Consider the following 72,089-nt stretch of genomic DNA (forward strand, 5'->3'; position numbering starts at 1 on the left):
AAAGACATTGTCATCGAGAGTTCACATCTCTTTGGATTTAGAGCTAATTTTTAGACAGTTCTGACACTTGATTTGAGGGCTCTATTAGTGGCTTTTTTAAATCCTGTTTCCTAAATAGTATTTTGGGGACAATATCGCAACTTTCTTGGGAGAGCTAGTGAGTTACCATGACAGAGCTATTAATCTTATATAGCACATTCCTTGTTTCTTTTCTGTATGTGAAATATGCACACACATCAGTATGACATATTGTTCTACATGAATTTAAATATGACATGAAAATTAGTATGATTTATTATCTTTAGGAAACAAGTTAAGTCAATATTTTTACTGCTAGATTTAACACATCTAATTGAATATTATATACAGGACAAGAGCAAATTTTGCATTTGAATACATTGCTATTTTCAATGGAAAGTTATCAGAGTAAATTTTCCAATAAAACATTTCTATATTATTAGCATTTTGATAAAATATGAATATAACTCATTGATTCTGATGGTAAATCTCACTAAAATATACAGTGTTCTGAGTCACAGAACTTAATACTACATTACAAAAATACTATTATAGCTTCCTAGAAACATCACATGCCTGGTCTATTCTGTTCTGATATATTAAGTATTCTTAGTTTTATTCTATCTTGTGAAAATAATATTCATGGATTCCATACCATGTGATTAAATTCAAGATTATAAAAGCATCCCATATCTTATTCTTATAAATAAAATGTGACTGTCACTCAATACCTTATCATAAAAGTCATTTTGCATTATCCTAGAGTGGTCTTCCTTAGAAATTTTATAAAATAACACTGGGATCCAACCATATGACAGATTATGAAATAAATATCCTTGGACAGATCCTAAAACTTCTATGCAACTTCTATGCAATTATAGTTTACTGCATCAGGTTAAATCTGTGGTCTCTGAAGATTGTAGTACCACTTACTGACTGTGTAACCTGGAGCAACCCAACAAATTCTCTAAACCTTGGTTTCCTCGCATGTAAACTTGATAGGTTTTGGTAAGTATTGAATGAGTTAAAATTTACAAACTGCCACAGCAAATGTGTCTGACACATTTTAAATGCCAGTTAATGCCAGTTAAGTGTTTGCTTTGCTATTACTATTTCTGGTATTGAAGGCTTAGGGTGGAATTTAGGGCCTGAATTTCTTCCCCATTGTGGCTCTGACAAAAAGAGTAATTCCATAGGAATCCATAGCAAAGGAAGATCAAAGCTTGAATTCAAGGCCAAGTGAAGTTTATCCAGGAATTTGAACATGTATATCTAGTCAGAGATATGACAGTTGGGAAACCTACACTCTTTACTAATGGGGATGGTTGGCTTTAGGACTAAGAATTTCTTTCTAGTGATGGAAGACAGGTATGAGAGGAAAATATTTATTTTTTATAACTATATTTTAAGACATGCATTTGCATATATAATGCATAAAATGCAAATATATGAGTTGTTTTATATCCTGACATATTCAATATTTGTAGTTAATAATGTTTATTCCTAAATGACTGACTAAATAAGTGATAGGGTGATGACACTTGATAGAAGAGAAGTGCTAGAAAGAAGTGAGAAGGAACTCTGCTGGGCTCAGGTTGCCATCTTAGTAGGAAGTGTGTGTGTGTGTATGTGTGTGTGTGTGTGTGTAATATTTTCCTCAACTGTAATAACTAATCACTAAATTCCCATCACTCTTGTGTTATTCTAGTATGCCTTACTCCACTGCCTTCGCTCTTCTGAGATAAAAGAGATATGTACATGTATATATAATGTATATACATATGTATTCAGTATTCTTTAGATAAAATAGATTACTTATAAAACTAGTGGTGACAGAAAATAGTTTGATTATGCAGACTGCAAAGGAGCACTGAATCCAAACTTGTTCTCTAAGGCACTCATTCATAATTGACAATCATTTGAAGTGTTTGTTGCTAGGTGTTATGCTATGAGGGTAATAAAAAATTAGCTATGTTTTACATTCACAGAACTTGGAGTTTACTGGAACCTAAACAACTATAATATAAGATGAAAGATCAGGCATTTCATAAAACCAGCACTTAAAAGTAGCCTGGAGACTCAGAAGTGGACATATTTACTTTCAGATTATGGGAGGAGATCTAAAGGAAGGCTTTAAGAAGGAGTGACAGGGGCCTCCTTGGTGGCACAGGGGTTAAAGTCTCAGCCATATCAAGCTTTCACCAGTCACTAAGGACTGAGTTCAATCCCAGGCCAGGTTGCTGACCCACATGGTGCAGCAGACCTCTCCCGACTTGCCTGCTATTCCCCTCAGCAGTGTATTTCAGTAGATCTGCCTAGTCTGCTCCCCACTCTATCTCTGGTGAATCCTCTCACCCCACCTCCCGCCCCTGCACCTTTGGCCTATACCCCAGTGCTTGTATGCATAAATAAAAAAAAAAAACCTCTAAAAAAAGGAGTGACATCTAAAATAGACATACAAATAGAAATTTTATAATGTGGGTGTAATGGAATACAGTGAATAATGTTCTGAATAGAATGAAATGTAGTAGCTCTCTTGACCAGAGGGTAGCACTTAAGGAAAATACAGGTGGGAGAATAGGTGGATTCAAATTGCAAAGTGCTGGATGGGACTCTGAAGACACCAGAGGACCCTTAAAAGACAATTTGCCTCATTGTTTTGAAAACCATAAATTCAGGTAAGATTTCCACTATTCATTGTTTGTGATTCTTACAATTACCTATAACAAAACACAAGGGCATCGGTCTTAGAATTTTAATGCACATTCCTTTACTCTTTTAAAGATTAAGTTTCCACAGTACAAATTTGAGCAAGACAAGAATTAAGAAATGGGCTACAAAATTATGTAACATTTTGGTTACAAGATATGTGTAAGAGTTTATGGCTTTACACAATATTTCCCTCTACTATTAGAGTCCATCACTACCTCCCTTGGAGTAGAAGTGGGACAAATTTAATTTCTTCTTTATAAATTTAAAACAATGCACAAAATACAAATTATACTTAAATTTTATGTTGTTGTTTAGAGAGATTAGTAAATACTTCTTTCCCAAGGCCCTTTCAGTAGTCCTTTCTAATGAGGCAATTCAGGAATGTCTGTTTTCAGTTTATTATCAAGCAGTTATAAAATGACACAGAAATAAAAAAAATTGATAAAAAATAGTTAAGTATGAAACATATCTTACAGTTGAATGTTAGGTAAGAGAACAAATGTTTTATGAGTAATGCATTATTATGTTCCAGTTGCTGCAATATACAAACATTTAACTGAGAACATTTTGGGTTTTTGTAATATCAGAATATAATGTTGCCAGAGCATCTCAAAGCAGGCTGATGCTTATTTTATCCTTCAGGTCATTTACCCCTTTTAGTTAAACATTTCAACAAAAGGAGTTTATGGACATTTTTTTTAGCATATAATAAGTGAATTATTATTATGCGATACTTGTCTGACTTTGAAAAGCTAATACAACACTTGTTTTTTGTCCTAAATTTATTTTATGCCCTGAAATGGTGTCTAACTAAACTTCTTCAGAAAAAAATATATAGATATGCACATAAATATTCCTTATAGTCTACAAATCACAACGTGCATTTTATTTAGAACATTTCCTCCAATGCTTTATATCCTTTTCTGTGAGAACAAGGGCTCACTCCAGATTTAAATTATTCTCTCTCTGAGATAAAATTGTCCTTGTAAATTAACCAAGTGTGGTATGGAAGGGCAGGGAGAAAATATTATGACTTTCCCTCCAAAAGGAAAAATTAACCCAACTAATTTGGGTATTAGCATTTCATTTCCTCTTATTTGCTGGTTTTATGATATTAATATATTTTAAAGTTTACTGTTTAATCAAAAACAGCAAGGCTAATGAACTTTAATATATTTCCATGCACTGAAAATCAAATTGTGATAATAAAATGCCAGATGGCAGAATCATAACAAATGCAGTGTACTCTCTTTTCCTTTGTCTTGTCTTGCTTTTGGGTTTCTTGATAGGCATTTTGTGTTCTATAGCTGAGGTTTTTTTTTAACAATAATTCTTGTTATTTCTGTTTACTATTTTGATAAATTTATTTATATCTAAATTTCCTGCGATCCAAGCTCAAAAGTATCTCTCTTTTTCTTGAACCATCTTTTAAGGTTCTATTTAGTATGGTTTTTTGCACTATAAACCACACAACAAACAACAAAATAAGCCCTGAATTCATTATATTGTTTTCTTGTTTGCCACTGCTATTATTTACTTTAAGTTGTCTCAAGAGCTAACAATGGTAAAATTAATAGCATCTGTTTAATCTTCTGCTATTCAGTTCTCACATTATATTATAGAATCATATGAATAAGAACAAAAAATGTTTTAACACAGATTTCTTTTCACGCAATTTGACCAATGATTAAAATGCTGTTCTTTTAACTTTTATTCCTCTTCCCCCTAGGATATTGAACGCATCTTTTCAAACATTAGATGGTGCTAACCCAATGCATTTCCGTTTTGAGATGAACAAATCAATAAATTCTTCTCACGTCCTTCTTTTCACACACCTGGATCCAAGTCTTTAAATCAGGGTCAGATTTGTGACCCTCTCTAATATACATCTATGAGTTTATCAAACTCGAACTGGCCTACAGTAGCATGTGTGAGAAACAATGTTTCCGCAGGATCTCATTTTTCCCTGAATGAAAACATTAGTCCATGAGGACATTATCTAAAGCATGTAAAAGATTTGAAGTAATGCCTCATTTTATTGATGAACATCTCCCTGAAGTGGTCTCCCATAAGGAAATAGAAGACAGGATTGATGACACTGTTCAGAAAGGCCAAAGGTCGAGTCACAATGTATAAGGAGCTGATGATGGCCTCTGCGCAGGGTAACTTCTTAAAGCTCCGCAGGCGGGAAGCTATCCTCATGTTCCTCATGACATGGTAGGGAGTGAAAAGCACGGAGAAGATCACGACCGCCATGATGACTAAGTTGAGAGGCTTTTCAAGGGGCAAAGCAATGGTAGCCTGCCTGTTCCTCTGCTTTAGGAAGAGAGCCATCTTGAAATAAAAAAAGCACATCACAAAAAGAGGAATGAGGAATCCCACGAGGGTTAGACACAGGCTATAAATGAGGTTGCTTTCGGGATCCCCAGAACTTGCGTAATCAGTACAGATGGTGCCATTGACTAATGCAGGACTTAGAAAAGGAAGTATGGGCAGTAGCTCTAAAGTCACTAGAACCCAAATGGCCAAAGAGAATATGATAGCAAGTTCCTTCTTTTGCAGAACGTGTTCCCGGAAAGGATACCTCATGAGCATATATCGATCGATGCTGATCAAAGTGAGGAAAAGAATGCTGGTATAGAGATTGGCATGAAGGATGTATCGGTTAATTATGCAGAGCACGCCCCCATATAGCCATTCTTTCAGGGCATAACTCTTTATCAACAAAGGGAAGGTGCAAAAGAAGATCAAATCAGAGATAGAGAGGTTAAAGAGATAGATGTTGCTACTATTCCAGTTCTTCAGGCAGAAGAGATAGCCAAAAACAACAACTGTGTTCCCAATAACTCCCACAACAAACTCAATCCCATAAAAAATGGGAAGGTAGTACGTTTCCAGGGCAAACTCTGTGGCCTGCCAGTTTTTACAAGTTGTATTCCATACCTAAAGAAGAGACATAAACATATGAATATAACAAACTACAATTAAAGACAATATTGTGCTTAATGTGATAATAAAAAGTTCCACTTAAAAGTTAAACTGAGAGTAGCTTACATCACTAAATAGTATATCTGCACACCCATACTTATGCCACTAATATATAATTTCAACAAATACTTATTTACATTTTTTTCAATTTCACTTGTGTATTGGAAATGCACATAGGATTAAAACAATGAACAATTTCTTCAGAATTAAAGCTCTGAATTAGAGAGGGGGCAAATAATTGTAACAGAAGCTCTGAATTATTAATTTTTATTTATACAAGTTAGCAATTTGTTGCCTTATCTCCTGGAGGTTAAAACTAATGAGAGGCTGAATAACTTCACATAGGTCAAGAAAGTGGAAACTAGATATGTTTTGAATAGTCATTACATAAAATATGGTTATTTTTATTGCTCTGAGAACCTCTGAAATATGTGCTGGGCACTGGGGATAACAGCCAATATAAGTAAAACAAAGTTGCTAATCTCAAAAATTTCATTCTCTCAGGAAGAATTAGGGCATAAACAAGCAAAGGCATGCAACAGAATGACAAAGGGTGTTCCAGACATCATGAAAAGTACATGCAAATGCCCTGAGATAGAAACACACATGGAAGATGACAAACAGCAAAAAGGTTAAGAAGTATCCCTGTTCTCATTGAACTGGAGGGGTGCAGATCTTACCCCTGGGGCCCTGCCCCCACTGTAATGCCAGGGTGTGGGATCCTCCATGTTTTCTTTCCCCCCTTAGTGGCCCTTTCCCTTAGTGTTTCCCCATCACAGAGCCATGAGTGAAAAGCTGCTTTGGCTTTGTTCAACCTCAAAGGCACTGACACTGCAACCTGACAAAGTGAAGAGGTGTCTACTTTCATTGTTGTGTCTCCAGGACCCACCATGGTCTCCAGCATATTGTAGTTTCTTGACAAATTCTGTGAGTTAAGTAGAACTGATTCAAACCCAGAAGAGGAAACTGGGATTGTTAGAACTCTAGTTTTGCTCTTATAATAGCATTTATTTTGTTTCCATGTTAATAAAGAATCATGTTTATTATATTAAATTTATAAACTACAAATTCATTTTAAAGGATATTTAAAAAATTTAATGTGGAGAAGCTAAAAATATTAGCAATGATAACAATGGCTATTATTTACTGAAAGCTTATCATGTACAATGTGTTTGCTCAACACTGGCTAAGGATTAATTCCATTTAATGCCCAAGATGACATAATGAGGAGACACTGTTACTACTTTCACTTTACATGTGAAGTCACTGAGGCTTGGAAAATTAAGTATTTTGCTGAGGTTATACACATAGTAAAAGACCTTATCCAAACAGGGCCCATGAAAATAAATAATCATTCACCCGAACCTCAAGTGCCTTAATCACCTGCCATTTACTCTGGCAACGAAGTCGGACTGTGGTGGGGCCAGGTATCTCAAAAACTTGACTTTCATAAAAATGTATGGGATCACTATTGTTAAATATGCCACTTATTTCTAATAAGGGAAAGTGAGGCTGAAAATAAAACTTTCTAAAAATCTCCCTGACAGATTGTCTTTGAGCAAGGCATTTTGGTACACAGAGGCAAAGAAAAACAAATGCACCTGCGATTCCTTGGGGGTATGCTTGCCAACAATGAGCAGAATTCATTATGGTGAAGGCATGTGGAAAACTCTTATCTGCTTTTGACAAAGTCAAGTGATTTACTCCAACTAAAGATCATTGGTATTTTGAGTGGGTTTTATTTATGAAAATCTGTCATGGAATTGTAAACATGTTATGTTCAATATTTTGATAAGCTATTTTTAATTACTTTAAAACCTCCTAAGTTCCTCTGAGCTTCTCCCCATATCTTTCCATGGAAACCTGCCACTAAGTTCAACGATAGGAGAAGCTGGGTAGGTGCTTCCTCAGGCAGCAGATGGCACTGCCAAGGAACCAAGCTTCACTTTGTTTTTGGGATTATCTTATTCTACTGCTCTCTTCATTCCCAGCAATAAACCTCATTTCTCAATCTCATATGCTGTACAATTTTTTCAAACCTCTCCCACCTACTCTTCCCTACTCATCATTAGTAGATGTTTTTGCCTCTGTCTTCTCTGAAATAAAGCTCATTTGTCAGATATCCACTCTGATCCCTGTCTCTGTATGTGTCCCTCTGCCAACAGAGGAAGTCTGTTCTTCTGGTCTTACTCCTGATTCAACTGATTCTCAAATTCCCATCATCCTATGTGATACACTTCTTTATCCTGTCTACTCAGACTTCTCCTCCAACTCAACTACATCTTTTCCATCAGCATTAAAACCTTCTTGCCCTGTCAATCTTAAAAATAAGGACAAACCTCCCCGGTTTCACATGTTTCCCTCCTTGTCATCACTTGACATATAAAAAGGCTATTTTCACTAATTGTTTTGACATCTTGACATCCATTCCTTTCTCAGTCTACTCCAATTTGGCTTCAGGCCCGCAGATCCACCAAAATAGCATCTATAGTTCTCAATCTAATAGCTATTTTTTGCTAATTTTACTTGCTATCTCACCTGTTTTTCATACAGTGACTTTAGGAGCACCCTCTTCCTTTCCTGTCTGTTACATAACAATCTCCTAATTTTCCTTCTTTTGCAAGCATTTCTTCCATGCCTTCTATGACATGGCAATCTCCTTGCTGTCTGTCCTCTTTTCTCTCTGTAAAATATTTTGGTGGGCTAATCCTTCTTTGCCCAAACTTTAAATGTTAGAGTTCTTCAAGGCTCAGTATGGGTTCCTTTTTTCTTTTTTTCTTTTGGAAATATTCAAAAAGCTGGTGCTCACACTCAAATGAATATTAAGACAACAGAAAATTTTCTTCACTTAAGAAATTCATTTGTTTCATTTTTGAATTTCCTCCTGGTCATAATTCTTACCTTTCTGCCTTATCATTTCTTACATATACTGATGGATGTCAGTAGCTTATGTGCAGCAGAAAGGTTTGACTGCCTCTGAGAGAAAATACTTCATAAAGACTGAAGAAGTCAGATTAACAATTGCACCACAAAGCAAGCTCAGAGCCATGTTGAAGTCTTAGAGAATTCTTTTGCCTTTGAGTTGTCTACAGAATGAGAGATTAATGGAAATAGGGATAGAGAATACCAGGAATGGAATAAGGAAAATGAATGACTAGTCTCCTTTGTCCTACTTCTCTGAGTGACTGTTTCATTTTTTTTCCAAATAATGTTTTAAAGTACATATTATATAACACTCACTAAAAATACAGATAGGCAAAAGATGAAATTGTCCATAAACCTAGTGCTCTTAATACTTAGATAGCTTCCTAGACTATAAATAACATTAATTTGAATTTATTTTTACATGAATGAGAGTATATATTTTGTGATGCTTTTTAGTCTTCTTTGTTTAATTTATTTCATTTAAAAATATTTTTTCTAAGTTCATAATATGAATAAATTGTGGTTTTCTAAAGGCAAAACTGTTTAATATTTGCTAGTCAATTTAACCTCACCAAGACCCACAATTTAGATTCTCAATTGGATCCAAATTAGATTCCAAATTACAATTAAGTATGTTTTTAGTGCAGCCATCACCATTCCACAAATTGATGAAGTAAGCTACCTTAAGAAAAATTCCCAATTAAAGGAGAAACTGTCTCATGAAAAGTTCATATTCTCTCTTTTGCTTTCTAGTGCTTACAGACTTGATTTTTAGAAAATACAAATTATGGTACATAGACTATGGCTGATTTGAATGAATTTCTTAAAACAGATTTTTAAAACATATTGCCAATTCTGATGAAATTTTAAATTATATATATCAAAATATATCTAAGCCTAATAGAATTATTAAACTAGAAACAGTGTTCAATTTATTTCTGTCAACAGATCAGTAGTGCTCATTTTAATCTCTTTAATGTTTTAATGTTTCTTTCACTTTAATTGTAGTCAGTCTTTAAAAAATGTATATTTTGAAACTCAAATTAAATTAAGTAATACTCATAATGAGTATTGCTTTAGCTAACTGCTTCTTTCATTAATAAACAATTTGCATGAAAATATATATTCACAGTGAAAAAATACAGTAATTTAATGTTGATGATTACATTACTTATATATAATTAAAAATTACACTAAAAATCAAGGTACAAAAGGTGATAACGTGCTATCACATTGCATGTTTATAAATTTCTTTAAAATATTTAAGAAATTATAGAAAGTTCAGGAAGTTTCTGCAATTTTAATAATAATAACAATAATAACAATAGTTTCTGCAATTTTCCATCTTTTCTTGAATGATGTAATTTTTACAAACATAAATGCTAAATTTAACTTTTAGGTACCTTAAAACTCCCTCTAACACATTGTTTTCTAAACATGAAAATGTACATGATAAAGTATTTCACATAATTTAGGAACTTTAAGTTTTTTTCTGTAAGTAAAGTAGTTATATTTATTTAAATTAAATCCAAGTACCATTTCTGCTGAAATATAAATTTCCAAGACATTAGCAAATATAACAAATCTCTTTTAAGAAAATTAATATAAGCTTTGGCAATGAAAACAATGCACTTAATTTGGTAAAATATAAACGGAGAGGACACCAATGTGGCTTCCTTATAATTTCTTCTACTGTTCTACATATGCTTAGGGATAACATTCAGACAGTTCATTTAAACATCACTTAAAACCTTCATTGCCTCTAAGACACTTTTAAAAGGAACGCTAACTAATGGGAAGTCTAGTATCACTTTATATACTTGTGCAGTATAAGTAGCATTGTACTTACCATTGTGCTGGAAGGACCGAATCCTTTGACAGAAATTCTTTGCTAGCAACTTGATACTGCTTCTGACCCAGTGCCGTGCAACTAGACATAGTTATAGTCACTGCAGTCTTATTTACATATCATGCAGCCAAGATTAATAATTCAAAGTCCAAGAATAATTCATTTGAACTCTAAGTCAGACGTTCAAATAGAACTTCCTGGAAAATAGAGGCAAATTACTCGTCTCATGGAAAATACATTTAACAACTACTGTTGAAATTATTTTAGTTCACTCTCAAAGCAAAAAAGCTCTCCTTTTTGTTTTTTAAATGCTCATTTGCATATTCAAATGAGGACAGATAAGGACTGTTTGTGATGGGTATACAATTGCTTCTGCTCTTTGTTTTGCAGATTCAAATATTCACAAATTATACACAATAGTGTATAATCTGTTGTGCTTTTACAGTGTGCTAGGCACTGCACAAAACACTTTCATACACTTAATGCTTCTAAAAATCTTCTGAGGTTATTATTTAAAAATTTTCTCACTTTACAGAGTGAAAAACTGTGGTTCAGAGAGGTTAATTAACTTTCTCAAAGTTACAAAACCAGTATGGAAAGGAACTCAAGTTTAAACCTAAAAATTGCAATTCACCTGCCCTAATTCCTGGCTGCCTACAAGACTGAGTAACAGTATCTGTGTGCACACAGCAGAGGGACTCAAAGTCCAAGAATTAACATGTATTTTTCAAAAATGCAGCTCTTTCCCACTTTTAAAAGGAAGAAAAATGTAAAACATCACTTCATCTATAATTTTAAAAGGATAAATAACAAAGCATGTGATGATTAGGCTTATTGATTTTAAGTAATAGGTTACCACGACACCCTCCAAACACGGCTAGCCACTGGGTGCGTTTCACATATCTCTGCCACCATTTTAAAGGGAGATAAGGGTGATTCCCTTTGTGGGTTGGTGAGAGACCCCCAGGGCTTCCTCTTTCTTCTCCCACATCCTGACTACCAACTTACTGTGGACTGCCAAGATGAAAAGTGGTCTCTACTTCTCCTTTTCATAGTGCACATAATCCAGAAGCATCTGGGAACCTAGGTTTTCTCCAAGTCTTACTTCATCAACAGTCCTATTGCTTCAGGTGCTCTTAATGGAGAAGGTAGAGTGATTCTGGGACAGGGACTTTAGTAAAACGGCTCCAATATTGTTGTTCTCTTATTACTGTGAAGCTTTTTTTTCAGATCTACAGAAGGAAAGCTGCATGGGGCGTCGAGGCCAAATTCACAGTCAGAGGTTTTCTCTGAGTCAGTGCTGATCATGGATGTGCAACATTTTAGCTTCACAGGACCTCACACTTCAAAGGATTACACACTTGTTTTAATGATCTACTGTTGCCTAATTAAAATTCTTAATTTTTTCACAAGAGGAGTGTGCTTTTATTTTGCACTGGGCTCTGTGAATTGTGCAGTAGTCTTGCTTGTGAGAATATAAATCTCCCAGGAAATGATTTCTATTCAAGTTTTTGGCTTTTTATTATTATTATTATTATTATTATTTTGTTTTAGTAACAATGTGACATGTTGAAATTTATGATTTGAGGAACAATGAAAATTTGAAAAGCAGCCAAGTTTGTAATGTAATTTACCGTCTATGAGGTAATATAGCTGATGGTTAAGAGAACAGGCCCTAGAGGCAAAGTAGCTCCTTTCTTATCTTGGCTGCACCACTAATCAGGACTCAGTTTTCTTGTCTGTAAAGGAGGGATAGTATAAGTGCCAATCTCGTCAAGTATTTACAGAAGTGCTATATAGTTTACATATATAGTATATTAGACAGTGTACTATAGCATATAGAATAGGCATATATTAACTGCTAAATGAAGAGATATTTGTAATAAATTGGAAGACATCTTCAGAATGATCATGTCAACCCAAAGCTATTGAAGTTAGAATATCTGCTTATCAGAAATGTTCATTTAAAATGATCTTTTTTTCCTTCACCATCACAATCCAAGTTTATTTTTTATATATATTTTACATCATTCTTCATTTTTGTACAATGTATACTTTCTCCTCTCAGTTGTGGTCCCCATACAATTCCCACCACCAATTCACCTGTGCACCATCACCATAGTCCCTTGTGCTCTTCCCTCCCCTATTTTTGATTCTTCTTCTCCTCCTTCCCTACAGAATGTCTCTGATTTATAGTTGTCTGTTGATTTTCATTTTTAATTTATTATAGTTTTTTATCAATTATTTGGCTTCTCTACATTCCTCCAATATGTGAAACAATCTGATAATTTTTCTTTCTTGCTGCCTTATTTCACTGAGCATAATCCCTTCCAGTGCCATCCATGTTGCTGTGAATGGCATAAGTTTATCTTTTTGATTGCTCAGTAATATTCCATTGTATATATAGACCACATCTTCTTGATCCAGTCATCTATTTTTGGGCATTTGGGTTGTCTGAAAAGATGGCATAACTTGGTTTCCTCATTTGGAGAAGGGAATAAAAAATAATGACTACCTCATAGACCTCATAATGTTTATAATATCAAATGAGATAATATGTGGAAATGCAATGGTTTAGGAATGCAAGAGCAGCTCATGTAAACCAGGAACACTAATCAGGAAATTCAGGAGAAAACCAAGGAGTGGAAAAGCAAAATATTAATGAAGCCAATGTTAATAATATCAACTTTCAATAGTATTTCTGAGCACTCTAAAGTCACAGTGTGTATGTTAATTCCTGCAGCAAGGATGCAATGCTAAGCATACTATTTGTATCTTTGACAGATGAAGAAACCTAAGCTGAGTAAAGATTACACAGTTATCCACAATCACACAGTTAGTAAGTGACTATGCTATAATTTGAACCCTTATTTGTTTGATTCCTTGTCTGACTCCTAAACCCAAGACTTTGACTTTTGTCTGCCCCTCTCATGTTAAAAAAGAAAATATGACATTGAATTCTAAAATGACTAATTGTGGATAACTCTTACTTTAAATTTCATGTTTTAACCTCATAAAATTACATTTTAAATTACTAACACTAATTTTAACTATAGGTTGTTAGAATTACTGGTTATCAAATTTTATTATTAAATCTGCTAACAAAATAGAAAATAATATTTTAGATTAGTAACTAGACACATTGAAAATAAATAAGTAAATGTTTATGGGAAGTTTCTACTAACAGCATCTCTGGTCATGCTTACAAGGAACATTATTTTTCCTTCAAGAACACAAATCTGTGTGAAAAACAAGCTGGTCTAAAGGTTACACTAATCTCCAAGGAATCACAAGCCCGGGAAGAGGAGGAAAATTAATTAAGGATATTTTCCCAAGTCCTTAGGGGCAATAATATTAATATCCAAAAGAGGTTGAATTGAATCAAGATGATTGAGGAGCCTAATTTGGTGTTGGTGTGCTGGGTAGACAGTTCTAAGGTTACCAGGTTATTTCTGTATTCAAAGAATGGTTTTAAACAGGAAAAAAAATTAAGAAAACAACAGAAAAGAAAAAATAATAATAGCGAGTATATGTGGATTGTCTCTAAACTCCTCCATGTCCTAGAAACCTATCGACCAAATTTACTAACCACAGAGTGTCCATAGAGGACAGGCATGCAGGCTGAGTAATCTGTTTCCTCTTTATATAAAAAGCCTTGTCATGTAACAGTGACATTAATAATGTCGATTTGTAAAATGCTGTTATTCTTATCAAGTAACTGAAAATCTATAATAGGTTTATTTCTAGACATAATGCCAAAAATTATTTTCTGCTGAATTAAAATATCCTACTTGTTAAAGATATCTACAGCTGAAAAATCCTCTAAGTTCTTTGAACTATTAATATCCTACAGTTTTTTTATGATCTATAGTAAGCCTTAATCACAGTTGTTTCTCTACAAAATAAGGTTGTTCTCCTGATAGGATATTCAAATGTTTGTGGAAAGTACAGAGACAGTTTTCATTCTTACCATTTACAGACTAAGGCATAGTCTTTTTGATGGTAATAGAGAAAGTTTGCTTGAATGATTGGAACAGTTTATCCTTTTGGCAAATGGCTATTCAACTACTCAGTTTTCCCCTGTCATGTTTATTGTGTTTCATTTACATTTGTTTGATTCTTGGAATATTTTGCTTTATTTATGGAAGCAGAACAAAAAAAAAAGAGAAAGAAACATGTGACTTATTGTTTTTATGTACTTATCAGTACTCTTAATTGCATACTAATCAACTACTTCCCACATTTCACCCCTTGCTTGCTCTAATAGATCATTTACTCTTGGAATAAGAACAAGAAATCAGTCTACTGAATCTCACTGAGCATGTTAATAGTTGAATTGAGATGTTTTTAAAATTCCCTGGCATACAGGAAATACATATTAAGAGAGTTAAGTGCTTTGTGACTGTTATAAATTAAATTACAGAACTTACCTGTTCCCATAAGTAAAACATTTTATGTGTGATACTTTTGTGTTAGTATCTTTACCACTGGAACATACTCAGTGATGCAACTATTCATTTTAAAGGATGTTTTATGCTGACTTACCACACTGCAAAACTAATTTGATTTCACTTTTAGTTCAATATTGTAATACAGTATCTGAAAAAATTTCCAACTGTAGCAATTCTGACAATTGCAATTAACAACAGAAAATGTTAGGAAAATATTTCATCATGGACTTTTAAAACATCTCCCTAACTCATGTGTATTATTTTTGTGTCTATAAGTTAGGCCTTTTTCATGTTAATCTAACTTTAAAACCCAACAGCACTAGTATTATTTGAAAAAGTGCTGCCCATCAAAACTAGCATGGGCTGTCAGATTTGAAGAAGTGTTTAAGAGTAATTACATAGAACTCCCTCGTCCTAAAGAAGGGCAAAGGCATTAGGCTAGGAGCAGCTAGGAGGGATAGGATAGGTGTGAAGGTTGACTTTGAAATGAGAGTTGTTCTTTGCCCAATGGAGATGCCAGTCTCCATGCTGGGAGAAGAAAAAGTGATAAGGAACTCTCCTTAACAGCCCTATACACACACAATATCCTGCTGGAAAAGGAAGCTTTATCTGATGAATTCCTAGATAAGGGTTTGACAATCTATTCTAATGAATAGACAGCCAAATTGAAAACAAATAGGGGGCCTTCCTGGTGGCTCAGGTGGTTGAGTGCAGTGCTGTGAAGCTGTCCGCAGCCTCTGCAGCTGGGTTCAGTCCCTGCCAGCCTGGGAGATACCCACATGGCGCGGTAGACCTCTCCTGTCTCACCTGCTGCTTCCCTCAGCAGTGTATTTCAGTTGGTCTGCCTGTTCTGTTCCCCACTCTGTCTCTGGTGAATCCTCTCACCCTCCCACATATCTGGCCTGTACCCTGCTTCTTGTATGCATGAATAAATAAATCTTTTTTAAAAAAATAGGCAAATAACATAAATCTTGAGAAAGGGGAGCCAGCATTGGACCCTTGATAACACCTCTACTTTCAGGAAAGGGTTATGGCAAACCTGCACTAGCCAGGACCTTCTTTCTGCCAAAGGACCTCAAAACACAGAAGTTTGTCAAAACCCATTGACTCTTGGGCCTCCCTGCTGGTGCAAGGGTTTAAGCACTGTACTATGAAGCAATCCACAGCCTCTGCAATACAAATTCGATCCCCAGCCGGCCAGGGAGTGACCCATGTGGCACAGCAGATCTCTCCTGTATCACCCACTGCTCCCCTCAGCAGTGTATTTCAGTCAGTCTGCCTGTTCTGCTCCCCACTCTGTCTCTGGTGAATCCTCTCACCCCTTGCATCTCTGGCCTGTACCCCAGCTCTTGTATGCATAAATAAATAAATCTTAGGGGAAAAAAACCCATTGACTCTAAACAAAACTCTGCATTTGTACAGTCTGACCACAGTGACATTCACCAGCATATTAATTTGTTTTGCCACTGATAACTCCTATGATGCCCCCCATACCAAGCAAACTTTGTGCGTAAAAATGACTTTATTCTTTCATTCTTCCCTCCTTCACTCAACATCCTTCAAAAAACTCTGTACGTATATTTATCAGGAACTGGAGTGAAGACAGAGTATAGCAGAGATTAGAATTCAGGGAAAACAAAAATGAATTAACTTTTCCTATAGATTCTTGAATGTTAAATACTATGCTTTGTGAGTGAAGGAAAATGAGTAGCAATTAGACAAAGCTACTTCAAAAAGCAATATTGGATATATTTCTTCTTACTAATTTCTAATCTGTCTTTGTAACTCAGTCAAAAATATTTCATTGTCTAACTTACATCCTTCCTTTCAGTATTGATTAGCAAATACACTGATCACTATGCGCAAAGCAATTGGGCAATGAAAGGATACATACGTAGACAACCTGACCTTCAAGAATTTGTGACTTTTTTACACTCAAACACTTTTGAAATTCTCAATAATCTCTCATCTCACACTTCATTTATTTTTTGTTTTCCTTATCATTTCAGCTTGTCTAAAATAGGACGTTTATTTCTATTTATTCTTAGAAGATTAAAATTCTATAATATCAATTAAATGTCTAGTTTTTCTATAATCCCTGACAATCAACCTTTCTTATAAGTTGTTAACTCAAACATTTAATAATGTAACTTTGAAAACTTTACACCATTATCTCAGTCTTGATTTTCTCATATATGGAACAAATTGGTGCATTCAGTGTGGATGACAATTAAGAAACGTGAGGGCTAGCCCTTGCCTATTTTCTTGCTTGAGTATGTAGTAGAAATTATATATCAACATGCCGCAGATTCTGCTGTTCCCAATTTTAACCTCAGGCTATTTCTTAACACAGTGCCCCCAAAAGTCCTTATGAATTAAAGGTCATCATTCTCGGTGTAGCTAGGCCAGCTTAATAGACATTCTCATTTAAATACAAATAATCAAATTATACCGTATTATAACATCCTCTTAAAAATGTAGTACCACTATGAATTTTAAGGGTTTTTTTTTGGGGGGGGCCAAGATTTTTCTGTTCTTAATTGTCTCCATATTGCCCTGCGTACCTAGAAAACTCCTAGTCATGAACTTGACCACAGTTGCTATATTAGTAGGTTCATTTACTTCAGTTTTAAATGTCATTGTATCTATAAATTGCTTCCAACTGTTTTTGCAAAGGCAAATTTCTAAATAATAATTAATGCCTCATAATTATTCTGTCGAACTTCACCATCTTATTCAAGATTCATAGAATACCAATTTCAACTTTAAAAAATCAGAATGTTCTCATGCTGATTTAGAGTCCAACACATAGTGTAAAATTTTCACAGTTCAAAAAAGATAAACATGCAATTTGCAGCAACATGGATGGAGCTGGAAGGGATCATGCTCAGCAAAATAAGCCAGAAAGAAAAATAAAAATACCAGATGGTCTCACTCATAGCAGGAATTTAGAAAACCTAAATAAGGGACCGGGAAAAAGACTATAATAAAGTAAAAATCAAAATCAAAGAGCAACTATAAACCATAGACACACTATGGGGGGCCAGGGGAGGAGGCATTAGGGTCAAAATAAGGGGTGTGGGAATTATATGGGAACTATAACCAAGATGAAAATGCATACATTGTGCAAAAATGAAAAATGATGTAAAAAATATATTAAAAAAGAAAAAAAAATTTTCACAGTTCATTTTTGTAACGTGGATTTGTAGCTAATGCAATGACTTTTTTCACCTTTGGCTATTACACAAGCCCCTCTTTTAAATAACTGAAGAATTAATGTATACAGAACACAAAGTTTCCACATATTGTTTGCTAGAGAAATGAAAACCCAGCCTATTAGATTTCTATCTGGGGAGGGAATGCAGGTAAGAACACCCTGTAATGTAAATGGCACCATGCTTTGTGAATTGAAAAAGAGAATGAAAAAGGAAATAAATGACAGAAATGGGGGCAAAATGCTCTGTCAATCTAAGCCATTAGACAGTGCTGACATAGGGGAAGATCTGGACATATAAGTATATGCATGTCAAAGTCAAACAACAAAAATGAATGGAAATAACAAGAACTTTTCCAATGGTAAGGAATAAATTCACTACTGATGATAAAATTAGCAAATTTCAAGGAAACTGGCTTACCTTTCTCTCACTAGATTCATCACACATTTGTTTTATTTAAGAGTTTGCTGCTTCTATTAACCTTGTGACTGTCCCATTCGCTTGCACAGATTGGAAAGAATTTGCCAGAATTGATATGCTTTTTGTCAATCTATGTGTCAATTGTATACTGTGTCTTTATAAAGTTGGAAATATAGCTTTTCCAGTTGTAATGTTTATAATTCCCTTATATGTTCACTCCGATAATCTAATATCTCTCAACCTGAGACAGAAGATTGTGTAACACAAGAAAGGGATAGGAAAATATGTATGTAGAGGACAGGTTAATATTAGGCAATAAATAAATCTCCCCCTCATTAGGAAACCAAAGTAAATAGAGTGAATATAGCCCCCACAAATATGTTGGAATTTATGTAAGAATATTTATTTGCATTTCACACCTTCTTGTTCAAAGTGTAGTGTTTTTCACTTAAATATTTAAGATCATTGTAGAATCATGTGCATTATGAGAAATAATTAGGGACATTTTATATAATCGTTACACAGTTTTTTCCAAAGATAAGATCTTACAAAAGGATAACACAGTATCATAGCCATGATCCTGGCATTGATACAGAACATTGCCATCACTACAAGGATCCCTCATGTTGCCCTTCAGCCATACTCACTTCCTATATACTTCTGCCTTCTTAAACTCTAGTAACAACTAATTTGCTCTCGTATTTTCTATAATTTTATTATTCTCAAAATGTGATATAAATGGAATCATGCCATATATAAACTTCCAGGAGTAGTTTTTTTTCCAGCCAACATAATTCTCTGAAGAGTCACTCACCTAGGAATTATCTGGTAATAATTAATGATAAGTTGCACATATCAGCAGGATGTTTCATTTTGTTGCTGCATAGTATTTCATGATGTTGATATACCACTGTTTAATTATTCAACTGTTGAAAGACAATGAGCTATTCTTAGTTTTTGACTATTAGTTGTTATAAACATCTGTGTACCAGCTTTTTTTTAAAATGTAAGTTTTCATTTCTCTAGGATAAATGCCCAGGAGCAAAAGTTCTGGGACTTTGATAGCTGTATGTTTAGTTTTTTAAAGAAAACTGCTAAACTGTTTTCTAACATGTCTGCACCATTCTATATTTCCACTAGTAACACAAGTGATTAATTTTTCTGCACTCTTACTATCATTTGTGTTGCCACTATTTTTATTTTTATAGATTGAATTGGCTTGAACTGGCTTTTCCATAATGATTAATGATGAGGACCACATACTGTATGCTTATTTTCTGTCTGAATATCTTTAAATTTTTTTCTTTATTATTAACATAATATTGGTTTAAAACACTGTATATGACCCAGAGGTGTAAGTTTCACATGCTCACAGATGTATGTTATAACACCACACTCACAAAAGCTATAGTTCTCTACCATAGTCCATTGGGCCCCCTACATCCACATTTTGCTCTCCACCCTATCCCTACCACTCTAGTAGCCTCTGTTCTGCAGTCAGATTTCTACAGTTTGTTTTGGTTTGCATTTGCCTGACCTTTTGTTTAGTTTCTCTATGTTTCACATGTCAACCAAATCATCCAGTATTTGTCTTTCTTCTTCTGACTCACTTTATTTGGCATAATCCTCTCCAGTTCCATCCTTGTTTCAAATGGAGTGGGATTGTTGAGTTTGATAATTTGTTTTAAATATTTTGAGAAATTTGGGCCTCCCCTGGTGGTGCAGATGGTTGAGCACATCGCTATGAAGCTGTCCGCAGCCTCTACAGTGCGGGTTCAATTCCTACTGGCCAGGGAGCTACCCACACGGTGCAGCAGACCTCTCCTGTCTCGCCCACTACTCCCTTCAGCAGTATATTTCATCAGCCTGCCTGTTCTGTCCCCCGTTCTGTCTCTGGTGAATCCTCTCACCCTCCCGCACATCTGGCCTGTACCCCGTTCTTGTATAAGTAAATAAATAAATCTTTAAAAAAAATATTTTGAGAAATTTCCATACTGTTTTCCATAGGATCTGGACTAGTCTATATTTCCACCAGCAGAGAATGAGGAATCCTTTTTCTCCACATTATCACCAACACTTGTTGTTTCTGGTCATCTTGAATGAATCTCCAGAATTCCAAATAATTCCTGGATAAGTGACTTCAGAGAATAATGCTGACTGGAAAAAAAAAAACAAACTACTCCTGGTTTGTTTGTTTATTTCACTCTGGTCATATTCTCTAACTCTGTTCTTCTCACTGAATTAGAAGATGTCCTTGTCCTACACACATGATTGCAATAAAATAATTTTTAAATTTCTTGATACAAATTTCTTAAACTGCCTGTCTAGGCATAAAGGGAGAGAAAGTTATATAAGTGTAAATGTTGGATATTGATTTAATTCCTTCTTGCATTGATCAGTTAAATATAGAATAATAAAATATCTGTACAATGGGAAAACATGATTCTTGGTGAGGGTCATTAAATTTGAACTGATAATGATTCCTCTTCAATGTTTATCTTACTGCTTAAGACATTAAATGATAGGGCCTCCCCTGGTGGCGCAGCGGTTGAGCGCTGGGCTGCGAGGCTGCCTGCAGCCTCTGCAGCGCCGGTTCGTTCCCCGGCCTCTGGCAAGGGTCCCACCAAAAAAAAAAAAAAAAAAAAGACATTAAAGGATAAATGGCTTGAAATTGTGTAATTTGTTTGAATTCTGAAATTTAAGGATATTATTTATGTTATCACAAAAATAATTTGCCATACAATCTTCAGAGGAAAAATTATGTAAGTCTAGATTTGCACCTGTATTCAGTTTAAAGATACATACTGTTGTTAAGTTTGATCATAAGAGCAAATAAAATATTCTTTTGATGGTGTTTTGATGGTGTTTATAGAACTGACTATCATTTATATGGTTGTGTTCTTAAATTTCTGCCAGTTTAATGTATCTCATTCCAAACATGTCTCATGAAGAAAAAAATGAAATATACAATGAGTTGTCTAAACTTTGGCAATTGACCAATACAAACTAGAAAAAGGACATTGAATTATTGTTCTTACAAAAGTACCCATTGAAAAGAGAAAGACATGCCCCTCAGAAAACTTTATTATTTCTGTACCGCCATATACCTATCCTGGCATTGTCTTAGAGAATAATATTGATGAGTCTTTACCAGGTCCAAGGGATATAAAAATTCTGTTTTAAGAATTGTCACTCTTAACGTCAAAGAGAAAAATTAAAGTCATGCTTAATTCCAAGAGGTTCCTAGACTAGGGTAAATCCACCATTTTATGTCCTCTATCAGACAGTGTTTAATTAGAAAAAGGGATAAATGCTAAGGATTTTCTACTGATCAAATGATGCCCTCCCCACCAGATGAGTAAGGCCAGTCACATGATGGCAGATAATGAAAATATGGATCATAAACCCAAACCACCTCTCAATGGCCTTTTTTCTTACAAAAATGACATTAGGTCATATTTACTTATAAAACAGAGGAACTTTCAAACCTATAATAAATCAGAAAGATATTTGAAAATAGCTAATGAACATGTCTCTAAAACAATGTTTACATAGTATCTATGTAGAGAGGCCAGTACATAGTTCCCATGTACCAGAGGTCAGTCCTTATGTGGGGTAGCCCCAAGGGCTTAGTGCTTTTCAGATTATGTATTGGAGTTAATTATACTAAACAGAATAAACTTAATTATAATGTTTACTTTTTGGACCTGTACTTTTCCTCTGAGATTTAAAAATCCCGGAGAGACAATGTTAAAAATTTTTACAGACTAAAATTTACAACTCTTGATTATGAAGACTATAATTCTGAATAGGCAACATTTTATTATTACTGGTAGAATAACCTAATGAGTTTTCCTTAATATTAGCAATCATATAGTAATATAAGCCACAGTTGAATTTTTTGATAGTTTAAAGGGTCTTTTAGTGCTTGCATTTTTATGCTCTCTATATTTCTTCCTTCATAAGGTTTATTTTGTTTCGTAGTTGCTATGTCCCCATGTCCTATGAGAGCCAGTTCTCTGACCTCTTATATCTATAAATTCCCACAATTCACAGATCAGTGATACTCTCTTTCCAAGGCTGCTCCCATTATCCTCTTGAATCTGAGTTCCATGTAAGGCAAGCAATCGAATGGGTTGTTTGAACCAGTGAACCAATGATACATATTGTAAATCATCTGTATTTTGATTAGGGCTTTAGAAAGATATGTGGACTTTCTTATAATAAGTTGCAGCATTATCCACAATGTTAATATTAAGGTGTCATCTTACAGATATACTTGAAAATAAATTAATAAATCATAGGCTTACATTTGCCCTATTATGGATAAGTACTATTCCATTGTCCTGAGGCAAAGACTGTGAAATCAAATAAAGTCCCTACCTTAAAAAATTACTGTGTGGTACTTACTTTGGCAACACATACACTAAAAATGGAATGATACAAAGAAGATTAGCATGGCTTCTGTGCAAGCATGATTCCTATATGTGTGAAGCGTTCCATATTTTTATGTATATGGCCTGAATTCATCAGTCAAAAGGTGTAGAATAATTGAATAGATTTCAAAATCAGCCCAACTTTTTAGAAATTGAAACAAAAACAAATATTCCCCAAAACAAAAGCCAGGTATCAGATGGTTTTACAAATGAATTTTATCAAAACTTTAGAGAAAAACTAATATCCATCTTGCTCAGATTGATTTTAAAAAGAATGTTTTTTAATATGTGCCATGGTTATTAGGAAGGAATGTTTCCTAATACATTTTATGATGCCAACACTACCCTAATACTGAAGCCAGATAAAGAGAGCACAAGAAAATTATAATAGACCAATATCCCCGATGAACATCAGTGCAAGATCTTTAACAAAATATTAGCAAATTGAATTCAGCAGCATATCACAAGGATTATAAATCAAGATCAAGTGACATTTATCCCAAGGATAGAGGATGATTTAATATACATTAATCAGTGTAATACATCTTATCAACAAAAGTAAAGATAGAAATTATATGATAATATCAATAGATGCAGAGAAATAATTTGGTAAGATTCAGCACCCATTTATGATAAAAACTCTAAGAAAATGAAAAAAGAAGACACTTACTCTAATATTATGAAGTCCATGATATCACAAACCAACAATTGTTATAATACTTAAAAGTAAAAAACTGAAAGTTTTCTCTTAAGATTGGGAACAAGACAGGATGCCCTTTGTTGCCACTTTTGTTAAACTTAGCATTAGAGGTTTTAGCCAGAGCTATCAGTCGAAAATTGGAAATAAAGAGAATTTGAGTTGGAAAAGAAGAAATAACTATCATATTTACAAATAATATGATATTATATACAGAAAACCCTAAAAACTCCATAAAAATATTATTATAAATAATAGATGAATATAGCAAAGTTATAATATCAACATGCAAAGATCCAGAGCTTTTTTATATGTTAGCAATGAACAGATAGCAAAACACTGAGAATAAATCCACTTACAATTGCCTCAAAAAATTAAATTCCTTGGAATTAACCTAAGGAAGTGAATAACATATACAGTAAGAACTACAAGATGTTATTAAAGGACTTATATAGTGACATAAGGAAATGGAAGGAAATCCTATGCTCATGAATTGTTAGAATCAATATAATCAAAAATTATTATCCTCCTGAATATGATATACAAATTTAACACAATCACCACTGAAATCCCAGGGATATTTTTCAGAGAAATGGAACAAAATATATTGAAATATTTATGGAATTTCAAAAAACCATGAACTGCAAAAGGAATCTTGGGGGAGAGAGGAAGGAGAGAAATAGAAACATTACTTAACTTCAAACTTGCTATAAAACCACTGTTTTTATAAAACACAATATGGTTTTGGCACAAAAGCAGATACATGGATCAAGGAATAGAATTGTAAGTCCAGAAATAAACCCACATACACAAAGCATAGAATTTACGCTACAGTAGCCATGAGCAGGCAATGGGGAAAGGACTGTATCTTTAATAAGTTGTGCTAGGAAAATTGGAAAGCCATACATAAAAGAATGAAATTGGATCACTATGTAACTCCATACACAAAAACAGTCTCCAAATAGATTGAAGATTTAGATCTAAGATTTACAATAATAAAACATATAGAAGAAAACATTGGCAATATGTTCCTTGACATCAAGATGCGCTTGGTAATTTGACCATGTAAGGCAAGGGAAAATAAAATAAAAATAAACAGTTGGGATTACCCCAAGTTAAAAGTTTTTACACAGTAAGAGAAAACACAAGAAGATTAAAAAAGATGCTTTATTGAATGGGAAATATATTCACACAATATATAACTGATAAGAGTTAATTTAAGATAGGCAGACAACTTACATAATCCAAAGATAATAAAACAATTAAAAAATGGGCAGCAGATATGAACAAATGATTCACCAAAGAGACTATCCAGAAGCACTTTAGATATGAAAAAGTGTTCATCACTGCTTCCAATATGACAGGTGCTGGTTAAAGCCACAGTGAGTTATCTCACACCCATGAGAATGGCACATATTAAAAACACTTCTAACAGCAAGTGCTGGGATGGATGTGGAGACAGAGAAATCTTACTACTCTGTTGGTGGGAATGGATAATGGTTTAACCTTATGGAAAGTAATCTGTATTTATGTTAAAAGACTAAAAATGCAAATATTAGCAACCCCACTCATGGGCATCTCTCCAAGAATATAAAAACACCAACACAAAAACTGCATGTTCTATAGTGTTGATAGCAGCATTATTTACAACAGCTAGAACATGGGAATAGCCTAAATGTCCATCCATGATGATTCGGTTAGGAAATTGTTGCTTATTCACACAATGGAACATTTTTCAACCATAAGGAAGAAATATATTCGCCATTTTCAGCAAAATGAAGAGAGTTCAAGTGAATTATGTGTAGTAAAGCAAGTCCAAATAAACAAATACTGGACATTTACACAGTGATGATTTGAAAAAGCAAAATATTTACAAAAACCAGAGGACATTAGTAATTACCATGAGGACACTGAGGTGAAGGGGAAAGGGGAAGGGGAAGGTTCAAGGGGACACAAGGGATAGTAGTGGGCAATAAACTGAGAAACAAAAACAAAAAAATTATTAGATATCCTTTTTAAAAAAAAAAAACAGAAAACCTTATGACTGTTAATAGAACCCATGTTTGCTACACATTGTCAAAACTAATGAAGGACTGAGTTACACTGTTTGTCCATTTCTCAATAGGATTCAACATCCTAAAGGGGGCATAATATTTAGTAACCCAGGCAAAAATCTACTATTAAAACTGAATGTATACAACACCTTCCCTTCCTCAAGGCTTCTCTCAGATGTCCTTATGGTAGGGAGGTTACTATCATCCCCCTTTTGAAATCTCTCAATCTCTAATTAAATGTAAATGTTCTTTTTTTTAATTGCTTTTTTTATTTTTATATTCCCCATACAATTGCAACCCCAATTTTGATCCCAATCCCTCCTTCCCCCCCACAAAGAGTGTCTCTGGTTCATAGTTATTTGTTGATTTTGATTTTTTTTTCTTTCTTATAGTTATTCTTTTACCTGGTCCATATTTAGGTTTTCTAGATTCCTGTTATGAGTGAGACCATCCAGTATTTTTCTTTTTCTTTCTGGCTTATTTTGCTGAGCATGATCCCTTCCAGCTCCATCCATGTTGCTGCAAATTGCATGTGTTTATCTTTTTTGATTGCTGAGTAATATTCCATGGTGTATATGTACCATGTCTTCTTGATCCAGTCATCCAGTTTTGGGCATTTGGGTTGTTTCCAAAGCTTAGCTATTGTAAACAGTGCTGCTATAAACATAGGGGTGCAGGTGCTCTTTGGAATTGGTGTTTGTGTCCTTTGGGTAAATACCTAGGAGTGGAATTGCTGGATCATATGGCAGCTCTATCTTTAGTAGGTTGAGGAATCTCCGCACAGCTTTCCATAGTGGTTGGACCAGTTTGTACTCCCACGAGCAGTGCAGGAGAATTCCTTTCTCTCCACATCCTCGCCAACGTTTGTGGTTGCTAAAATGTAAATATTCTTATGGTACTTACCTAATTTGGCCAGAGAGAAATAGAAGGTGAGAACTTGAACTGACTGATCCAGTTATTTGTACACATGCATTTGATTGGAATCAAAACAGGAAAGCCAAACCATTCCCAAACAAAACAACAAACAAACCACTTTGGATCATTTATATATTTATATTTATTAGTGTACACTCAATAGTCTTGTCAAAATAAATATGTAAAGGAAAACAAAACAAAACAAACACAAACCTTAATATGTCTGAAACTATCGGTGCCATCCACATACCACAGAAGAAGCGTACTCTTCAACATCCTCTAAGATCCACATCCTCTAAGAATGTTGCTGGACTCTTGAAGGGAGTCTTCCCCTGTCCCACCTGTCCTCAAAGACTGATGTTGGAGAAGTGGAGTTCTAAATACAAGACTTAGAAAACTGTGAAGCTGCTATGTGACTCTTGGTTTCTTAGCACACTACATATCATATCCTTTGATGTTTTCTTTATTAAACTTTATATGGCATTACGGTAGAAGAGCTTGCAGAGAAGCAGCAAAAATATCTGCTTAGTGATGCACTATTGTTGGGTTTCCAGGAGAGGGGGTTAGATTAAGTGACATATAATTTTCTAAGCCATGAAATAAACATGGCCTTTCATATCAGGGCAACTTTAAAACGAGGAGCACACGAATTTGAGCTCAAAGTACGTGATTCTGATAGGAAGTTCTCTGCACAATCACTACCTTAAGGTTGCTAAAATAGATAATCTGTGATGTTTCTCATTGACCATATTGAGTAGTGACTGAAATTAGTTATTTGGGATTACAGAAAACACCAATTTAATAGCTGTTTTCACACATGATATTGTGGTCATGGCATATCAGACTGCAAAGGAGGCACAATTCATTTCCCCCATATTGTAAAGAAATTTTAGGTACAGAGGCAGGGTTTTACACCTAGTCTTCCTGTTAATTTAAGTTTTATTCTTTCAATTCATTTTATTTTTTACCCATCATGGGGGATATTTCAGATTCAGTTCTATCTTTTCCTCATTATTTACAATAGAACAGTCTTTATCCTGCACTAATATTTGTTCATGATAAGTGTATTTTCCAAATCTTCATGTGTATATTTGTGTATATTGAGTGTATGGGTGGGGAACAGTGTAAATTGTGTAACTAGAGCAGAACTTTTGCTAACTTTAACTTGAATAATAAGCATCTAATTGTTGCATATTTGTTCTTATGACATTTATGGCCAAAATTATGATTTGCTTGATGTTGATCCTTGGTCAGATTCATCTAGAAATCTATAAACCATTTTCTAATGTCCCACTTTCTGATTCATTTCGCAGCAATATATTTACAAAGACTGTTGAAGTTGTATATACAAAATGCTTCCCATTCAACAGAGTATGTTGAATGATTTATGTTTTTTGTTACTTATTTTCTAGAAAAAATTACAGTTGCTTTATTGGTCACTATTTTGTGCTCTTAACCTTCCTTCTCATTAACCATTTCAAAATTTATCCCTCTCCTAGCACTTTTTTATAACTTTGTTAGGGCACATCATACATTCTGCTATACAATTTTAGTTTATTATTTTTTATTGTTAAAGTTCTGGGGGGCCTGTAATAGTGAGGACATAGAATTAGAACTCAACAAATGTTACCCAGATTAAAGGAAAGTTCTATGAAACTAATCGAACCTTATATTTTTCTTCTTATTTCATATTTTTAAAAATATTTTCCTTTATAAGTTTCAGAATTAAACTCTTGGATATATTCATTAAGAGTTAGTTCTGAGGGAGATAAGGTACATTATCCAAAATTTTTATATCAAATGTAATATAAGATTTCAAGCAACTTTTGTGTGGATTCTTATCTCTATGGTAAAAAGAAAAAGACATATTTAAATACATTTGGTAAATATCCTGCTTAATTCCTTAATTAAAAACAAATTTGGTTCTACTGGTATTGCTTTATAAAGCCTAAATAAGAAATTATGTTTAAAATAACAATAGTAGGGCCTCCCCTGGTGGTGCAGCGGTTGAACGCTGGGTTGCGAGGCTGTTCAATCCCCGCCAGTTCGATCCCCGGCCACCGGCGAGGGTCCCACAAAAAAAAAAAAAAAAAAAAGTAAATTTCACACCGCAAGGTATAGCAATTTATTGGTGATTATTGCAAAAAGTATTAATGGTGACTACTCTCTTATTGGTAGTGAAAGAAATTATGAAAAATAATTGGATATGGGTAATATTGAAATGGGAACCAATTGAATTTGCTGCTGGAGTAGATGTGAGATACAGCCCCTCTAGTTTCAGGGTCTTTGGTATAAGGTGTACATTGGCTGAAAGGACCATGAAGGAATCCGCCCTTGATGAGAGAGAGGTTTTAGTTTGAACATGAAAATAAGAAACTTTCTGAGTAGACTCCAAGGTAAAGGGGAATTTGCTATATCTGTTGTAATTACTGGAAGAAATAGTGGAAAGATTCAGGAAGGTGAAAATGAGAGTGTGGATAAGATAACAGAATACTGGAGCAAGATAATATGCTGAGTAGATGACAAGCTGAGCCATGTGTGTTAGGGGGAGTCTCGAGCTGCTCATCCTGATGGGCATAAATAGGGTAAAGAATGCAACTTGTGTTAATTAGAAAATCTTGGGTGCTAACACTTGCTCCCACATGCTAGGTAGCTGCTGAAAGTACAGGGAAGCATATAGTATTCGTGGATGAGAAAACACTAGAATGTATTTCCCTGCTTCTAAGTTGTTTCATTATAGAACTACTTTTTATTTTTCAAAATTAAATGCTATCTCTTGACTTCTTTTTGAAAGGTAAGTATACACATTCTTATAGACAATTAAATACAGTTATCTTCCTTTCATCATAGTTATTTATCATCCCTACAAAATTAGGGCATAACTTCTGTTAGGTCTCCATTAAGTATTTACCCTATTAAGAAACTGTATCATCTAAAATATATAAATATTACCAACTACTGAATTACTGAGTTGAGCAGCATATGATGATATTTTTTCTCTTGCAACTTTTATATTTCTGAGACTTTATTATCTGATTTTTTCTTTTTCCCTTTTCTTTTGGTTTTCTATGTTCCTGGCACAAACTAGCCCCAAGCTCTTCAGTGATACCTAAAAAGCACCTTTGAATTCTATTTCCATATGATCAAACACATTTGCTTACAAATCTCTTCCTGTTTTTCTCTCTGGAGATATCTTTCCTGCACCTTCTTCTCTTTGTATTGAAATATGGACTTACTCACTAGAGCAGAGAGTTAGACTCCTGAGGCTTGCTTGGCCCTTTTCCAGAGTGACCCTATTTTTCTGTGCTTAATGCTGTTATCTTGGTTTCTTCATATCTGCAGTAGAAAAGCAAATTCTCAAGAAGTTGCTTTCTCATGAAGACTAACTTCCTGAAAAATGGTGCTTGGAAAGTACGGTTGTCTTTGTTAGTCTTCTTTTTCAGAAGAAAAAAAATGAAAATTAAATTTTTACTTGAATTTCCAAATAAAGTATTGACATAAAGCTAAAAGACAAGATATGTAGATAAAATAAGAACTACAAAACGGTTATACATTAGATCATTGAAACTATATTTATATAAAATAAACTTTATTTTCAACTGGGAATGAAAAAATATTTAAAAATAAAAAAAATACCAAAAATGTTATTATTGAATAGAGAAGGTGACAGGAACAATAAAAGAGGAATTAATGGGGGAAAAGGAAATAACCTCAAAAATAAACTACATGGAATATTTCAAAATTTTCTAGTGATGAATAATTTTTGTTACAAATATTTCTCCAAGATATAAAAGGAGCGGTTTGCTGCTTGATTTCTTCTATCAAGGAAAAAAATACATTTTTTCTCTCTGCTTTGACCAGAGCAAAACCAAAACAAAAATATTAGTGCTGGTGTATTATTAAGATAGTTACATAGAACTGAAATAATAGCTTGGGTAATGCTTGAAAGTTTTAAAACGTAAAATGTTGAGAAATATCTTAGGAAATAGAATTTCATCTACAACTTGCTAGAGATTTTACTTGAAAGGTTATTTGGGAAAATTTATTATTTTAAGTCAACATGCTATTTCAAAATAATTGGTAAACAAAATTAAGTTCTACCTCTGAATATACAAAAAAAACTTTAGATAATATCTCTGTACACCCCAAGCTCCAGATCATAGGCTTTTAAAGAAAGCACACTTTCTGGCTCACTCCCAGATATTGCTATACTGCTTTTATCCTGCGGTTTGTTCAGTGATTGGACCTATCACTTAAATGGCCTGATTTGAAAATGTTAACTAGATAATCAGACTTCTGTTTGAAAAACCTGCATAGCTGAGGTAACATTAAGGGCAGAAGCCAAAGCTATACATTAAGGTTTTCTATGAAGTAAAAGGAGTTGCTGTGTCATTATTTAATTTTATTTATTTTTTTTTTTTTTCAAGTAGGTACAAAATTTAATGAGTAATGAACAGTATTGTTACTCAAATTGCATTTGTTTATCCATAACTGAGTATTAATGTCCAAATTTTATGATTTACAAATAGCCTGATTTATATTTGCATCAATTACTTACAATGATCTAAAGCCCTCATATGGGGCTCAATTTAAACAAAAAAATCTTATCCAAAGGCTTTTAGTTTATGCTAAATCATTTTTAAGATTTATAGCTTTGAAGCATTTTATTAAAAAGTTGGTATTTATACATAAACAGCTAAGAACTTAAAATTCATTGTAACATTTACTTCATTTTTTGGCTTGACCTTCTAGTAAATCTTTAGCTTCATTGATTTTGGCTGCTATATAAGGAGATCCTCCCTTGTCTGGATGATTTAAAAGCATAATTCGTCGATGAGCATCTCTTATTTTTCCTTTATTGGCAGTAGGGCTTACACCTAATATTAATGCTGCTTCCCGTTTTGTCATTTTTGGTTCAAATCCACCTCTGTAATAGCCACCACTGAAAGCAGATTTTGGTAGGCTTTGAAAAACTTGTTTTACTTGAGGCTCCATATGCTTCATGGCTTGCAAAACATAGCGGCCATGGCTCCGGCTCAGCTCTCCTGCCTCCACCGAGAGCGCGGCTCATCCCAGACCAGAGGCCGCGGCCACCAGCCCCACGTCCCCGCCAGTCCCCCGTGCGGCCACCGCTGGCCGGCCTCATTATTTAATTTTAAATCAAAGTCCAGAGCAAAACCAAGGAACCACCTCCAGAAAAAGAAGCCTGGTTCCCAGTGGCTGGTGTCTTTGGGTTTCCGTAAGTATGCTCTATGCAGGTCCTGTTCTTAGTTTTCTATAAGCCATTTTCTGAATTTTAATAATCCTTCTCCCACACTCCTTTTTTTACTTTATTATTTAGCTGGCTGGAAGAGCATTTTTTTCAGTTTAACCAAAAGATCCCTAATGAAACAGTGGACAAAACTGATTAATCATTATATACTTAAAGTATCTGACATTTAAGAGGATATTAAATATTTGCTGAATAAATGAATAAATTATTAAATAGAACATCTGTTATTGATTAAAGTTCCAATGAGGAAATAATTTTCCATCTCAGAGGTTTTTAAAATTGTAAAAATAGGGAGAATGATTAACTTTGATTGATTTTGTACTCAGTAATAAATTACAGCTAGGTCCAAAAAATAAACATATAAAAAGAGTTAGCTTTGCTTTTATAAAAAGCTATAAAAACTTTAGTCTTTATATCTGAATATAAGTTGCTATTATGTGGCATCATTTTGATGTTTTAATTTTTGGTATTAAATATTTGGTAAAATCAGTATTTGGTAAAATTCTCTGAGGGACAGGTATACATCTTATTTAATAAAATACAGATAAAATTATGACTTTCTACATTTTTCTCAGAGGTGAGAAGAGTCCCTGTGAATATAGAATGCTGGTGTATTTGTAAAAGTTCTATGCATTTGATTTTAAAATACTAAGTTAATCTCCTAAAAATTGTATTTTCAAAGCTTGCTTTCATTAGAGATTCGAAATATCATTAAGCAAGAAACAAAAGATACGAACTTTATAAAAAAATACATATTATTTGTTGAGACTTTAATATTAAACACTTGTTCTAACCCTTTTCATAAGGTGGGTAGAAGGTTTCAGCCTCAGAGAATTGATAAGCAAGAGTATTCTGATGGTATTACGAGTATTCTGTGTTCACGGCATTCATGACAGACAATATGATTACTTATTTATGATATAACATGGCTTCCTTTTCAAGAATAAAAGTATTTAATATGAAAATATATGCTTACTTAAACAGTTAAGAAAATTAGCAGTTTAGGTGACCCACAGGCTGCTAAATAAACAGTGAAGTTTGAGACACAGCTCTCAGCTGAGGGAGGATAGAAGGTATGCTGTAGATTTCACAGCTAGCAGGTCCAGGACAAAAACAACAGGCCCCCCTCTCTCCAAATACCTTCAAGTCCACTTATGAAATAGTGTCCTCTCTGTGGCAACATTAGGCCATCGTATTCATAATAAATGGCTTCAGGAAGGCGACGCCAGCTGTTGCTTTTAGTCCGGTGGACCATGAAAGCAGGGAGGGAGGTTTGATTTCTCTTTTATTTGTGTTAATGTCATAATAAAACATAGCGTACACTGCTGTTTGTCTTTGACCTCTAGGTCAGTTGCATTTTTTCTACAGAGTTGTTCAGCTGGTTATTTTCCCATTATTGGAAAAGAGGAAAGGGTTGATCCAACTGAGATGCACAGTTTTGGGGTTTTTCCTAGTTTATTTTGTGTGTGTGTGTGTGTGTGTGTGTTTTGGCTATGTTTGACCAGAAAAGAATATATGGACCCATAAAGGGTATTTTTTAATCTTAAAAGAAATAATATACATAGCTCTTTAAAGAAATATATATAGCTCTTTAAAATTAAAAACAAGGGTCTGATGTTAATTTGTGCATTTCCTCACTCCATGCCCAGAAATAAAAATATATATGAAAAAGAAAAAAAAACGAATAGTAGGATATGACATTTTACTAATAAAATGTTTATTCAGTTAGAATTTTTAGTTATAATTATTTAATGAAATATTAATGATTTATTTTGGTAACAGCCTAATGATCATGTTTTGCTCAAATGATCAGACCTAATTAAATAACTCGATCAGATAAGTAACATCAATATGGTAATTGAATATTTTGCCAGCTAATTATATTGACTTTTAAAAGTAAGAAATACCACATTTGACTATTTGAATACTACCTTTTTTATTAATCTTAACAAATTTGTGATACTTGAACTATTTGTTAATGGAGGCGATTTGAACCATTTTGGGGGGCAGATTATTTTAGTTATAATCTGGTTAAAAACAAAGAAGCACATGACAGAAGCCCATTAGGTATTAGGCTTTCTATTTACCATCTATTTTCTTCTGCCTGGAGTTATTCTAATTGATTAGAACAAAAAATCTGAACTATCTTTCCCTCCTTCAGAAGATGTTCATTCTGAACCTGATTCGCTGTTATTCTGCCTTTTAGGAGATGCTTTTATATCCTTTCCATTCATTCAGAACCTTTTCTTTGAATAATTCAATAATTTTCAAGGCATACTTGAATGACTTTAGTAATTGTGTTTATTCTTGAAATACTTAACATTCTTTGTTTCAGTATCAACCATATAACAAGCATGTTTTATTTTGTGGTTCTATTCTCCTCCCGGTTCATGACATTCCCTCTCCCACATTTCCAAGGGACACTACAGATTACCAAAATTATGCTAGAATTTTGAGCAAGCACTTCTCATAGGTTGTCAGTTTTCTTTCAGAAACATGGTAGCTTTATTTTTAGGCTACACATGCCTTATAGTCTTCTAAATCAGTTTGCTCCTTTTGAAATGCTGATAGGATCTGAGCAATCAAAATTAATAAGGAAAAATCTACTTGTTCTTCTTTTGCTATCTTTGCTATCAATTGTCTTCTTGTTGCTCTATTTAAAGTAAGTCAATATAATATTTTAATATAAATATACAATGCTGAAAGGAATTACAAAATGTGCCTCAAATTTGAGCACTTGTGGACTATTAACAATACCTTTGAGGACTACAGTTTCTCGGACTAGAAACTTTTCTTTCTCCTTTTTTCTCTTTTCATTTTTCTCTTTTCTTTTTTATTGAGGTAATATTGGTTCACAACACTGTATATGATTAAGAGGTATAGGGTCATACCCATCCAGATGTACATGGAATTGCTGGATCATCTGGCAGATGTATTTTCAAGATTTTGTAAAAGCACTATACTGTTTTCCAAGGTACTGGATAATTCTACATTCCCACCAACAGTGTAAAAGTTTCTTTTTTTCCAATACTATTATTTCTATTTTTTTGATTTGGGCCATCCTCACTGGGAGGATGTGGTTTTGACTTGCATTTCCCTCTAAGTGATGAACAGCTTTTCCGATACCTGTTGGTTAGATATATGTCTTCTTTAGAGAAGTATCTGTTTAGCTCTACTTCCCTTTTTTATTGACTATTTTCTTGTTGTTGTTGAGTTGTATGATTTCTTTGTAGATTTTGAATATTAGCTTCTTGTGAGACATATGACACAGTTTTTTTCTCCTATTCAGTAGGGCGTCTTATCATTTTAATGATAGTTTTTTTCTTTTTAAACTTTTCTTAAGATTTATTTATTTATTTATACAAGCACTAGGTACAGTCAGAAGTGCAGGAGGGTGAGAGAATTCACCAGAGTCAGAGCGAAGAGCAAAGCAGGCAGACTGAGGAAGCACACTGCTGAGGGGAGCAGCGGGCAGCAGGAGAGGTCTGCGTGCCATGTGGGACACTCACAGGGTGGCCGGGAATCGAACTAGAGCTGCAGAGGTTGCGGGCAGCTTCGCAACCCAGCACTCAACCGCTGCGCCACCAGGGAGGCCCTAATGATAGTTTTTTTAGCTGTGTAAAAACTCCTGTTTGATGTAGTTCCATTTGTTCAATTTTGCTTCTGTTTCTCTTGCTGATAGAAATGATATCCAAAGATATCCCTGAAACCAATGGTATGGTAGGTTTTCTCCTATAAGTTTTATGCTATCAGATCTTACATACACATCTCTGGATCCTCTGTAAATAGATTTAGCTAACATGATAATTTATATCATTTTTAAATTCAACTAAACTCAAAGATGAAAGTTATGTAATAGCCAACATACTTGAGTATATTCAAGTGAAGTATTTCACATAAACTATTTTAAAGTATCAAGTCCCCTATTCACTTGGCCCCAGTCTCTGATTCCAAATTACTGTTGAACTTTATCCCATATAATGCCTTTTACATTCCAAATAGTCACAACTTAATCTCATTGCCAATTCTTTTGTTTGATTAAAAAATGTTTAAATTTGTTATTTAATTCATATAATAAATATTTTTAAAAATATAAAATTGTGGTTAGATCTTTATGTATACACAATGCATCATAACCTAGGGATAAACGGAAAGAAAGAGCAGATAAATACTAAAATCTGAACTGTTCGTAGTTGAAAAATAAACCCACAGGTCATCCTGTTGAAATGACCATCTCTTCCAACACCTATAAATTAGGAAGGAGGGTTTGAAGGAGAGGAAATATATTCTGTAACCTTCATATCTTTCACAAGCATAGAATTTTAAAGCTCAAGACAAAAGCTGATAAATAATGACCTTTGCATAGGAACAACCACATTTCAGTAAAATCAGTTTAATCTTCAGTAGCATAATATAGGAGATGGCTGCCAGAAATTGAAGAATGTAACTTTTAGCTTTAGTACCTAGAGTAACAAAGGCCATTAAATTTCTTTTTAAGGCCATACACTTGTACTGGCATGCCTGGCTTTTCCAGAAGTAGTAAAGAACATGTCTCTCCAGGTCTGGGAGGTTGGAGAGACAGCAATAATGGGGCTCCTTAAAGAGTAAGTCACTTCTGAGGACTCATGGGATCTCCTTTTGAGGTCAGCTTGGAAGACAAAGTGAAAGCCTGTGTTAAAGAGAACAAAAGAGAGTGTATGTTTCCCTGATAAAAATTCAGCTATTTAGGATTTTATTGGAAGAAAGGATTCTCACTTCCCTTCAATGGAGTCAACGGGAATTCACTGAAAACCAACAGTCCTAGAATGAAAGAGTCTATTATGCAGTTACCTTGTCAAAATATCATTAGAAATAACTCCAGCCTTATCAAGGGAAGAAAGTGAATTTCAGTCCTGGGAAGAAATTCCCATTTAGAGTACTGTTTACTAAGATCAGGCTCCACGAGAAACAACATTAAAAAAAAATAAAAATACTTGAAAAAGATACACCAAAATATGAAGCATAGGTACAAATTTTGTGGCACATCAAGAAGATTGGGGGGGTTTCCTGGCGTTTGATGACAAAAACCTGTTATGATTGCTTGAGCTAAAATGCCAAGTCCACAAATCACCACTCTGTGGTCTTTCCCCACAACTTCTTTTTAATAGGTTACTAGGCAGATTCTCGAAAGTTCAGAGCACAGAATAAATTCCCAACCTTTCCTCTGGGTCTGGGCTCCTGGGCCTCATGGCCCTTCTGGTGCCTGGTGAATTTCTAAATACCTGACCACCTTCTCAGTGCACTGGGTTTTGTTGAACTCAAATTCCCTCCTGTTTCTCCCCTCGTCCATATACTTAGGGCAAGAACCAGCCTGAGTATAATCTAGTAGAAAGACTACATTCTCTTATCTGTTGTGTTTATTTTGCAGAGTATTTAATGTTCTTTACATTACTGAGGCACATCAGAAATATGCTCTGAATGAAGCTGTTGATTATATGGTAAGCTGGTAAGCATAATTAACTCTTGAAAATCTACATGATATACTACTCACAACGGAGCTGTGCAACTTCAGGACAAAGCCAGGAACCTTGAGACTTGCCTGAGATTATTTAGGTAGTAACCGTTTTGTACCTATTCCTCCTCTTCCCATAACTCTCCCTAGGGAAGGTGAAGAGTAGCCACCAATAACATCAAATAGTTCATAATGCATGCTGTGAATATAGATTGTCTGAGGTTGATTTCCAGTTCCGCCACTCCCTAGCCATGTGACTTTGGGGATCACATAACCTCTATTTCCCCCTTTTTTGTCTCTGCAAAATACAAATTAATATTAGTATCTACCTCATTCTACTGTAAGAACTCGTGTGTGTGTATGTATGTGCATGCATGTGACACACATTTTCACATATATGTCTATATACCCATTTAGTTCTATGATATATATTCAGGATATTCTAACCTGCATACCTCCTAAAGAAAGGTCTGGCATATTTTTAGTGCTTTATAAATAATACCCATTATCACTGGAAAATTGATTGATTGAAATAGTGTCAGAGCTGTTAACAGGAAATATTCTTCAGCCTCAGAGTCACTGTTTCTTAACACTTTAAAATTTTTGCACATTAAAATCTTATGGATTTTAAGAATGAAAATTACTGATGCTTGTGTCTTGCTCCCAGAAATCCAAACATTATAGGTTGGAGTGTGGCTCAGCATGTGATATTTTAATGCTCCCTACATGATAATAAAACCATTGTCCTGTGTTGAAAAAAGACTTTAGCTTCTCCATTACACTTGCTGTCTCAGGGAAGAGAAGAGGAAGACACAAAGTAACCACAGGAACCGCTGGGTTTTTTTTAAAGATTATCTGACACGTCTCCAAATCATATTTTTGGCGTTGATAGAATTGATCGTCTCCTTCCTTTGGAAATTCTTATGTCCCTATACCTTGCTCAGAAACACTATCCTAGTTTCCTTGCGGCTTCCCAGGCTGCACCATCTGTGCAGGAATAGCTGGCCCTCATGCTTGCACCTAGAGTCACTGCAGTCATCCACATACTGGGATTGTGAAGAGCATATTATGCATCACACCAATGAAAACCTTACATGACTTCCCTAACATTTAGGGCAACATTCATACTGTTTGGATTAGCAGTCAGCCTCCCTATGGCCTTACTTCTCCAGCCAGCTTCCCTGTCTTTCTATTCTCCAGGGAAGATGTCAAACCATGAAATGATATGACTCTGCAAAGCATCGCTGTTCCTGCTTGGAATGCCTTCCCACAACTGCCCCTTCCCTGGGGACTCCTGTTCTTCAACATCAGGGCAAGTGTCAAATCTCATAAAGAGATCCCTTGGCAATAAACCTCTTCTCTCTCTACTGAACAACAAAATCTTTTTCTTGTAATTTTAAAGGAAGTGGCTAATAGGTTTTTCTTTCTCTGTCACTTGATTAATGTATATCAAACTGTTCTTTGTTTAGAATCACTTGAGGGTCTCATGCAGGAAGGAAAACTCTAAATCATAATATACCATAATTTGTTCTTTAAAAGATACAAGATAATTGTTAATTCTAACCACATTTGAATAACACATCAAAATTGATAGTCACAGATGTGTGATCACTAAACTAGTATCAGCATCACTCAGGAACTTGTTGGAAATGCAAACTTTTGAGTCTTAATTCAGACCTACTGAATTAGAGACTGGTTTGAAGCCCAGGTATATATGCAAGCTCTCTGGGTTATTCTGATACTCACAAAATGTACTCACTTCTCTCTTACGTACTTCAGCTACACAAATACTTATCAAAGTATCTTGACATAAAAAAGTTGTTTTTTTTTTTTTAAGAAAACTCAATCTGGATTTAGAGCTAATGTTTGAGTAGAAAGAAATGTTCAAAATTGCCAACAAAATCGTGAAACCTGGCAGAGTAAGATTGGCAAGATCTGATTATAGTCAAAGAATATTCATTTAACTCCTTCCTCTAGAAGACTTGAGGAAATGTCTTATAGGTAGCCTAAAATACTTACTTTTTAGTAGAGGTAGGTAGTTATCAAATAAGTTAACTATTTTATTCCTCCAGCAAAGTAGAATTAATTCTTTGCTCCTTCCAAAATGTTAGGGTGCCTGAGGGAACAGAATTTGGCACACCTTAAATAAAGCATACAGCTAATTTTCCTGCTTGGGTTTTTTTTGTTTTTTAATAAATAAGAAAAACAATGGGCACTGTTTTTTTTTTTTTTTTGTGGGACCCTCGCCTGCGGCTGGGAACGAACCGCAGCGGGCAGCCTTGCAGCCAGCGCTCAACTGCTGTACCACCAGGGGAGGCCCCAATGGTCACTGGTTTCTAAGGAGTGGAGACAAAATTAGAGTGCACTTTGACAGGCAACCATGATTCCACTTCCAAAACATAAGCCAACTTTTGATATTATTACAGTAATAGTCATGATTTCATAATTTACCATAAATGGTTGCCAATTTGTGTAATAAATTTTAGAAAAATTTCCAACTTAACAGTATTTTTTTTGTCTGTATGAAATGTTTATTCTTATTACCAGAAACAACTCAGGTGTACCCAAATGGGTCAATAATTAAATAGACTGTGATTCAGGCATACCACGGAATACCACTTAGTGATCAAAAAGAACAAAATATTGATACACACAGCCTGAAAGAATTTCTAAGGAATAATGCTTAGTAAAAAAAAAAATTACCCCCCAGATTTATATATTATGATTCCACATGTATGACATATTTTAAATAAGATTAGAGAAATAGAAAACAATTAGTGTTCACTAGGTATTAGGGATTTGGGGCTAAAAAACTCCCAAATTCCAGTAAAAAAATTAGTTCAAAATGGATTAAAGATTTGGATGTATACCTGAAGCCACAGAATACTTAAATGAAAACATATATTCCCAGATAGCAATCACAAAGATGTATTTGGGGGTGCACTCCAACTGCAAGGGAAACAAAGGCAGAAATAAATAAATGGTACTGCATCAGACTAAAAAGCTTTGTGTAGTGGAAGAAACCACCACAAAAATGAAAAGGCACCTACAGATCAGGAGAAGATATTTGCACACTACACATCAGATGAGAGGTTAATTAACAAAGTATGTAAAGAACTCATACAGCTTAGCAACAAAATCAACAACCCATCAAAAAAAAGTCAAGAGACTGAAATAAACACTTTCCCAAAGAGGACAGGTGAACTACAGACACATGAAAAAATGCTCAACATCACTTAGTATAAAGGAAATGCAAATCAAAACTACAAAGAGATATCGCTACACCCCTGTGAGAATGATCTATATCAGAAAGAGTGAAAATAACAAATGGTGATCACGTGGAGAAAATGGGACATTCATCCACTGTTGGTAGGAATGTAATTTGGTGCAGCTTCTATAGAAAATGATATGGAGATTTTCCTTAAAAAAGTAAAATTGGTAATACCATATGATCCACCAATAACACTGTTAGGCATGTACTTCCCCAGAAATGAAAACATTAATACTAAAAGATTTATATACTTCTATGTTCATAGCAACATTATTTATAATAACCAAGTCATGGAGCCAATCTAAATCCCAAGGCCAGATCACTGCATAAAGAAATTGTGGAATATATAGTAAATAGAACACTACTCAATTATTAAAGATGATGAAATAGTGACTTTTGGGACAAAATGGACAGATCTTAAGGTCATTAGGCTAAATAAAATAAATCAGAGCATGAAAAACGGTTACCAGATGGTTTCGTTCATTTTGTGGAATTTAAATAACCAAAGAAAACAAGCTGCAAAGCTCAACAAGAATAATTTATAGACTCTTTGAAAAATATACTTGTGACATGAGGAAATGGGAGTGGGGGAGGGGTTAAAGATGGAAAGGATAATGGTACTGGAGATTTGGTGGAGGATGATTAAAACACGTGCATATAGAGGTTTGAAGTTGTAGTCCCCAAATTATAAAGTTATGTAAAGGACTAAGAAATAAAAAAATAAATTTAAGATGTCTACAAACATTCAAATATTCTCAAGTTGTCAGTTATATATAAGATAATCTGAAGATGTGAGTTGAGGGTTTCAGAATATAGACCATTTAAAGCTACAAGGCTAAGAGATAGCATCAGAGAAAAGAATACAGAGAGAAGAGTGTAAGTCCAGAGACCTTAGGCACCCTATTGATAAGAGATCAGAGAACAAAAATACAGTAAATGAGACTGAGAACAAGTAGCCCAAGAGGTAGAAAGAAATCGAGGAGTATTTACTGATCATAAGTAAAGACTGTATTTCAAAAAAGAGGTGACTAGTGTGTCGAGGAAGATGAGAGCTGAGACTTTACCCTTGAGTATAGCAATGCACAGGTCGTTATTAATTTAGTCAAGCTAATTTTAGTGGTTCATGAAGAAAGGACTGATTGGAGTGTATGTGTGAGAATAGAATGAGAGGAAATAGAGATAGCTGGTATAGAAGATGCTTACCAAGATTATTGTTATAAAAATAAATTAGCAAAATAGGGAGAAATTTGAAGAGGAAAAGGACATTAAGAAAATTAGGTTGCTTTTTTGTTTAAGATATATGGATGTTAAACCATCCTTGTGTTCCAGGAATGAATCCTACTTGGTCGTGGTGAATTATCTTATGGATACATTGTTGGATTCTGATAGCTAAAATTTTATTGAGGATTTTTGCATCAGTGTTCATTAGGGAGATTGGCCTGTAGTTTTCCTTTTTTGTGTTGTCCTTGTTCGGTTTTGGTATTAGTGTAATGTTGGCTTCATAGAACGTGTTTGGTATTGTCCCTTCCTTCTCAATTTTTTGGAAGAGTTTGTGAAGGATAGGCACTAATTCATCTCTGAATGTTTGGTAGAATTCATTTGTAAATCCATCAGGTCCTGGGCTTTTGTTTTTGGGGAGATTTTTGATTACCATTTCAAGAAGAGCTAAAAAGAAACTTCTCTGAAGAGGAAATGCGAATGGCCAACAGGCATATGAAAAAATGTTCAACATCACTTGTCATCAGGTAAATGCAAATCAAAACTACCATGAGATACCATCTTACACCAGTGAGAATGGCACATATTAAAAAAACTAGCAACAACAAATGTTGGCGAGGTTGTGGAGAAAAAGGAACTCTCCTGCACTGTTGGTGGGAGTGCAAACTGGTCCAACCACTATGGAGAGCTGTGTGGAGATTTCTGGGCCTACTAAACATAGAGCTTCCATATGATCCAGCAATTCCACTCCTAGGTATTTACCCAAAGGACACAGAAACATCAATTCCAAAGAACACCTGCACCCCTATGTTTATTGCAGCACTGTTTACAATAGCTAAGCTTTGGAAACAGCCCAAATGCCCAAAAATAGATGACTGGATCAAGAAGATGTGGTACATATACACCATGGAATATTACTCAGCATTCAAAAAAGATAAACACATGCAATTTGCAGCAACATGGATGGCGCTGGAAGGGATCATGCTCAGCGAAATAAGCCAAAAAGAAAAAGAAAAATACCGGATGGTCTCACTCATAGCAGGAATCTAGAAAACTTAAATAAGGGACCAGGAAAATGAATAACTATAAGAAAGTGAAAATCAAAATCAACAAAAATCTATGAACCAGAGACACTTTTTGGGGGGCGGGGGTGGGAGGGGAGGGATTGGGGTCAGAATGGGGGGCTGCAATTGTATGGGGAATATAAAAATAAAATTTATTATTTAAAAAAAAATAAATAAATATAGGACTGCTAAGGGTAAAAAAAAAAAAATATGGAGAAGAATTTTATCTGCATGTTAATGAGAATGACCAGTTGAGAGGGAGAAATTAATGATGCAGGATTGAAAAGAGAACTATTGGAGTAACTCCCTTGAGAATCCCAAAGAGAATGATACTAAGTGCACAAACAGAGAGAGGTGTATTTGTGTGGGAGAGCAATGCTTATGTCATCCATAGTAATGAGCTGAGATAGACGATGTGAGTGAGGATATCAGTGCTTTGGTTAAAGTAGGGTGAGAACTTGTGGAACTTTTTCCAATTGTTTTTGTTTTTTCAGTGAAATAAGACTGATATCATGGATGACAGAAAAGTTATAGGAGATTTGAATAGCCTTCGCAAGATCAGATACGATCAGATGATTCATTTGACTAGAAAAACAATAGTGTAATTGTGGGAGTCACTAAGGGCACACATGAAATTTATAGTCTTGAATTAAAGTGAGAAATTTTATTATGCATCTTTGCCTTTCTTTAACCACATACAGTTGCACAAGTTGATTTGCAGAGTAGGCAGGGAGACAAATTTATTCAGGCTGTGGCTGTGACTAATGAGGAACAAGGGAGTACATGATATATACAAGGGAGGGATTACTCTGACCACAGAACATATTTTTGGTGAGGGGATTTTATATGTGAGAAGTATAAGGAAGCATGAAATGTTGGCATGATCCATAAATTTTAAGTTCCATAATGTTTCAAATATTATTGAAATTGGTAGTGAATTGAATTGACGTGGTAGTGAGCTACTGTTTGGCATTAAGACTATGCAGGAGAGTTCCTTTTCACCACATCCTCGCCAACATATGTTGTTCCTTGTTTTTTTGATATGTGCCATTCTTACAGGTGTAAGGTGGTATCTCAGCGTGGTTTTGATTAGCATTTCCCTGATTATCAGGGATGTTGAACATTTTTTCATATGCCTGTTGGCCATTTGCATTTCCTCTTTGGAGAAATGTTTTCTAAGTTCTTCTGCCCATTTCTTGATGGGATTACTTATAGCAGGAATATAGGGGAACCAAATAAGACATCAGTGTAAAAAAAATAATAACAGTACAAAACTCAACAAAGCAAAAACAGACAATTACAAATCAGAGACATACTGCAGGGGAGGAGGAGGGAGAGGAATCAGAGGGAGGGAGGGAGGCGCACAGGGGACTATGTTGATGGTGCATGGGTGCCTTGGGGAAGGAAATTCTATGGGCACTCAACCTGAGGGGGTGGGGGGAAGCAAATATTGTTTTAAGAAATTAAAAAAATAAATTAAATAATACTTAAGCTCGTGAAAAAAAAGACCTTGGAGAGGCAAGGTTGTTGAGCATGGCACATTGCACAAGACACATATCTAGGGCATGACGATGAGAGTGCTTTATTCAAGGAGAGAACAAGATTATCGGAGGACAGCATGCCAAATAGCTGAGTTCAGGGTGCTTAAAATATTATTTAAATAAATACTGAGGTTATCAATGCTGTCATGAAATATTGATAGTGAGCTCAAAGGTAAAAACTTTTGAGACATGAGATGGAGTAACCCAGGGTTTGGCAAATGACTGCAAAGAGGAATATATTTTTTGTATAGTTTGTTGCAAGTTTTTTTCTGTATTTAGGCATTGCCAGTCACATATATTCTCTTCCTCCTCATCATCACCTTTTTTCCCCCTTTCTTTTCCTTATTCTATTCATCTTTTCTTTTTTTCTGTTTTGATCATTAATTTTGTTGTTTTGGGCACTCATTTATTTTTTTGAATTTCCTTTTTATCTTTGATCAACTTTTCTGCATTTTCTTTTAATCCTTTTTCATGGCAATTTTGAACTCTGGAAAGTTCTTCCATGTCCTTGCAGTTGAATTTTGGAGATATATTCTCTCTGTGTGCTGATATATTGCCTTGAGGACTTATGGTGCCATGTGTTTATTTTTCTTTCTCCTCATTTTCTAATTTTCAAGGTTATGTTTTTTCCGAGCGTCCCAAGGGTGTAGAACTTCTACTCTTCTAGTTCATGACACTGTATGTCAGGAAGAACTTATCTGCAGCTGCTGTGTCTGGGTGTGTTTGGCGGGGCGCGTGCAGAGTGGTCCAGTCACTGGTAGAAGTGGTGTGCAGGGGTGCTGTGTGCCTGTGCTACCTTTGACAGCCCTCCTCTCTATGATTCTACACCTTAATCTCTACCCAGGTATTACTTTTAGAGCCTCTTCTCAGCTCAAGTTCAGAGAGGGCTAAGGGAGGTCCTGCACCATGGTGATGTTTGTCATCTTCACTGGGGACCTGCCCACCTGGCTGCTCCCAACACCACTGCATGTATCTCCACACAGTTAGGAGTGTGCTTCACTACTAAGCAGCTTTCCCCTTCCTGGCCTAACATGAGAGCATGGGCCTCAACCACTGGTTCCCACCCAGTAGGAACTCAAACGTGATGGTAAACCTAAGCATTCTCTCTCCACCCACCTTTTGTTGTATAGAGTTGAATTTCCTGTGTCTCTTCTGTCATGGTCAATGTTTGTCTCATATATCCAGGAGGTGCCCCCAATCACAGGATCTACTGAATCCGGTGTCCCTCTGGACTACTCTAGAGTATCCTCTCAGGAACAAAGAGGGAAACTCCTCTGATGTCATCTTCCAACAGAAAAAAACCCTCTGTCTCTTTTCCTATTTCTTCTTTTATTCACAATATTCTATAATATATGAAGCCATTATCAGGATTATATAGAAACAGGCAACAGAACAGCTATCTCCTACAGTACTGAATTTGCTCACCCTTGAACAAGGCTGGAGGTGGGATAGTCTGTTAGGAGCAATATGTTAGCCCCTACATTACCTCTAGCTTTGGTGGTGGGAGGAAAAGTAGGGAAAGGAGTGTCTTTGAGAAAGTATTACATTTCAATAGTGGAAGTTTAAGAGAAAGAAAAGACAAACAATATTAGAGAATCCTGTCCCTCCCCTCCACCAATTCTTTTAGTGATGTGAATAAAGCTAAAATGAACATACTTACACCAGTTTTGTTTTGTGGACCTGTTTTATTGTTTTGAAAAAAATACCTGAATATAGAATTGCTGGATCATTGGAATTTTGTTTTGCTTTGTTTTTTCCCAAAAGAATCACCTGTTTTGAAATTCCATCGTTATTCAATTTCACTAAAATTTGCCCAACAATAAACTTTCCCATTTGCAAAATTTCTTTTGACACTGTTTTAGAAAATAAAACCTGTAAATCCTACTAGTTGGAGCTGCATTTTTTTCTATCATTGATCAGCTGCTTCCACAGGCATGATTAGATTAGGTTTTCTGATGTCTTGAGTTTGCTTTGTTCTTAAAATATGATTGATAAATATTTTGCTATAAATTTTCATGTAACCAACTAATATAATCATTTATAAGCCTGTGACTAATTTTAAATTCCAGAAATGAAAATGCTCCATGGAATCCATTCTCAATGTGTTTATGGATCACAGGAACTCCAGCATCACGAAGTCGGGTAACATACATGAGTCCATCGTCTCTTAAGACATCATATTGACAGGTGATGACGTAGGTCAGAGGTAAACTACGTAACTTCTTGTCATCAGCCAAAAGAGGGGCTGCCCGCACATCAAACAACCCTGGATATTTTACTGCTATTTCAGAACTACCATAAATTGGATTCTTATAAACATGTCCTTTTATATACCTCTCAGGAAGCAAGGAACTCCAATTAACAAACTTGAGTAGATGATGAGATTCCACAGGTACATGTTGATTGGAAAGCATGGCTTTCTCAAGGGATGGATCTGTGGTAAAATATTCTCTCCAGAACCTGACCATCGACGATCTGGACAGAAGAGGAAAATGTGAATTTTCTCTATATGATGGTGAATCTACATCAAGAGGCTGAAGAGCAGGATAAATTAAAGACTGGATCTTGAGTTTGACCTTGACATCTGGATCATCTAGGAGCTGAGAAATAATTAGGATTACTTGCATAAAATATATCACTTTAAAATAATAAATAAATGGAACAAAATAATCTATAGATTACTTTATAATCTCAACAAAATTTAAGTGGCTAACTTTTCAATATACAAAATCAATTTCTAGAACTAGATATTATTTTGTTTTAATTTTAATTAAGATTAATTATTTTAATTTAAGGAAAAGCATCCAAGAAAAGTAAAGGACAGACATAAATATACTACCTTTTTTACAAAGAATGAGGACAAAAAATTGCATACATTTCATCTTTTTCTCTTTTGCTTAATATAAGAGTTTTTAAAAATATACTAGTATACCAATGGACCCAACCATGGAGTGAAAGAATCGTCTAATAGGGATTACTGATTTACTTTGATGCTGAACTGATATACTGTTTTAAGTGACTTGGGCAGACTTTCTGTAAGAAACATTTTATTAAAATCATTCTTTTCCATACCAGGTAAATGTGCTAATATTTGTTAAGAGCAGTGGTCTGCAAGGAGTCCACAAATACAGAATGGGCAAAAAGGGTCATTGATAAGTTAGAATGGAATATTAGAAAATATATTTTATGGGCCTCCCCGGTGGCGCAGCGGTTGAGCGCTGGGTTGCGAAGCTCCCCACGGCCTCTGCGGCGCCAGTTCGATCCCCGGCTGCTCCCCGGCCACAGGAGGAGGGTCCCACATCGCCCAGTGCTTGTATAAACAAACAAATAAATAAATACATGAAAATGGGCCTCCCCGGTGGCGCAGTGGTTGAGCGCTGGGTTGTGAAGCTGCCCGCAGCCTCGGCGGCGCCGGTTCGATCCCCGGCTGCTCCCCGGCCACCGGAGGAGGGTCCCACATGGCGCGCAGACCTCTCCTGCCGCCCGCTGCTCCCCTCAGCAGTGTACTTCGGTCCTTCTGCCTGCTGTGCTCCCCACTCTGGCTCTGGTGAATTCTCTCACCCTCCCGCGCTTCTGACTGTACCCAGTGCATGTATAAACAAAACAAACAAACAAATAAATAAATAAATAAAACATGCCTCTATAAAAAAAAAAAATAAAAAAATAAAAAAATAAAAAAAAAAAGAAAATATATTTTAATTATTTTTTTAAATTGAGGCAACATTGGTTTGCAATGTTGTTTGTATTTTAGAAGCACAGACTCTCCCCCTTTAACTGTTGTTATCATACTGCACACACCACTAAAGCTTCACAGCCCACTCCCCATTTAATCATTGTCCCCCTTTACCTGCATAGTTTAGTTAACATATATAAATGCAGCTTTTTATATGTTTCAAAGTGTACATTATACTTCAGAATGTAAATAACATCTACATTAAAGTGCATCTACATTAAAGTATTATTGAATATACTCCCACATAGTTTGCAAATCATATTTACTCACATTATAACTGTAATGGTCAAAGTAAAGCATTTTGGATACACTGGAGACCTTTTTAAAGATAATAACAGGCTTCCAGATATAAATTTATTCCTGTAACTCTCAAAAACAACTCAACAAATTTGTTAGGAAACATTTTGCCTCAGATGAAGAAATGAGTGAGTACAGAGGCTAAGTAGCCTGGCCAAGATCAAGAAAATCCAAGTTTCTTCATGTCTAATCGAATGCTTTCCTGCTATATTAAGAAACCTACAATAATGATTCCCACAGTGGCCTAGGAAGTTCAAAACTGCTGTCCTACATTGTGGCTGGAACAAAGCCCAAACATAACATTCTTCATTTCTGAGAAAGTTGTCCAGCAGACTCCAGAAGCCAAAACATGTTTTTAACGTAAAAAAATTATAAATATAAGAAACAAAACAACAGTAATTGTACAAAATGTTTTCCATTTGTACTTTATAATTAAAATCAACAAATAAAACACAAACTTTCACACCTATAGGTCAAAAGTAGCTTCCTCTCCAGATAACATTGCTAAATGTGAAAACAGTTCAGACTTTAAATAATCAATAGCAATTTTAATTCCCATTCATAAAAACAAAACCTATTTATAATCTCTTATGGAAAGTGCGTATTATTCTTGAGAGATTAAATTATCCAGCCTTACAAAAGGGAATATTTTGAATATTTTATACTTCTTTATATGCAGCATAGACATCTTTGAATGTGCTGATAATTTTCTAAAAGTAGTGTGATTATTCTGCAACAGGGAAATTTCCCATTGAAAATAACTGGATCTTTCTAAACCACTTATAGGCTGATAAGATCATTATCTGATCTCCCAAATACATGATCTCATCTGACTAGTATAATATTTTACTGAAATATATAAATTTTAAATCACTTATATATCTAGAGAATTGTCATTTTATTATGAAATGAAAAACCTATGACAGGAACAGAGATTGATATTTTGATATTTTAGTCATTTCTTCTGAATATTTTCCTTAATATTTCCAATGACTAAAACCCTTATATTTGCATTTATGTTTAAATATATTTATTTATACACATTTAAACTATAATGTCAAAAGAGATCATCTTTTAGTAAATAGATCTGCTTATAAATAGATTTATTTTTAAACACAGAAATGATGAGCGTCATACCTGTTGGGTTACTGCGGCAGCTAAATTCCCTCCTGCACTATCTCCAGAGACTGCGATTCTTTCGGGGTCCACGCCATATTGTGCAAGAACTTTTGTGCGTAAGAACCATCTTAAGGCATTATATACATCTTCAAATTGAATTGGGAAGTGATATTGAGGTGCTAATCTGTAACTGTGGAGAGAAAACATGATTTTCATGTCATTTATATTTTTACTTTTTATTAAAGCTTACTATCCATGTCAGAAATGTATCTTCAGCACGCAGCGCGTTTAGTTTCCAAAATGAACACAATCATAAAACCAGCACCTGGAACGTGAAATAGACCATTGCTAGCACCCTACAGTCCTGTCTTAACCTCTCTTCCATTTACTTTTCCCAGCCCCTGAAGTATCCACTAACCTGACAAAACCGAATAGGTTCATTTTACCTATTTTATTCCCTAAATAACTGGAACCATAGAGCCAGAATTAAGTTTCTGGTTTTAATTGTTCAACATTATATTTCTGAGCTTCTTCCACATTGCTACATGCTTCTGTCTTCCTGTAGAATACTCCATGGTGTGTAAATACCACCGTTCCTTTATCCATTAAAATGTTGATAGACATTTCAGTTTTTGCAATAAATATTCTAGTACATGATTTTTCATGAACTTATATATAAATTTCTGTGGATATATACCTGTAAATGTTACTCATGATGAGAGAACTATGCATCTATGTTAAACTTACCTGCTATTGTCAAAAGTTTTCCAAAGCAGTTGTACCAAGTTTATTGTCAAACCAGATAGTTATGAAAGTGCTTACCCAACATTTGATGTTTTGTCTTTCTTATTTTAGGTGTAATATTGGGTATCTAGAGGTATATTCTTATCATTTTAATTTATGCTTTCCTTTTCCTGTATTAAATTTTCATTTGTTTATTGGTGATTTGCATATTCTTTTCTATAAACTGTCTTTTTCACTCTTTCCATATATTTCTATAAACTGGTCAGTGTTTATACATTTTGGATGACAGAAAGACCATGTATTTGTGTGTATGTATGCATATATTTTAAATTTTGTATTAACTCTTTTGATAAACATAAGTTCATAGATTTTAATATTTATAAGTTCATAAATTTAATATAACTACTTCATATAGCATAAATTTCACCTATTTAAATCACACAATTCAGTGAAGTTTTAGTACATAGACAGTTGTACAACCATCATCACAATCAACTTTAGAATATTTTCATCACCCCAAGAATAAACTCTATACCCTTTAATAATCACTTCTCATTTCCTTTTGTCACCTGTCCCTACCCCAGCACAAGGCAGCTACTAATCTAGTTTCAATTTTTATAGATTTGCTTTCTCTGGACATATAAAAGGAATCATGAAATAGGTGGCCTTTTATGACTGGTTATTTTCAGTTAGTATAATATTTTCAAGATTTATCCATGTGGTGAGATCCTGTCTTACTGACAAATAGCATTCAATGTGCTATTGTATGGATATTTTATTAATCTATCCATCAGTCAATGGACATTGGATTTTTTTCATGTTTAGGCTTTTATGAATGATATTGCCATGAACTTACAGATTTTTGTGTGGACATGTTTTTATTTACATTGCATATATGCCTCAGATTGAAACTTCTGGTAACTCTATTTTTAACCTTTTGAGGAACTGCCAAAATGTTTTCTAAAATGGCTACATCATTTTACAGTCCCACCAGCAGTATGGTGGATTCCAGTTTCTCCAGGTAATTTCCAACATTTGTTGATATAGGTATATATTTCGTATAGTTATCCTAATGGGTATGAAATGGTATCTCATTGATGTATCTCATTTTGAATGATAATGATATTGGGCATCATTTCATGTACCTATTTGCCATTTTAATTTTATAGTGAAATCATCTAATTTTTATAGTCATTTACTTTTAACATAAATAAAAGCATATCCAAAGGGAAGACCTATGTTTATAAAAAATTTAAAAGCACATTTTGTCTTTTAAGTCTGTATAAATTATTACTAATTTAAATGAATCAAACATAGGTTTCTAAGAATGTTTTTGGCTGGCTTAAGAAAATCATTTTTAAAAAATAAACTAGGAATGCAAAACAGTATAAAATTGGATTTTGTAATTACTTTAAAAAATTTAATTACTACATGACTATGTTATAACTTTCTAGTAGTCATTTAACTTGATAAATGGTCATTGACTGTTATTTCCTAAGTTTTCTTTCATTTTCTGAAGCTTATGTTTCAATAGGTATATATAGTCCTGACACAGGGAGACCCAACAGTTTACTTGAACTTTACTATCCCGAAGTGTTATTTTCAAATTCAGATAATTGTTCTAAATGCTTCTTTATGCTGCTCATTGGCCTTATTATTTTTTTAAATATTTATTTATTTATGCATACAAGAACTGGGGTATAGGCCAGAGGTGTGGAGGCAGAGGTGAAAGGATTCACCAGAGACAGAGTGGGGAACAGAACAGGCAGACTGAGTGAAACACACTGCTGAGGAGAGCAGCAGGAAAGCCAGGAGAGGTCTGCTGCACCATGTGTCCTCGTTTATTTTTTAAAGATGATTTTCTTAAGACAGCAAGTCAAATAACATTCTTAGAAACCTATGTTGATTCATTTAAATTAGTAATAATTTATACAGTCTTAAAAGACAAAATGTACTTTTAGCTCCCTGGTGGGGGATCCAGCTCATGCTGCAGTGGCTGCGGACAGCCTCATATGTTGCGTCTTAACCCCTTGCACCACCAAGGAGGCCTTGGCCTTATTTTTTTAATGCAATAATGAATCTAAATATTTTAGATTAATATTTAGGTATTAGAGACTGAGCAAAGTCCATTTCAGGAATTTCACCACTTTGTCATCACAATGATAACCTGAAATAAGAATTATTTATGAGGGGCCTCCCCGGTGGCGCAGTGGTTGAGCGCTGGGTTGCGAAGCTGCCCACAGCCTCTGCAGCGCCGGTTCTATCCCCGGCCACCAGGCAAGGGTCCCACATGGCGCACAGACCTCTCCTGCAGCCCGCTGCTCCCCTCAGCAGTGTACTTCGTCACTCTGACTATTCTACGCTCCGCTCTGGCTCTGGTGAATTCTTTCACCTTCCGGTACCTCTAACTGTACCCAGTGCTTGTATAAAATAAATAAAAAATCTTAAAAAAAAAAAAAAGAATTATTTATGAGGCAATTTTATAAGTAATCCTCTGAACTGAGGCACGCATTCTTAAAGATTTTGACTTAAATAATGAGAGAAAATCCAGTCCAAATAATTATGTCCACAGCTGTACATTAAGCTTATGTGAAAAAAAATCCTTTATTCTCAGCTCTTTCTTCCTTTATTTGTGGTATGATCACACATCAGCAATAAAGCTGAGAATCCTGGTAAAATCATCTGATCTGAAAACAAATCAACATAGTTCTTACTTGGTTGATATAACGACAGCATCAAGTCTGTCTGCTGTCCATCTTGATAGTAGATCATAATGCTGTAAAGCTGAAATAATGGAATAAAAATAGGATATTAATGAAAACAGACAAAAAAGAACAGGATCTTTCCTTTACAAAATCCTATTGTTTTCATGTTCTGACAATTCTCCACCTGCTCTACTTTAAAATTCTAGAGAAACAACTTTAATGCTGGACTTATCCATAAGAAACCACTTATTCACTACTCAGTATAATTTAAGTCTCATTGAGCCTCCTAATTCCTCCTCACCACTTAGATCTTTGGTGCTTCTAAGCCAGCTTCATTCTCTTGAATGAAGAATACAACTCCCTTACTGGAAGAGAGATTGATAAAGAGGTAAGTCACTTAACCGATATGCTGTCAGTTGAGTGAGCAAATGAGATATAAAGAATTGTGGTAGCACGCCCCCTCGTGGTGCAGGGGTTAAACAGCGCTACCAAGCTATCGCCAGTCACTACAGCCTAAGTTCGATTCCCTGCTGGCTAGGGTGCTGACCCACAAGGTGCAGCAGACCTCTCCTGTTTCGCCTGCTGCTCCCCTCAGCAGTATATTTCAGTAGATCTGCCTGTTCTGCTCCCCACTCTGTCTGGTGAATCCTCTCAATCCCCTGCACCTCTGGCCTACACCCCAGTTCTTGTATGCACAAATAAATAAATCTTGGGGGAAAAAAAAGAATTGTGGTACCATAGAGGACCACCTAAATGTGCATGGGAGAATGTACAAATATCTGAAAATAAGTGGGACAGAACTAAGCTCTCCTAAACACAACACTGGCACTCTTTGATTTATTACTTGCATCCGTACTGCTATCCTAAACATCTATCTAGCTGACATCTGTCTTTGCCTCTTTCATTACTGTCTAGGGGGAAGATTTATGCTATTTTTATCTGTCTCCAAACTTCCTGTCCATATCCAATTCTTTTACCATTGCTCTGAAATTCTTCCTTCAGATTTCCTCTGGGATGTCTTCTATCAGTCAATACTTTTAGCCCATCTATTGCTCTAATGTATCTCTGCTAATTACCTTTATTTTCTTTGCTCTACTAGCTTGGTCATGTGTATCCACATTAAAAGTATTAAGATTAAGTACTCTTACTTAACTCTCATTTCAATTTACTCTTCTCTTGCTTATTCCTTTCACAACTAAACCACTCTAAGACCGATAATCATTTTTACCGCCTCTGCAAATTTCGCATTTTGCTTGCTGAAATGTTTCTATGTGGAAACACCATCAAATCTATCCTCAATATTAACATAAAAATTCAGCATTCAAGATATGTGATTCCATCCTAACTCATTTGACATCTCTACACCATTTAGTACTTATTAATCACTCTTTCTCGAAACTCTCACCTTCATTGGCTTCCGTTTTATTTACATTTTTACCTTCTTGATAATTTCTCATTATTTTGCTCTTGCTTATTCCTCTATCAAACCTTAAGTCTATATCCTTAGGGATCTATCCTCACCCTCTCTGTCATCATATCATCCTATCGAAATAAGAAAATAATATTTTCTCTCCTCTGCATTCCCTCCTTCTGTCCCCTTCTCTTCTCTCTTCTCTCCCTCTCCAGCTCATATTCTTTCATATCAATTAACAAATTTTGCCTAATTTTAATGCTATACCATTTCTTATTTGGACTGATTTTATTTTCCCTTTCTGGAGTTCAGTGTTCTTAATATAGAATCCAATCCAACCTACATTCTCTCAGTTGACCTGCATCCCATTTTAATAGAATATAATGTCTTTAGTAAGTAAACATTGTCCTTCTGCTTAGATACTGCACTCTCTTTTGTCTTCAAGTTGCTTTGTTCTCTGAGCAACATTTTGCTCTTCATTGAAGTTTCAAATACCCCTTTATACACAGGCTTTTCTCATCAATGTGGGTGGAGTTGAGAAGACAAAAGTTTTCTAATATCACAGAAGAAAGCAGAGAGCAGAGTATGCTCTTAGAGTCATTCAAATGAAGAGAAAACTTTTGTCTTCTGATAAAATTTTTACACAATATTCCACTAATAAGAAATTTAAAAAAAAAATAATTCACTTACCAGCACTTCCCAAACACCAGCCACCACCATGGATATAAAATAAACCCCTTCTCAGTGCTTCTGACTTTCTCTTGGGCATAAAGACACGGACAGGAATGTTGTTAAATGTTGTATCAGTCACAGTGACATTTTCATCTGAGGTTGGTGAGACTTCAAGAAAACTCATAAATATCTTAAAGGAATCCATAGAGTTGCTAATTCCCAGTAGTTGGACAAAGTTTGCCTAATAATGAAATCACACATTTCTTAGAATGCACATTCCAAATATCAGAGATTTATGAACACATCAGCATATATCATCCTCTAGTTTGCTCAAATAAAATGAATGAAAGTCTCATCCACAAACTCTCTTTGCTCTCTGAAAGTGGTGGGACTCACAGTGGTTAAAAAAAATGCAGGAGAGCCTTCCCTGGTGGCGCAGCGATTGAGCACTGGGCTGAGAAGCTGCTCACAGCCCCTGCAGTGCCAGTTCCATGCCCAGCCAGCGGCTAGGGTCCCACATTGTGTGCAGACCTCTCCTGCGGCTTGCTGCTCCCCTCAGCAGTGTTTTTCATCGGTCTGCCTGTTCTGTTCCCACTCTGGCTCTGGTGAATTCTCTCACCCTCCCTTGCTTCTGAGTGTACCCAGTGCTTGTATAAATAAATAAATAAATAAATAAATCTTTAAAAAGAAAAAATGCAGGAGCATCCATTTAGTACTTATTCCCCAAGAGTCCTTATTCCTATTAAGCTTTAGGGTTACAAAATGAAAATAAGAAATGCTCATTTCAAGAACCTCAGAGTTACTTGAGAGAGACAGATGAGTAAACTGTTGAAAACTAATACAACAATGTAAATGTTGATATAGAGCTTTGCATGTGGTACTTTGGGAACAGAGTACATCAAGGAATAACAAATGGAAAATCACTTTCAAACAGAAAGTATAATTTTGTCTGAGTCCAACGAGTAAAAGCTATTCTTAATATATGCCCAAACAAATAAAGGGAAAACCCTTACAGGCATAGACATTAGGTTAGCTTCTCTTTGAGGACATTCTTGTTGATACAGGGAGGTATTTTCTGAAGCTGGGTGTGGGGTGGGGGAGTAGATCTGGGTGTGGGTTGGGAGTGAAGTAATGGCGAAGGGAAGAGAGGGACCATCTGTCATCTGCATCCTGTCCCTTCACCCTAGAGCAAGTAATTGTCTTTCGTGCTTTCTGTGTCTCAATCTCAATAATATTAATAATGTACTTATATATATAAAGTTGATATTATCATACTCGAACGTAAGAAAAATGAACCCGGGGAGGTTGCTAAGTAATCCAAAATCATGCTTCTATTAATGACAATTACCAAGATTCAAAATCCAGCAGTTTAGTTCTTGATTTAATGTACATAATATAGTCTTTTAATAACAAATAGATTCTTAAAGATTGCCAGACGTTTGAGGGAAGTCAACCAAACTAACCAAGGATAGCAATCTATATCAACAGAATAATTTAACAATCTATATCCAAGAAAATCAAGAGTAAAAAATCAGGGATGAGAAAATAAATTAAGACTTTTTGAATCTAACTATCCTTTGAGATATCTGAAAATATATTTCATTCAGAAATCATGGGCAGGCTGCAAAAAACAGTTATCAGAGAAGAAGAAAAAATCAAAAATAGAAATGACTATTTAAATAAGTTTAAGGAAGTTAATAACAAGACTCAAAGAAAAATAATCAAGAACTTTTTATAAATTGTAGTACAAAGAGATCAAATATGATAAAAATATTTCTGCTTTCTAAAACTTGTAACTCTGCATTGCACAGGAAACTAAATCAAACTTACTGCCATTACCCCAAAGCACCAGATGATATGACAGCTAACATAAATTGTAACAATCTCTCCATTATTACCAAATATCTCCTGTGATTTCTTGAGCTTATTTATTGCAGCTGAAACCTTTGAACTTGTTGCAGACTCTGCTGGAAAATGTTTGTCCTTTACACTGAGGGTGACAGGTTTCTTTTCATCGTTTGGGTCTCTGACCAGAAGTTTTTCTCTTTGCAACCTTTCTCTGTCCACAGATAGCATCCCTGTCCATGTGATCTGCCCAGAAGCCACTCTTTTTCCCCTGCTTACCTTCTGACAGCGCTTCTAATCTGAATTTATTCACTCATTTGACTCTAACTTGCTCTTTTTCTCCACCACTAGAATGTAAACCCTGGAGGCAGACTCCTTGTGTGCCATTCAGATTTTAAATTGTTTCATCGATGAATAAATGAGAAATATGAGATCACCCTGGGAGTTACAGCAGCCATCTAGTTTAAAGTCTAAAATGAGATTTTTTTTAAATGAAGGGAATAAAATAACCAAAGAAGTAACAGGACAATATCCCAAGGAGCTAAAGAGCTGCGCCTTTCATACAAGCCGGCACCAGAGCCGCTCTCGCAGGCAGCCTCTTGCCGTGACATCTCACGGTCCTTCCCCCTTCCACTTCTGCTTATCATGCCTGCTGTGGCGAACCCTGGACCCAGCACAGCCAGGATGCCTACGAAGTATTTCTTTGAGAACTAATTTACATGTCCTTAACATATACTCTAGATCCCAAAAGGACGGCATAGAAGTCTCTAACAGGGCTGGAATCAAATAATTTGTTGATGAAATTAAATACCAAACCTTATGTAGGATATGATAACTTCACACAGCCACTACTCTCATAACATTAATTCTACCTAAACACAGCATTTTTAATAAAAGCTACATGAATGCCTCTTTGCTTATTCTTCTTGATATTTGTGTGTGTGTGTGTGTGTATCATTGTTCATTTTTTTTACAATGTTGGTTTTTCCTCTTAGGTGTAGTCCCCATAAAATTCCCACCACCATTTCACCTCTGAACCATCACCATAGTCCCTTGTCCTCTTCCTGCCCCATTTTGATCTCTCTCCCTCTCCCTCCTCTGCAAAATGTCTCTGATTTATAGTTGCTTGCTAGTTTTGTTTTTTTATTTATTAATATTATATTTTCCCTGATTCCCTCATTTGGTTCCTCTACATTCCTCCTGTAAGTGAAACCATCTGATATTTTTCTTTTTCCTTCTGACTTATTTCACTGAGCATAATCCCTTTCAGTTCAATTCTTGTTGCTGTGAATGGCATGACTTTATTGCTGAGTAGTATTCCATTGTGTATATGTACCACATCTTCTTGATCCAGTCATCTATTTTTGGGCATTTGGGTTATTTCCATAGCTTACCTATTGTAAATAGTGCTGCAATAAACATAGGGGTGCAGATATCCTTTCAAATTAGTGTTTTTGTGTTCTTTGGGTAGATTCCTAAGAGTGGAATTGCTGGGTACAGTTTTAAAATGGAAACTCAATTTTTAGTAATTTGAGGCACCTCCATACTGCTTTCCATAGTGGTTGGACGAGTTTGCATTCTTACCAGCAGTGCAGGAAAGTTCCTTTTTCTCTACATCCTCTTCAATATTTGTTGTTGCCAGTTTTATTTTAAGGTGTGCCTTTCTACTGGTATAAGGTGTGGTTTTGATTTGCATTTCCCTGATTAAAAGTGATGTTGAAATTTTTTCATATATTTGTTGGCCATTTGCATTTCCTCTTGGGAGAAGTGTCTGTTTAGTTCTTTTGCCCATTTTTTGACTGGAATGTTTACTTTGTTTTTGCTGAGTCATGTGAGTTCTTTGTAGATCTTTGTGATCAGTCCCTTATTGGTTGTATGGAGTCTAAAAATTTTCCTCCAATCAGTAGGGTGTCTCTTTGTTTTGGTTAATGTCTCTTTTGCTGTACAGAAGATTTTTAGTTTGATGTAATCCCAGATGTTTATCTTTTTCTTCACTTTCTTTGCTTTGGGGGATGAGTTTTTAAAGATGTTTCTGAGATGTATGTCATATAGGAGACTTCAACACCTCACTCTCACCAGTGGGCAGATTAATGAGACAAAAAATAAACAAGGACAATATAGCTGTAAATAAAGACCTATACCTCATGGGCTTAACAGACATCTGTAGGACACTGCACCCAAAAAGGTTTGAGCACACATTTTTCTCAAGTGCACCCAGATCATTCTCCGGGATTGATCACATACTGTGCCACAAGAAAAACATCAACAGATACATTAAGATAACAATCATACCAACTATCTTCTCTGATCATAAAGGTATCAAACTAGAAATAAACCATGAAAAGAAAGCAAGGAACCCTCCCACTTCATGGAAATTGAACCCCACACTACTGGAAGACAATTGGATTAATGAGGAGACCAAAGAAGAAATAAAAAAACTACCCTTGTAATGAATGACAATGAGGACACAACTTTCCAGAATGTATGGGACACAGAAAAAGCAGTAGTAAGAGGAAAATATATAGCAGGCCCACATCAAGAAACAAGAAAGAACTCAAGGAAACAACCAACTCTCCCATCTCAAAGAACTAGGAAAAAAAACCCCAAAAGCCATTAAAAGAAAGGAAATAATAAAAATCAAAGCAGAAATAAATAAAACAGAAATGTAAAAAAACTCCAAAAGACCAACAAACCAAAAGTTTGTTCTTCAAAAAAATAAACCAAATAGACAAACCTCTAGCCAGGCCCACAGAGAAAAACTGGGAGAAACCCAAATAAAGAGGATCATAAACAAAAGAGGAGAAATTACAACAGACACAGCAGAAGTCAAAAGAATAATCAAAGATTGCTATGAATATTTATATGCAAACAAGTTCAACAATCTAGAAAAGATTGACAAATTCCTAGAAATATGCAATCATCCAAAGCTAGGTAAAGAAGATATAGAACACCTAAACAAACTAATTCCAAGCAATAAAATTGAAATTGTAATCAAAACTCTCCCCCAAAACAAAGCCCAGGACGAGACCGCCTCACAATAAATTCTACCAAATGTTCAGAAATGAACTAGAGCCTATCCTATACAAACTCTTCTCGATACTTTTAACACAACTCTGACATATGAACTTGAAAGCAAACAAAACAAATAAGCAATATTTCTAAACAGTTAATAGCCAAAAGAGACAGCATTTATTTTAAATTGGAAATCAATCAATAAAAACAAAAGAACAATGAGCAAAATCTTGTAAAATTTACTTTTCCAGCTCCAGTCTTTCAATATGCAGCTCTGATTGAATAAAATTCCAAACTTACCAAATGTCCTATAGTATTCAGATGGGCATTTGTCAACATCATTCTCCATGGCTCCTCAAAATTATCTGGAAGAGGTATATAAACATAATATGCTACGAGGACTCCCAAGATCAGAAGGTACAGTGATTTTCTTCCCATGGTTCAATGCCTATGCTCCTCAAGCTTCAAAAACACAGGAAGTGAACTTTGTTGATACACCAGAATAGTTTACTGAATAGCCAGTTTGCTTGGCGCCACCTGAAAGAGTTATCTTACTTTTTGAATAGAGCTGTTCACTTAGCTTTAAGCCTGGTATTAAAAAAAAAAAAAGGTTTAAATTTCATTCACTCTGCAGGATTAATCACACTAAGTACATGTTCAAGGTTCAATGAGTTATAGGAAACTTGAGAAAGTTCTGTTAGCAACCACAATCTTATTTGCATTCTCCTAGGCAACCATGTATTGAGCAATAATTGGGAGAAAGTCCTTTAACCTAACAAAAGCAGTGTAGAAGCATTATAATAACAACCTTAAGGCAGGTTTTTTAAATGAAGGTAACAAACCAGAATTCACCCAGCAACCTGACTCAATGACACTTCTACTTGTGCACTTGATAGATTTCTGACCTGTACCTGTTTAAACACACTGGTTTCTGGTTTGCACCACTCTCTTTTGGTAATAATAATTAGTGTTTTATTATTTATTAGTAATATTAATTACTAATTATTAGCTTTAGTAATATAAATTATAAGTAATATTAATTAATATTACCTGCTACCATCATTTAGTTCTCTTGAACATTGATGAAATTGACACTATTCAAATATTAAAAACTAGAAGATTGCTGCAAAAAAAAGGTCAATGGACTCAACAAAGGTACACAGCTAATTTTCTTGTTTGCCATGGTAGTTTCTTCTTATTAATAGAGTATCTGTTTCTTGCCTATGGAATTATGTCTTTGCTCACTCTACATACTCTTCAGCACAAGAAAGCCTGGAATTGTATTTGGTTTAGCACCCATTAACTGTATATCTTTATTATCCTGAATTTTTTTTGGCTGATATTATTTAAAATTTGTCTTACTCTGAAATGTAATATTACTACAAACAGTAAAATAACCTGATTATGTTTAAAGCACTATTTATAGTGCTTTCTACTTTAAGTTCATTTACTTGACTTAAGTACTCAACAGTCATAGAAAGCCATCTTTTTGTAATGTTACAATGTTTTGTAGTGTTAAAATGGTTAGGTTCATTTCAATTTGTGGGAATATACTAAATTTAGTTTGATTTTTATAGTAGTGAACAACATGCTTACTACATCTCTGATTATATCCCACTTTCAACACTCTTCTTTGTAATGCTAGGGTTAGATTTCCTCAAAGGGACTTGCTTCCTAATAGCAATGGCATACGAGCTCTGGCATCTTCCTGAACTCCCAACAAGAGCCAAACCACTACCTGCTGAAGACAAAGAAATATATATCAATGTTCTTCATGGACATAAATCAAAATCTTGGACAAAATATTAGCAAATTGCCAATACAGGAAAAGCAAAATGTGCAAGGTATTGCATATCATTGTGGAATTTATCTCTGGAGTGCCAAATTGATTAAACTTTGAAGATTAATGCACAGGATAAACAACATAAATAAAAGAATATGATTATCTCAATATATGCAGCATACATATTAGGCAAAAGTCAACAATCACTTTCTTGTCCTAAAGTCACCAAATAAGATAGATGACAAATCACACAAGAGTAAATTATACAACAGCTGGATCTAATATCAAACAACTAAAAACTGAATATCTCTCCACAAACTTTGAAAAAAAAAAGACAAGTGTTTTTCTTCTCTCAGTTTTTTTCTCTTCAGCATTATAGTGTAACCACATACTGTGATAAGGCAAGAAAGAGACACAAAATGCATCCATATTGTAAAGAACTAATTTAAACTCTTTCTTCATAGATGACATAATTATCCATAAAAAATCACAATTTAGTAAGAAGCTATTACAAATAATAGTGAATTAAACAAGATAAATGCGGAAAAGATAAATATAAAAAAATCGACTTTCTATATACTAGAGATAAGCAATTAGAAAATTTAAATTACAGAAAGGAAAGGTCACAATTCACAGCAACCTCAAGCATGAAATTCTCAGGTATAAAGCATCAACCACCATCATAGATATAAAACAAAACTCTTTTTTCTAAATTTATTTGTTTATTTTCTTACATTGTTCATTTTTGTACGTATTTGATTTTTCCCCTCACGTGTAGTCCCCTAGTTCTCCATCACCACAGCACTGTGATCCATTGCCATGGTCCCTTGTGCTCGTCCCTTCCCTGTATTGACCCCTCCCTTGCTGTATGCCTCAGATCTAACATCGGCTGGCAAGTTTTGGTTTTGTCTTTTTTTTTGACCTTTTGTTTGAATTTTCTATATTCCACATATAAGTGAAACCATCCAATATTTATCTTTTTCCTTCTGACTTATTTCATTCAGCATAATCCCATCCAGCTTTAACCATGTTGCCACAAATGTCATGAGCTTATCTTTTTTGATCAATGAATAATATTCCATTCCACAAATTTTGGCTCTAGCTATCTATTTTGGAGCATTTGGGTTGTTTCCAAATCTTGGCTATTGTAAATAGTGCTGCAATAAACATAAGGGTGCAGGTTTCCTTTTAAAATACTATTTTTGTGTTCTTTGGGTAGATTCTTAGCAGTAGAATTGCCGGGTCATATAGTAGATCCATATTTAGTGTTTTGAGGACCCTCCATATAGTTTTCCAATTAAAAAATTAATTTTTCTTTTAATTGAAGATAAAAGTTATAGAATGCATAAATGCAGTTTTTTGTACAACCTCCGCAAGTTCAATATGTCAGAGAAAACATTAAAATTCCTTTGTATAAATGTACATTTAAAATTTAATTCAGGGCCTCCCCAGTGGCACAGCGGTTGAGCGCTGGGCTGCAAAGCTGCCCTGCAGCCTCTGCAGCGCCGGTTCCATCCCCGGCCACCGGTGAGGGTCCCACATGGCGCGCAGACCTCTCCTGCCGCCAGCTGCTCCCCTCAGCAGTGTACTTTGTCAGCCTGCCTGTTCTGTTCCCTGCTCTGGCTCTGGTGAATTCTCTCACCCTCCCGGCTTCTGACTGTACCCAGTGCTTGTATAAATAAATAAATAAATCTTTAAAAAAAAAAATTGAATTCAGCTTACATGTAACTGATTTGTATGAAGAATCAAAATACTTTTAGAAAAATTGTTGCACAAGAATAGCCAGCTCTAGATGTACTGAAATTCATCTTTTGGAATAATTGATCAGATTATTATATATTATTATATATATTATTATATATTATTATATATCAGATTATTATATCAGATTATTATATTACTATATATCACAACACCATCACAATATATAGCAGAAGCATCCACAGAATTATCCTTCACAAAATTAATGATCATTAAAAATTAATTGTGATCCTGTGTTTGCCAAGAGCAACTGATTTCACTTTCTATTATATGAACTGAAAATGGAAATGCTAAATGTATGGATTTTGATGACCTAATCAATTAATATACAGAAAAGCAAGTCAGAAAAAAATTCATAAACATTTTTATGATCAAAGCATCATATTAATAGATTGCTATATATTGCATTATATAAAGCTGTATCAGCATGTATTTTTGCAATTTGTTACATTATGTTGTTATTCATGTGTAACTATTGCTTCTATTATATTTCATCAGTAATAAAATGCTTTTAAAGGAAAATAAACTTGTACTATTTTTAACTGAACTTTTGAAGGGGAGTCCCTCATTTTTATTTTGAATTGGGCCCCACAAATTATGTAGCCAATACTGATGTCCACTTTGATATACATATCTTAGATGGCACAGTGCACAGATGAGGGGCTAGACTATAATTTTGCATCCATAATGGAGCATATGCCAGCCCATACCATGAGCTCACCAGTGCACCTACAAAAATCACAACAGAACTGGCAGTTATAAATGTTAAAAACATATGATACTTTCTTAGCCTTTTGCAAACATTCCCAGACTTAGTAATAGCAGCTGTATGACTCAGGTTAAAGGGCTATCTGTGGGAGAGAAACTTCTGTTTCCGGAGGGAGCCTGAAAGTCATGTACAAGGGCTCTCTGATAAATAGTTTTAGAGTTGCATAGGAAATTCACAAACTGGCACCTTACCAATCCTTGCAACAATGGCTAGTACTTCCAGTGAGAAATGCTAGAGTGTGATGTCAAGAAACTGCCATATTTGAATGGCTACGATGATATGCTACATTGATTTACAATTGGTTTAATTCTTGTTTAGCAAGTATAATGCTTTTTTAAGCAATAAAGATAGGTTTTTCTGGTCCTCTGTCTCCCAATATTTAATAACAATATAATTCATAATTTATACATTTTGGTCAGGTTCTTTTAATGAGATCAAGTACACAAAATTTCTTGCATTTCTATTCAATTTGAATTATTCAGTGTCCATAGTGCCAGTGATACTAAAATCTAATATTCCAAGTTTGTGAGTGGATTCCAGGATTTTTGGAAAGGAATATATTAGTGGAAAGCTCAGATGAACTTGGCAAGAATCAAATATATCCAAACTAGAATATTTTCCCAAGCTCTTGATAAGAAACTTGATTTGCTCGTGAAAACATAATTAATGATAAGATTTTGTTTGCCATTTCAGTTCCAAAACTATTTCCTTAAGCAATTTTAGGATCTTTATCACAATGGAAAGTTTGGAAGTCACAGACATTCTTCCACTTGGATAAATATTCCTTTACATGCAGGTAAGTCATTAAATATACAGAAAAACTCCAGGATTTGGGTTCATGATGAATCGCTCTGAGTTTTCTAATTCTGAGTATGTTCATGGGGATTGAAATCTTGTTTTAATTTTGGCCACATAATGTGCAATTAATTTTAATTATTATTAAATTACTGTAGGGCCTCCCTAGTGGCCTAGGGGTTAAGTCTCAGCGGTACCACTGCTAGGACTTGAGTTCTATCCTTGGCCAGCGAGTTAATCCATATATGGTACAGAAGACCACTCCTGTCTCCCCTGCTGCTCCCCTTAGCAGTATATTTCAATAAATCTGCCTGTTACGCTCCCCGCTCTGTCTCTGGCCTATACCCCAGTTCTTCTTTGCAAAAAAATAATGCTGTATACTACAACATTGTTGCATATTATAGTATATATATATAGCATATATATAGTACATGTATAATAATGTATATTATTTATGCTATATATTATATCATATATATGGGAGATAGAGGTTATATATTGTAGTAAGAGGTTAGAGGAAAAAAATTTGTTCAGGTTACCAATGAAGTAGTTATAATGTTATAGAGCAGCCCCGATTTTGAACGGGTTCCTGGCTGTGGGTCCTCACCCGAGTGCTTAAAAGGGACTTATTAATACTCTACTACAGGCACACACAAAAGGTTAATAAAAGGTTTATTTACAAGGGAAAAGGAAAATGTACAACTCAGGGAGAAAATAGGGAAATAAAGTCTTTAATGCATCCTACCGGATCCGCCGACCTGGAAACCCAAAGGCACTCTCAGAGCTGGCCCGAGCTGCAAGCTGGCGGAGAGCCAAAATGGGGGAACCCCCAAAGCCCACGTGTCTGCCTTTATATCAACCTGGCTGCTTAACCCCACCATCAGGTCCCAGATACCTTCCCTTTGTGGTGATGGGATTTGGAGTTCCCAGTGTCTTTGGCTTTGGCCTGGGGTGGGGGTGGAGTCCACAAAGCCTGTATGGAATTAGCTTTAGGACATCCTTTCCCCCTAACAATTATAAAGATAGTAGAAAGGCTCTCTATCATTGCCACTCAATTTTTATTAAGCATTCTACTCAGTAAATCTACGGTATGTTTTAATAACAAAATATGCTTATTGCATATACTGCAGATCCAATATTAATGCTTAATATCATAGTAAACTACAGAAAAGCTCAAACATATGACTTGTGAATTTTGTATGAAATTTAAAAATTACACATAAGAAGAAATAAAACAAAAGCAATGTCTTTTTTTAACTTTATTGACATTAGAATCAATCATTTTCAAATTATAATCTGAATGCCTCCTTGTTCATTGTTCAGTGATCTATGTTGAGATTACTCAGAGGCAAAATAAGAAGCCAGTAGAATTTGACAATAGAAAAAAAAAGGATATGGAGAACTCAAAATAAACTAGAAACCTTCTTAGAAGGCCTGTCTCCCTTGCTTATTAAGTATTTTCTCTTTTTAAAATTTCTTTTTTTTTAAAGATTTCTTTATTTATGCATACAAGAACTGGGGTGTAAGCCAGCGGTGTGGGGCGGGGTGAGAGGATTCACCAGAGGCAGATCAGGGAACAGAACAGGCAGATCTACTGAAATACTGCTGAGGGGAGCAGCAGGTAAGACAGAAGAGGACTGCTGTGCCATGTGGTTCAGCTTCCTGCCTGGTCTGGGATTACTCTTGCTGCAGTGGCTGGCAAGAGGTTGATAGCACTATCTTTAACCCCTGAGCCACCAGGGAAGCCCCTCTTTTTAAAATTTCTTTTAAGATTTTTTTTTTTTTATTGAGGTAACATTGGTTTACCTCACTGTTTGTGCTTTAAAAGTATAAAGCCTCCCCTTTCAGTTGTTGTCATACTGTCCCCACCACCAAGACACCCATTCTTAACAAATATGTTGTTGTTTTTAAAAGAGCATTATTTTCCATGGTTCCCCGACATTATCTGGGATGGATATGTAGCTGTAATATGCTATGAGGATTTCCAATACAGAAGGTAAAAAGATGTTTTCAATTTTATAACTCTTCAGTTTCTTTGGCAAAACAGTATAATAATTTGCAGTTCAATACAATTTATATCAACACCTGACTAAATAGAAATTAGGCAAGCATCCCACAGAATCATAATCTAAATTCCCAGCCAGTTTCCTCAATATCAAACCAGTTTGTCATGTGCAGGAATCAAGGAATGGCACTGCTGATAATAACTCAATACCCATGTTATTGTGTAAATGAATTTTCACATTCTCTCAAGTTATGTGACATTTGTCTTCATTACTACATCATCAGATAGTCACTGGACAAATATTTGTGGAATATCAATTTGAAGAAAGTATGATATTCTCAAAAATTTTGGAGGATACAATAAATACACATTTTCTCCTAAAAAAAGATAAAGAAATCCACAGAAAAATTTGATATATTTCTGGGCCTCCCTTGTGGTGCAAGCAGTTGGGCACAGCACTGTGAAACTATCCGCAGCCTTTGCTGTGCCGGTTTGATCCCCCCCCCACCCCCCCCCCCCCCCCCCCCGCGCCTCAGAGCAACCCACATGGTGAGCAGACCTCTCCTGTCTCGCCTGCTGCACCCCTCAGCAGTGTGTTTCATCAGTCTGCCTGCTCTGTTCCCTGCTCTGTCTCTGGTGAATCTTCTCACCCTAGCGCACATCTGGCCTGTACCCCAGCTTTTGTATAAATAAAATAAATCTTTAAATAAAAAACTTAAAAAAATTTGATATATTTTCAATGATATACCTTCAGCTTTATTATATCTTTAATAAAGCCAAATAATTACATGCAAATCAAATATCTTAATCACTAAGTAGCAAATGGAGTGTTTGGAGTGAATAATGGAAATCTTTGCAAAGGTAACTAAATTTATTAAGACTTTAAAAAGTCCGTTGTTCATAGGCGAAACACTATATGACATGCACCTCAAAAATATCTTTACAGACACATCACCCAAAGTAGTGATAGTGAAGGCAAAGATAAACAACTGGGACTACATCAAATTAAAGAGCTTCTGCACAGCAAAAGAGACAATAACCAAAACAAAGAGAAACCCCACCAACTGGGAGAACATTTTTGCGCACAACACTAATGATAAAGGACTGATCACAAAAATCTGCAAAGAGCTGATGAGACTCAACAACAACAAAGAAAATAATCCAGTCAAAAAATGGGCAGAAGAGCTAAAAAGAAACTTCTCCAAAGAGAAAATGCAAATGGCCAACAGGCATATGAAAAAATGTTCAACATCACTTGTAATCAGGAAAATGCAAATCAAAACTACCATGAGATACCATCTTACACCAGTGAAAATGGCACATATTAAAAAAACTAGCAACAACAAATGTTGGCGAGGTTGTGGAGAAAAAGGAACTCTCCTACACTGTTGGTGGGAGTGCAAACTGGTCCAACCACTATGGAAAGCTGTGTGGAGATTCCTCAACCTATTAAAGATAGAGCTTCCATATGCTCCAGCAATTCCACTCCTAGGTATTTATCCAAAGGACACAGTCATTAATTCAAAAGGGCACCTGCACCCCTATGTTTATAGCAGCACTGTTTACAATAGCTAAGCTGTGGAAACAACCCAAACCCCAAAAATAGATGACTGGATCAAGAAGATGTGGTACATATACACCATGGAATATTACTCATCATTCAAAAAAGATAAACACATGCAATTTGCAGCAACATGGATTGAGCTGGAAGGGATCATGCTCAGTGAAATAAGCCAGAAAAAAAAGAAAAATACCGGATGGTCTCACTCATAGTAGGAATTTAGAAAACCTAAATAAGGGACCAGGAAAAAAACTAATTGCAATAGGGACCAGGAAAAAGACTAATTGCAATAAAGTAAAAATCAAAATCAACAAGCAACTATAGACCAGAGACACACTATGGTGGGGGGTGGGGGGAGAAGTGATTAGAGTCAGAATAAGAGGGGTGGGAATTGTATGGGGAATATAACCAAAATGAAAATGCATACATTGTGCAAAAAAAAAAAAATTATGTAAGAATTACATAAAATAAAAAAAAAAGGCCCGTTGTTCAGTAGACTGGAGAAAGAGAAAGGAGAAAGGACTTTGTAAAATAAAGGACTTTGAGGTAGACTTTGTAAGCCCCATTTTAAGGTGTATTTCTCAGGTTAATTTATAACTTCTTTTTCTTTGATATTCTGTCTTGGTTAATATATAACCTTGATGACGGTTGTTAAATAACTCCACTGAATTCTATGAGAGACGAAAATGTCTAGATGTATGTATCTTTAAGCTGATTTTTCTGACTTGAATGAAAGATTTTTTTTGAAGATTCTATTTTTTAGAAAAGCAAGATGAAGAATTGGATAACTGTTGTTTCCTGGATTGTCAAAGAAATTCCTGCAGAGGGTGAGTGGTATAAAAGACAAAACTTCAACTAATAGCAGCATTTGCCCAGAAGAGAAACAAAACTTCATGCTGAGTTTCAGTACAACACTTTTGACACAATGCTTTCAGAAAACCATGGACTTTAAGAGACCCTGTTAATTCTGAATTGAATCTAACTGAAGATGTGTCCTCACTAGTGATCAATGGAGCTTGTTTTTGATCAATTGTCGAGAGACATTTGGGTTCATTTACACTATGTGGAAAGCTGGGTTTTGGAAAGCTGGGTTTCAGTTCTGAAATAGCACAACCTTTGTGGACTGTGCACCTTCACTTTCTTGTGTTTAAAAGTGATATGGAAACAAGCCAAATGCCCCAAAATAGATGACTGCATCAAGAAGACGTATACTTACATATACAGTGGAATACTATTGAGCAATCAAGAAAGATAAACTCATGCCATTGGGAACAACATGAATGGAACTAGAAGGAATCATGCTCAGTGAAATAAGCCAGAAGGAAAAAGAAAAATATTGAATGGTTTCACTTATAGGAGGTATATAGGGGAATCAAATAAGAGATCTGGAAAAAAATAATAATAAAACAAACTACCAGGCAACCATAAATCAGAGACATTCTTTGAGAGAGGGGGAGGAACAGGGAAAGAAGAACACAAGGGATTATGGTGATGGTTTGCAGGTGAATTGGTGGGAATTTTACGGGGAATACACAATGATGTAAAATATAAATTAAAAAATAAAATAAATAAAAGTGTCTGCTTTCATTCTCAGCAGAAGCCTCAATGATTTTCTTATCTGGTATGTGTACTCTGCCTGACAAGTTAACTCAACATTAAAAAGACAACAACAAACAAATGTATAGTCTTTGTATTATTATTTGACAGTAGGAAGAAAACAATAGATGGAAATAAGTGGCAGTTTAAGACCCCAGGAAAAAAATGCTAGCTTATTTATCACATTTTTTTCTTCTTTCTTTTCCTTTCTTCCTCACCTTTCTTCCTTACCCTTTCTTTTTTCTTTTGCCTTGTTCAACAGCATCTTTCAAAGTATGCTCCAAGTAATTTATTTTTTGTTCCCTTCAAGGTTTTTATTTTTTTTTTTTGCCTTTTTGGGGAGTTTATTTTACTAGTTTCTTGAAAGATAGCTCATTCACTAGTTTGGTTTCTTTTTAATTAAAAATATTTAAAGCTACAGATATTTCCTGAGTCTAGCTTTAGCTTAAGCTCATTTTACAAAATGATTTGTCACTTTCATTAATTTTTAACGCTCATTAATTTTCACTTTGCTTAGGAAATTCTTATAAAATTGTTGCTTATGAGCCTCCCCTGGTGGTGCAACAGTTGAGTGCTGGGCTGCAAAGCTGCCCACAGTTCTGCAGCACCAGTTCGATCCCCCGGCCGCTGGCAAGGGCCCCACATGGCACGCAGACCTCTCCTGCCACGCCCGCTGCTCCCCTCAGCAGTGTATTTCAGTCCATCTGCCTGTTCTGTTCCCTGCTCTGGCTCTGGTGAATTCACTCACCCGCCCACGCTTCTGACTGTACCCAGTGCTTGTATAAATAAATAAATAAATCTCGAAAAATAAAATAAAATAAAATAAAATTGTTACTTAACTTTTTCCTCCAAGAGAAAGGTTAGACTAGATCATCACTTTGCAAATCTTTACCAGAGGTGGAGCAATCAGGAAGAAAAAACAGGCGGAAAGTTCCATGATTAACTGTATCATATATACCAGTTTAGCAGGTTTCTTTCTCTTCATTTTTCTTTAAACAGGAAAAAAAAAAAATGCATTGTTGGCTGTTAGAAAGAAACATCAAACCTTGAAAACAAGGCTATTAAGCAGAATTAATTTAGTGCAAACTGTTCTGTCAAACATAAGTTAAAGCCAATTGCTTTGATGTGTTAAACTTTGCAGTACAGATCCTGAATCGGAATCGGTGACATTACACATGTCCACATCAGTCATTGTGGAATTGACTTTTCATTATACAGTAGTACAATAAATCCCCTTATTTTAAATTGTGTTAATATAGGTCTTCTGTAATTTGCATCTGAATAAGCACTGTGGAACACATAAATTTTTGAGCTGAAAATTTCATGTTCTTTGCACTGATACTCAGAAGTAGAATCACTTTAATGTATGATATTTCCATTTCTAGTATTTTAATCTAAGTCCAGGACATTTTTCAAAATGATTTCACCAATTTACATTCCCACCAGCTATGGATGGAGGGTCCTCTTTCTCCACATTCTCTCCACCAATTTGTTAATCTGTTTGATGTATGCCATTCTCGTGGGAGTGAAATGATCTCATGTGATTTCAATTTACATGTTCCTTGCTAGAAGTGATGACAAGCAATTTTCCATGTATTTTTTTTTTTGGTTTTATATAACTGCTTTTGAAATTTAGCTATTCATACTACCTACTCCTCGTATTAGCTAAGTTGTTTGGGATTTTTTTGTCCTTATGAATATTTGCATATTCGTTTGCATGCCTTGGCTTTTCATGTGTGATGAA

The 72,089-nt window shown here is 35.1% G+C and overlaps 3 protein-coding genes and 1 non-coding gene across 5 annotated transcripts; 1 reads left to right on the forward strand and 3 right to left on the reverse strand.

Annotated features, from left to right (window-relative positions):
- Window positions 1–2,763: 2,763 nt before the first annotated feature.
- On the reverse strand, window positions 2,764–10,662 carry SUCNR1 (succinate receptor 1). The gene is made up of 2 exons (XM_037526287.2): window positions 10,493–10,662; window positions 2,764–5,673 (listed from the first exon to the last, which is right to left on the reverse strand). Exons 1-2 carry the CDS (start codon window positions 10,493–10,495, stop codon window positions 4,726–4,728), a joined length of 951 nt encoding a protein of 316 aa, XP_037382184.1. The 5' UTR covers window positions 10,496–10,662; the 3' UTR covers window positions 2,764–4,725.
- Window positions 10,663–22,977: 12,315 nt separating this feature from the next.
- On the forward strand, window positions 22,978–23,087 carry LOC119258314 (U6 spliceosomal RNA). The gene has a single exon (XR_005128185.1). It is a non-coding gene; the product is annotated as a U6 spliceosomal RNA (small nuclear RNA).
- Window positions 23,088–31,114: 8,027 nt separating this feature from the next.
- Window positions 31,115–31,802, reverse strand: LOC119256987 (mitochondrial import inner membrane translocase subunit TIM14-like). The gene has a single exon (XM_037524711.2). The coding sequence runs from the start codon at window positions 31,682–31,684 to the stop codon at window positions 31,409–31,411; it is 276 nt and encodes a 91-aa protein (XP_037380608.1). The 5' UTR covers window positions 31,685–31,802; the 3' UTR covers window positions 31,115–31,408.
- Window positions 31,803–46,216: 14,414 nt separating this feature from the next.
- Window positions 46,217–71,300, reverse strand: AADAC (arylacetamide deacetylase). Of its 2 annotated transcripts, XM_037524712.2 has the most exons (7): window positions 71,186–71,300; window positions 61,672–61,813; window positions 60,376–60,663; window positions 55,237–55,459; window positions 53,145–53,214; window positions 49,705–49,876; window positions 46,217–47,137 (listed from the first exon to the last, which is right to left on the reverse strand). In XM_037524712.2, exons 3-7 carry the CDS (start codon window positions 60,511–60,513, stop codon window positions 46,541–46,543), a joined length of 1,200 nt encoding a protein of 399 aa, XP_037380609.1. In that variant the 5' UTR covers window positions 60,514–60,663; window positions 61,672–61,813; window positions 71,186–71,300; the 3' UTR covers window positions 46,217–46,540. The 2 variants fall into 2 exon arrangements, with proteins under 2 accessions (XP_037380609.1, XP_037380610.1); XM_037524713.2 differs by lacking the exons at window positions 61,672–61,813; window positions 71,186–71,300 and having other exon boundaries at window positions 60,376–60,885.
- Window positions 71,301–72,089: the final 789 nt, after the last annotated feature.

The sequence above is a fragment of the Talpa occidentalis genome, unplaced genomic scaffold, assembly GCF_014898055.3.
Source record: "Talpa occidentalis isolate TD23 unplaced genomic scaffold, MPIMG_talOcc4v2.1 talOcc4.4, whole genome shotgun sequence".
NCBI classification, from domain to species: domain Eukaryota; kingdom Metazoa; phylum Chordata; class Mammalia; order Eulipotyphla; family Talpidae; genus Talpa; species Talpa occidentalis.

Bases quoted from the DNA above. Each gene is read 5' to 3' on its own strand.
- AADAC (XM_037524712.2), bottom strand. From the start codon at position 60,513: ATGGGAAGAAAATCACTGTACCTTCTGATCTTGGGAGTCCTCGTAGCA. The intron at 53,215-55,236 runs GTAAGTGAATTA...CCATTATTTCAG, and splicing joins CTGGTGTTTGGGAAGTGCTG to CTTTACAGCATTATGATCTA. The intron at 49,877-53,144 runs GTAAGAACTATG...TTCTCTCCACAG, and splicing joins GCTGTCGTTATATCAACCAA to TTACAGATTAGCACCTCAAT.
- LOC119256987 (XM_037524711.2), bottom strand. From the start codon at position 31,684: ATGAAGCATATGGAGCCTCAAGTAAAACAAGTTTTTCAAAGCCTACCA.